Source organism: Impatiens glandulifera, chromosome 6 (genome assembly GCF_907164915.1).
Source record: "Impatiens glandulifera chromosome 6, dImpGla2.1, whole genome shotgun sequence".
Lineage (NCBI taxonomy): Eukaryota > Viridiplantae > Streptophyta > Magnoliopsida > Ericales > Balsaminaceae > Impatiens > Impatiens glandulifera.
Window position 1 is genome coordinate 19749453 of NC_061867.1, and position 72089 is coordinate 19821541.

At 31.9% G+C, this 72089-nt stretch overlaps 4 protein-coding genes across 6 annotated transcripts; 2 read left to right on the forward strand and 2 right to left on the reverse strand.

The window, feature by feature from the left end:
* The first annotated feature begins 8149 nt into the window (after positions 1-8149).
* Positions 8150-15155, forward strand: LOC124941408 (GBF-interacting protein 1-like). 3 transcript variants are annotated; one of them, XM_047481728.1, is made up of 10 exons: positions 8150-8588; positions 8856-8902; positions 10187-10283; positions 11565-11763; positions 11877-11959; positions 12090-12338; positions 12517-12826; positions 13040-13307; positions 13759-14256; positions 14480-15155. In XM_047481728.1, the coding sequence occupies exons 1-10, from the start codon at positions 8426-8428 to the stop codon at positions 14789-14791; spliced, it is 2226 nt and encodes a 741-aa protein (XP_047337684.1). In that variant the 5' UTR covers positions 8150-8425; the 3' UTR covers positions 14792-15155. The 3 variants fall into 3 exon arrangements, with proteins under 3 accessions (XP_047337684.1, XP_047337685.1, XP_047337686.1); XM_047481729.1 differs by having other exon boundaries at positions 8151-8588; positions 14483-15155; XM_047481730.1 differs by having other exon boundaries at positions 8151-8588; positions 12520-12826.
* Positions 15156-24486: 9331 nt separating this feature from the next.
* LOC124941992 (farnesyl pyrophosphate synthase-like) lies at positions 24487-26744 on the forward strand. Its single transcript, XM_047482395.1, has 12 exons — positions 24487-24604; positions 24782-24806; positions 24893-25008; positions 25079-25165; positions 25237-25353; positions 25432-25520; positions 25722-25773; positions 25859-25954; positions 26030-26074; positions 26150-26239; positions 26321-26392; positions 26497-26744. Exons 1-12 carry the CDS (start codon positions 24494-24496, stop codon positions 26623-26625), a joined length of 1029 nt encoding a protein of 342 aa, XP_047338351.1. The 5' UTR covers positions 24487-24493; the 3' UTR covers positions 26626-26744.
* A 2484-nt stretch (positions 26745-29228) lies between these two features.
* On the reverse strand, positions 29229-29585 carry LOC124943321 (chaperone protein dnaJ 11, chloroplastic-like). Its single transcript, XM_047483849.1, has one exon. It carries the CDS (start codon positions 29583-29585, stop codon positions 29229-29231), a length of 357 nt encoding a protein of 118 aa, XP_047339805.1.
* A 19340-nt stretch (positions 29586-48925) lies between these two features.
* LOC124943322 (purine permease 21-like) lies at positions 48926-50161 on the reverse strand. Its single transcript, XM_047483850.1, has 2 exons — positions 50104-50161; positions 48926-50028 (listed from the first exon to the last, which is right to left on the reverse strand). The coding sequence occupies exons 1-2, from the start codon at positions 50159-50161 to the stop codon at positions 48926-48928; spliced, it is 1161 nt and encodes a 386-aa protein (XP_047339806.1).
* Positions 50162-72089: the final 21928 nt, after the last annotated feature.

The window sequence follows — 72089 nt, forward strand, 5'->3', positions numbered from 1 at the left end:
GCGTTTAATTTGTCTATCAAAAAGTACTTTTGAAGTGTTGAGATTAAACTTAGTGACCAAGTCTTTCAAGATAACAAGTTTATCATCATTTTTTGTCCAAATAATAAAAACATTCTTTTCAGCTTCATAGGGGATGGATGAACATTCTATTCTATGTTCAATCAGAGGTCGTTCTTGTTACTATTTCTTTCACGGAGCCCTCCAAAATGAGCTCCTCCAAGAGAATGTACCACAAACTGAAAGTTCGTGGTCTGCCTTCCTCTACATTGTCTTTTTTTTCCAAATTAGTTAGATGTATAGGTATATGTTTGAGTTATGAGAGCATTTTAGGGTTAAGTTTTTTAACCCTTAACAATGAAGGAATTGTGTCTTTAATTTAATGTGCAATGACTAAATTTGGATAGGATAATTAACAGAAAAAAATTAATCCAATTATTTTAGAAGTAGTAATGTTTTGTTAGGTACAAATCTGATGTGGACAAAATTTGTACCTGGTACACTAATGGGAGATGTGTACAAATTAGGAGAGATAAAATTGAGTAGCAAAGTTTTGCTACTGGGTACAAATGAGAAAAAGTCAAAAAAAGTGGTCCCCACCCCACTTTTTTATAAAAAAAAATAAACATTTAAAAATTTTAAAAAATAAACTGTTTTATTTAATTTTTTATTTAACAAAATATAATTTAGTAGTCTATTTTTTTCAAGTATTATTGTGATGATAATTTCTTAAATTATTTTTAAAAATTATTGATTTTTTTTAATTTTTAAATATAATTTATAAATATTAGTTTTATTAATTTAAACAAATTAATATAATAAAAAATAAAACAAGATTACTTGAATTATTGGATTAAAAAATATTGTATGAATTAGATGATATGGATGGTGGGACCACAATTGTACTTGAGATGGTTGGGGAATATAGGTATAAATTGAGAGGTATAATTTATTTGTGATGTGGCTGCTGATGTGGCACATATTTATACCTATGTATGGGTAGGGGATTAATGAGTTTAAAACTATAATAATAATAATTGGGTCCTATGAGGTCACACACTTAGAGTTGACCTTAAGTGAGAATGATTTCTAATTATTGTATATATTAGATATTATTAATAATTATAAATATTATTTTTTATTGAAATAAAACCATCAATGGTGAAAATAATTTCGGAAACAGATAATTATAAATATTATTTTATGATTTTATTTATGAAATAAAAAAATCATAAATGATAATATTAATTACGGAAGAAATAATATCTAATATTATCTTTTGATATTCTAAGAGGGAAGGCTTATAATTAGCAAATCAGACAATCTCTCCAAGAAGGCCAATCTCCGGGAAGACCAATCTTTCACCTCTCTCATTTTAATCAATTAGAGAGAGAAATATTTTTCCGCGATTTTACACATATTTCCCAAGAGACAATAAGATTGTTTTTGCGAGCCCGATGTTTGTTTAGTTCAAATCTACAACATAGGTTACCGAGAAGAGCTATGACTTGGAAAAAGTTAAAGGTGCTAGTACTAAAAGAGTTTGGTCTGAGTGAATTTGATGATCCGTTAGACGATTTGTTAGACGAATGGAAAGATATTAAGTAGTCAGTATCGGTTAAGGAATTTGGCAAGAAATACTTGGACGTCATCTACAAGTTACCACACCTTATAGAAGAATACTCAATTAAAGGCTATTTAAATGGATTAAAAGAGGAGAATGCAAATCCAATCAGAATTTAAAAATCGGGGTCATTATCAGAGGCTATGGGAATGACTAAACTGCAAGAGAGGACAAATATTAAACTACAAGAGGTAGTGTGTGATTCATTGGTACAAAGGAACTATCTAACAAATAAAGGGAGTCCTCTACTATATAATCCTAAGAAACCTACATTTGGTAGTAGAAACAACTACTTGGGAGGCTATAGTAGATCAGATACGAATACTTCTACTAGTGTTGTTAATAATGGAGCATTTCTAAAACCAATAGTCACTAATTAGAGTTCTCGAAAGTTTAATATCGACCAGAAAACTCTAGATGAAAGATGAAAGAAGAAAAAAGAATCAATGTTTCTATTGTGAAGAAAAGTGGGAATAAGAGCATAAATGTAAGTTTGGGCCTGTAATTATGAGTATTGAATTGATGGAAACTGAAAGTCAATTAGATGATATCAAACGAAAATTCAGCAAAGTGAGGGTTTTGACCAAATTTTAGAAAATCGATAGTCAAAACTGTTAATTCACTTAAATTTTGAAGTTAAATTAGTGACACTATCTTTTATTTATTTATAAACTCCACGTAAATAATAAATTGACGATGTTTGAAACTGTTAAGTCAAAACTTCGTTCGTTTAGTATAATTTTAACAATAAAGAGCTCCAAAATTTAATGTTTAAAAGAATATGTCTGAAATTTCAATCTCATTTATTCATACATTTAAAAAAATACAAGTATCTTGTTATAAATCTAGAAATGTAAGTAAAATCAATGGCACTCTACATTTTGAAACATCAAGTCCGTACAACAAATTAAAAGATTTTAGCCCAAGCAAATTGCTCAAATGATTTATCTCGTAAAATTGTTCTAAATGATTATAACTATTCTTATTTTAGGCTCAAATGATTTATCTCGTAATATTGTTCTAAATAATTCTAACTATTATTATTTTAGATAAGCTTTTCAAGTAGTTAAATTTTACGATTTTACAGTTTTAAATTTTTTTTGATTTTACGGTTTGTTAGGATTGGTGTCAACTATAAAGACGGGGATCTGACTATAGTTAATTACCTTCAACTTTCGATTCGATATTAATAATGTGAGGGATTAAGATCTGTTTCTATTCTTCTCAAATCTTCGCAAGCTCTTGAACGAATTTAAGTGCAGAACTGCTTGTTATATTTGAAGCATTAAGAAAACGAATGCAAGGAGCGGAAAGGAAATAACACACGGAGTTTTTATGGATGTTCGGAGATAAAAACTCCTACGTCACCCCTTCTTCTGTTTCCAGAAGTATATTCACTAGAAGGCTTTAATTTATACAACAGCTGCACAAACCCAGTCAGAAAACACATGATTTAACAACCGCCTACTTTTGAACTCCTAGTTAACTCTCTATTAAGCAGACAACTTCTGTTTAACTTACAATACTAAAATTTCACAGAACGAACAGTAGATGAATTACAAAATGATCTTCAGCTTAACAAGCTTGTTCACGTATTGAGCAAAGAGAGTATTTTCACAAATAGACTTGGAGACTATCAAATGAACATTCTAGAGGATTTTAAGAGAGAGAGAGTGTGTGTGTGATTTGCCTTTGTACTCTGATTACTTCTTATATTGAATTGTAGCAACAGTCAAATCTTCTTCATGGAAACGTGTCCTCTTTCCGTTGGATGTACTGGATAGTACAGCAGAAATATATTCTTGAGATTGTGATGTACTGAATAGTATAGCGCAAAAAATTTGAATAATAGTGTATGTGGTAGTCGTTCATTTTTTGAGATCAGTTGGCTTGTTAGACTACTGATAACGAACTCTATTGATGATCTGAGTAAGTAATTTGATGTCTCTTCAGACGACTGCTGAAGCACGGTATCAGACGCTTCTTCAGACTACACATTTAAGAAGTTCAGACGACTTCTGATTGCGCTCTTCTTTAGACTAGCACGTTTAATAAGTTGGGCGACGTCTAATTGCGCTCTCTTTTAGACTAGCACGTCTAAGAAGTTGGACGACGTCTAATTGCCCTCTTCTTTAGACTGACACGTCTAAGAAGTTGGACGACGTCTAATTGCGCACTTCTTCAGACCACGTCTGATGAAGTTAAACGACGTCTATTCACGCACTTTTTCAGATCACGTCTGATGAAGTTAGACGATGTCTACTCGCGCACTTCTTCAGACCACGTCTAATGAAGTTAGATGACATCTACTTGCGCACTTCTTCAGATCACGTCTAATTAAGTTAGACGACTACACCAATGTGACAGGCGAAAATACTTACCACTACACCACTTAAGATGTTGATTTATTTATATATATTTATATAATTAATATGACTAACAATTATATATATATACTTAGTTTTATCCATTCATTATCAAAATAATTTCATCAAACATCAAAATCAAGTATGTTAATTATCTTAAATCAGGTAAGACTTTAATCTAACAATTTTTTTTTGATTATTTAAACTAAATTATCAAACCAGGTGAGTTAATGATCTAAACACAATTCAACACAATTTTACGAATTTTATAAATTATATTGAATTTATATATATATATATATATAATAAATTTAAATAAATAAATTAATATTGTAATTATAATTTTTAGTATAGTAAGTTTGAAGGTGTGAAATTAGAATTAACATTCGAATTTTAATTCAAAATTTATAAGAATTAAAACTAAATTACTAATAAAAACAATTTAAATATAAATTATTAAGATATTAAATTAATAATCTATTAGAATAGCTCAAGTTAAGAGATTTTGTTTAGGGTACAATTTTCGTTAAAAAGAAATCTCATTCTACGTGTTAACTTTTTTAATTTAAAATTTAAAAAAAATATAATTTGAAATTTTAACTTTTCTAAATTAAAAAATAATAATAATATTTTGACATTTAACTTCTAAATTAAAAAAATATATATATTATTTCAGAATCTAACTTAATAAATTTAAAATATATATTATCGATTGTAATCATATTTTATATGACAAAATAATAAAATATTTTGTTTGTAAACATAACCAAAAAAAGATAAATATTGAAATTATAGCTTTGAGTTAAAATAAGTAAAATTATAGATTATAAAATTACTGTTTGACTTTTATTGGGATTCCAATTTCAAATACTAATTTTAAATGATATACTAAACTTAGGAAAGGTATTTATAGTATATTCTCAATTTCAATTTCATTCTTAATGTTATTTTATCTGTTTCTAATTATTTTTTAAATTAATTATATATTTAATTATATATAATAATAATAATATATATCTAATATTCTTTTAAATAAACTTTTACCATTAAACTCGATTTTAAGAATTAAAAAATGTCTAACATTTAAGTAAACTTGTCAAAAAAATTAAAATAAAATATGTCTTGGTAAAAAATTGATCGATCTTTTATTTTTTAATATAATTTAAAATTTTATCAAAATTATTATTATTTTTATTCATTTCTTACCTATTTTTTTATTTAATTCAAACACATTTTTCTATCAAATAAAATTAAAATATCATCTAATTTTTATTCTAACCATTTTTTAAAGTAATAATAATTATAATGATGATTAAAACAAAATATTAGTTTTCAAATTAACCAAAATAACCTAGAATTCATTTTTTTTATTTCCAAGAAGATGACTTATACATCATTTTAAATCATTTACATAAACATATATATATATGAGTAATGATAGAGAGCGGAAAAAAATGACAAGAAAGTCTAGGGAAATGATGTGTCATTTCCTGAATAGTTTAAAATTTTGAAAATTCTCTCTCCTATTAAATTTTCAAACCACTCAGAAAATGACACATCATTTCCCTAGACTTTTTGTCACTTTTTTCCGCTCTCTATCATTACTCTCATATATATATATATATATTCAAAAATGAAGATTATTATGAATAATTTTAATTTGATGAATAAATTTTTTTACTAATAAGGTTGAGAAATATACTGAAAACTGGAGTTTAGGATTTTTTATTTTATTTTCACTACTAATATATATAATGATTATTAATTTTTAAAGTGTCCGAATTGTCGGGGTCGAGAGCTCTGATTAATTTGGATATATATGTGAGAGTAAATGGATACTTGGGTCGAATTATGGGTTGACCCGCCCATAAATTTAAAACGATTAAAATAAAATTAAAAATGTTATATATATGTTTCGAACTTGCAATATAACAAAACAATTACAATTCTTTAACCAAATGTAATAGAGATATGGTTTGCGGAAGGATAATTGGCTGGTATCAGTTGAAAGTGGTTAAAAAAATATGAATCAAATATTTGATTGACCAAAGTGAAAGTGTGATCACGAGATGAGAGGTTCATTCGGAAAAAAATATGTGATGAGATATGTGAAAAAATAAATTGTATGTTTTACCGAAATGAATAAAATGTAAAACGAAAGCATTATATTTTTTATTTTAATATATTATTAGTGATTTATTGAATTTTTTTAAACATTAAATATATATTATTATTATTATTTATTTATATTTTATGCACAGAATCTTCTTAATTTATATAATATAATAACTTTAATTTTATTATTAGCATATTTAATTATCATATCAAATCAATTAGTATTAATAAATTATAGTTTAGAATTAGTTGTATTATTAATCTTTATCATATATAAAAGTGAATGAAAAAAAAAAAGACTATATGAAGAAATATATGCAAAAGATTAACATAAAAGGAAGAATGTCTTAAATAATGTATTATTTAATAATTTATCTTAAGAATAAACTTTAACTTAAATAGATGTTAAAAGAGAAAAAAGGTTTCTAAAAGCTAAAAAAAAGTTGGTTATCTATACAACTAAGGGTGATTAATACGTCATCTTTTTTTTCAATTGGTTGAAGTTGGAAACTCTAATTAAAAGATCGCGACTCTAATCATAATATGACTTGAGATTCCACCATTTTGCTATAGTTTGATTATATTTTTTTATTCAAGTAGTTAGAGAAGACTCATATTATTTAACTAACTCCAAATATTTTAGATTATATTTAAACACAAGAAGGTAACACAAGTGACATTAGCTTTATTTAATAAATAAAAAATCACAATTACACTCAAATATATAAACTGTGAAATAAAAAAAAATCATGGAAAAGAATAATTTTATTTGTGTAGAAAACTTTTGTTGAAATGATATTTCAATTTTGAGTAAGCAATGGCCACTCAAATTCTTATTGGATGAGGAAGAATAATTTATATAGCTAATTCTCTTATTTGTTTATTGATAACATATCCAAACATTAATAAATTATGTTTTAGTATGTTTATTATCTAATCATTTATAAATAACTTTCTAACTAACTGTACTATTATTTTTTCTCAAAAAGTTAATTTCTTTCTACAAATTAAGATGAATACAAATATTCATTGTCATGTTTTTTTAATTCTTAATATAGCAAACCAAAAAACCACAATTAAAATAAGATTTAGTTAAACTACAACATATTTCGAATAAATATATGTATATTATGAGTTTATCATATTAAAATATTAATATAATTTATCCTAGTTTTATTTTAACTATTAGTATTAAAAACTCTAAAATAAATTTTATTTATTTATGACATAAATCTTAATTTTTATATATTTTATTCTGTCAAAATAATATATATTTTTTATTTATAACTATTTTATTTTATCTTAAATAAAACCAATTGTCTAAAACCAAATATTATAGTTACAATTTTGACTTCTTTATTCTTGAAGATAAGTCAAATATTTTATATTTAGTTTTTTTTTATCTTAGTTAAAGTTATTATTTTATTATTTAAATTAAACTATATTTTATATAATATCTCTTTAATAGTTTATATTTATTTTCTTTATAATATATTATTCTTTATATATATATATATATTATCTTACTATAATAAATACACTAGATATAGAAAACATAAATTTTCTTTTGAAAAAATAATTTTTTATTATGAATATAATAATAACAAACTAGGGTAGGTTGAAATACTTTGTAGATTAAAAAAAAAGTTATATATATAATTATAATCCAAATTATTTTAGAAATGAATATGACACTTTTCATCATTAAATATAGATTCATTAAAGTAATTTAAAAAACAAAATAATTTTTTAAATATTTTTATTTATATTATAATTTTAAAAATTAAAATATTCTTAGAGTCACAACAATTATTAAAATTCGGTATATCAAGTTCTTTATTTTGTTAGTAGCCTATTTTCACTAGTAATCTGAAAATTCGTGCTAACTTTTTAAATTAATAAAAAAAAACCCTTTAATAAAAAAAAATACTATTTCATATAATAATAAAAATAATAATTTTTTAGAATATTTTTTTTGAAAAAAAAAATAAAAAAAGTAAAAATTATATAATAAAGCCCTAGCATCAATGAGAATAGCTCTCTATAAACCCTCTTTTGTATCTGCATTTATCAGCTCAAGGGGCTATTTTCCCAAGCAATTCCGGCCTCCTCTTCTTTCTCTCTTATATATATATATACATATATATATATATATATTGATTTCGCCGTTGTTTCCTCTATCCGATCATAGATCAATCGAAAAAGCATTTTTGGAATCGTTCTCCTTTTTGATCGACTGTTATAGTACATATATATCATCTTCTTGGCGATTCTGTCATAGTTGTATCTTCGTTGTTCTCAGGCGTTTTCTCCACTTCCAACAATGAACGGAGGAGGTTCTACTGTTTCGATTACAGGTAGGGTTCAGGAGATGATCCGAGAGATCAAAGAGATCACGGGTAAGCATAGTGACGATGATGTTTATGCAATGCTTAAGGAGTGTAATATGGATCCTAATGAAACTACGCAGCGGCTTCTATATCTGGGTAACTATCAATTCTTCTTTTTAATGATTTTATTGTTAGTTGAAAGATAGATCCATAAACTTCCCTTTTCTTCATTTTGTATCTTTTGTCTTTTTGTTGATTTGAAACTCATGTTTATGCCTGTAAACGTGTGTGGCTTGTTTGGGTAGTGGTTGGAGCTGAATATGGTGTTATTGTATCTTCAATCCTATTGGGTTCCCAATTAACAGTCATATTGATTATATAGAGACTTTGTAGATAATAAGATCTCATTCCTTCCTTGTGCAGATTCATTCCATGAAGTAAAGAAGAAACGTGACCGGAAGAAGACAGTGGTGAGTTCTATTCCTAGAGAATTTGGAGATATTATTTTATTGGTTGTGTAGGATACTAGTTCCTTTTTGGTAAGCCAAATGAAATTTGAGTGCATTGGTGAATTTATTTATGGTGCAAAGTGATTGGTGTGGTATACAGTGGTGGAAGTTTCTAGTTGGAAATGATGGACATGATATAAAATATACATTGGAGATTATTGGTGTGCTAACATGGTTTAGGGAGTTCTGTAACCAGTTTCATGTAATTGAGTGGTTATGTTGTGCAGCATTAGTTACTGCATACTTGTGCATGTCAGTGGTTCTTTCTACAGGCAGTTGTTTTTGATTAAATGTAGTTGTTTCATTTTCTTGGTTGGTTCATTTCTTCACTAGGCTAGCTATTAGGTTGTTTACTCCTTAATTAATCATATATTCAATAAGTGTACATCAGTTAACTAGTTGATCATGTGTGGGAAACCAAATCTACATAAATTGTTGACAAATGAATATATCATGTTTTCAATGAATTAGATGGAAACGATGGGACTTTGAAGGTGATTTTGATTATATATTATGTTATTATTTTGAGAAAGTATATATTGTTGTAAGTATAGTTCATCTTTTCTACTAGTAATAGTAAATCATTGTTACAAAATGTTATTGGTTCATGATCCAATTTTTTAATCAAGAACTTATGTATTGTGCACTGTAAATTGATTTTACTAATGACTTATTGGTTATTGCAACATTATGACAGGATATGATGTGATTTTTACTGTTGTGGATCTGACTAAGTATTTAGTTAATTGGCAATGGATTTTTTAATTAATTATGTTATGGCAGTGTTAGCCACCAGAGTGTTGGTTTATTAGTTATGTTATGAAGGTGTTCAAACGGGTTTTTTCTTGCATGGACATTTATTTAATGATGTGCGGAGACTGTTACATCTCATTATATTTATAAACACTCATTATATTTTGTTTTTATTTTCGCTAAAAAGCTCTATAGGCACTCATTATTCACATAATGTTTGTGTAGGATGTTAAGGTTTCATTATGTGTTTTCGAACTTGGTAACACTAACCACACACATACAATAGATTATTGCTCACTCATGATCTTCCATCTAAATGGATGGTTTTTAGTCTAAATTTTGAAACTGAACATTCAATCTCCCAAGTTTCATTTCTCATCTCCATTCATGTAGGTACATATTTCATTACTTCTCTTTCTTGCACATGTATGTACATGCACATGCACATGCTCATTTGCATTTGTTTGCTTTGACCCCATGTTTTTGGCACAGATCATTGGTGATCGGGGTGAACAATCAAGGTCGACTTTTGTGCAAGGTCAAGCAGCTAAGGGAGTGCGAGGGAACTACTCTTCTTATCCATCTCGTGGTATGCCCAGTTTATGTGTTTTATCTTTAGGTTATGGTTTTCAATGTATCGTCTCATAAACCAAGTAAAAATCTTTTCTAGAAACAACTGGAAGAATTTAATACACGTAGGTGAGTGATTTAACCAACATATACATCTTGAACATAGTACTTTGGTCATTTTTTGCATGTATAATTGATAATAATGATTTCATTACCTCCATCAGAGCTTGGGTACTAGGAAAAATCATGTGTAAAGTTAAATTTAATGTACCATAACACCTGGCTATTACTTCAGGCTTCAGGTGAAATTAAGCTCAACTCTTTTTCTTTCCCTATTCAAGAGTAGCCCTCTTATCTGTATGCATGTTTCATTACTTAGATATACCACTTAGTCCTTGTCGAAGGAACTTCAACTACCTTCTTTGAGGTGTGAAATGGTAAATCGTTTCAAATCTTAGAATGTTCTTAACTACACAACATTTAGAGTCATGTTTCTCTATGAGCTTTTGGTTGAATACACTATACAAACTGCAAGATATTAAGAAGATTTTCAGAGACGCCTTTAGCTGTGTAGGAGAAAATTGACATACTAGAATTCCATTTGGTATCATAAAGTTTCTAAAATCCACCTCCCAAGTAATAGGTCTATTGACAACAAGAAGATGGATACACCCGATTTGAGAATGTTTTACCAAATACATTTAAACTAACCTTAATGTTTACATGATAAAAATAGTTGGTTTGGTTATCTATAGTATGAGGAAATGTATTTAGAAGAAAGAGGGTGAGAGGAGACATAAAGTGTGGTTTTAGACATGGTTATACCTCTAATAGATGTCCACTCACACACACACACACATATATATATATATTATTTATTTAATTTTTGTTTATCAAAATACGAGGACTTAAATGGTAACTACCTTTTAGTTTCCTATTTCCTACTCAATGCCCAAATTCATTTTCTGTTTAACATGATTTATTTGTATCATCTGAATAATATTGTTATTATTATATGTGGGATTTTTTTGGCTAGTACAATGTGGTTATGCCTACAATGCTTCTATGAATCTAATTTTTCTCTAAAATGTTTGATATTCATTATACTTTTTTATGATGCTTGTTTCATCTCTTTCCTTTTATTATTTCTATTTGTGTTCCAGGATGGCTTAGTGATAATAAGATCTCGATGCATTTCCTTCCCTGCCCTGAGTGCCTGAAAATTGGGGGAACAATAGATGTATTACTATTGTTTTTTAATCTTCAAGTTATAAGAGTTAATCTTTTATTCCTATGCTAGGTGTTGCTGTTGGAAGGAGTATGCCAGTTCGAAAGGAGAATGGGATTAGTAGTTCCGTGGAAAAAAAATCTGAGATATCTCCTATCGTGCCTGAAAAGATAGTGCAAAAATCACCACCCCTGGAGAAAAGATCTGAGACATCTCCTACCGTACCTGAAAAGATTGTGCAAAATTCATCACCCCTGAATATGACAAGAAGGTATGTCTGTTGGGAGGAACCTATGCATCTCAAACCATTTGATCATTATTTTATGTTCATAAATTCTCAATCTAAAATTGAAAAACTTGTCTGGTTTGCATTAAACATTGCAGTTACAAAATGGCATCAGTTGGCGGTCCTTGGAATGCATCTAATGGGCTAGTTGTTAATGAACATAAGCGCGGAAAATCTACAGGTTGTATTTGTGAACCATATTCTTGTAAATATGTTTCATTTGATATACCTTATCTGAAGTGCAAAATTATTTAAGCCTTCTATGCCTATCTGTGACTGGCCAACTTAGTTGTTGTCTTTTAACTATTCAGGAATCCATTCCACTTTTGCCAATGACCCAGTACCTCTACAAAACCCAATTCTTCATTCAGTTGTTGTCAAGGATAAGGTGAATGGCATAATGGCTGCTGCAGAATCTCTCACTAGTGTAGTGGTTGAAAATGGGCCATGTAGTGCTCCTGTTGGGAAGGTTCTTCAAGCAACCTCTTCAAATGTCTTGCCAGCAGAAGTCAGCAAGCCCAATCAGCAGTTATCTGGACAAACAACTACTCCCACCACAGGTATCATTAAGCTGGATTGAACATGATATGCTCATCAGTAATCGTAACAGAAGCTATGAATTTATTTCTTGACATTCTATGCTTATCAAGTTTTCAGAGAGTAGGCAGCTTGCCCATTATTAATTTTTCTTTCCTTGATTTTGAACTTTTTTATTTTCATTGTGTTGCTTGTGGGAAACAGTTTCATCAAAGAGTTCCACAATGATAGTAAAAGGAACTCCTGAGTCTGTTACGGGACAAACAGTGTCTGCACTTGAGATGAAGCTTGCAAAAGTAAATGTGGATCCACCTCAACCTCATCATGTCATTTTTCCTGATCATATCCATGTACCAGATACTGTGAAGGCTGGTTTGACATTTGGAAGTCTGAATATTAACTATGACCAGACTGAACAAGTAATTGATGGCTGTGTTGGTGCTCCGAAAACGCAACTTGTGCCTGAGACTATTCCAGAGAAAGAAGATACTGCCAAAGAAACTATTATGAGGTGAGACTGTAGTATGTATATCTGTGTGACAATTTGATATTGGTTTATAGATCAATTGAGCCTATTTGGAAACTGGTCAATTGAGCCTATTTGATATAGGTGGAGCATTATGCATCCCATTGCCTTGGGGTTTGAGTTACTGTAAGATCCTGTTCTTATAAACGCGGTAGTAAGCATCTATCTGATTAAAATTGTTAAAATTGAATGATGCAGCAATGAAGGGTTGTCCTTAACTGCTCAAGAAGGTGATGTTCTTGTTCATTCTGAGTCTCCAAGACATGTTGTACCTGAGGTTTTGCCTTTGCAAGAAAGAGTCTCAATTGATGCTGAAGCGAAATATGATCAGCCAACACCTCAGGAGGAAAACCTCTTGCTTCAAGGAGCACAAAATTCACTACCCATTGATCCGAATTTCAGTCTTCCTTCTATTCAAGTCATGCTTAGTAGAGAGCTTCATCAATCTGAAGGTCCTGAAACTCAGGCATGTTACTCCAACTTTTGTTCTTGAAAGGTTTTCTTGGTATTTACTATGATTCCACAGATAGAGCATTTGGAAACATTTTTTGTTTTGTTTTAGCAAATTCGAATTCCACAAATCACATTTGAAAACAGAACTTTGTCAAACATATTCAAATATTTTTGACGACTCTCATCTGAAAATTCGAATTTAGATCCAGAAACAGATATCTATGTTAATAATTGAGACCACGTTTCGAAAATTCAATTTTGTTTTTATAGTTTCTCATCTGATCGAAATATTTAGATTCAGAAATAGGAAGTGTTTGACATAAGATATAAACAGAACCTAGTGGGACACTTTTTTACGGTTTCTCATTTGGAGCTGAAATCAGATTTGATTTTGTAACTGACTATAGTTTCTATATTTGTAACTTTTTGAATATATTTCTGATAACTCAATAATATTATAGCAGAGTGGAAAATCCCAGGTTTTTGAAGCAGCAGATTCATCATCTCTCGAACAGCAGGCTGTAGATGTTACTACCACTAATACACAGACTTCCTTCCAAGTTTCGCCACCTCCATTTCCATTTTATGCACATGGAGCTGCCTTCCCACCTAATTACTTTCCCTATAATCCCTATTTTCACCCTTTTTATGTAGCCTCGAGCATGCATCAGTTCTTGGGACCGGCTGGCTTCGCTCAACTCCCTGCAACTGGCAATATGTATCTACCATCAGCAGCTGTTTCAGGTGTAAAACTAGAGACCACCACCACCACCCCTCAGGGAAAACCTGTAATGAATGCTGGAAAATCATCAACCCCATTTGTGGTTCCATCAGGCTATGGCTACACTACCAATATACCACCCGTGGTTACTTCTGGAAGTAACAACAATGGAACTGATGAATACACAGTATCATCTGACTCTTCAAAGGAGAGCAGCAGTATTTACACAACTATGCCACAGGTATGTTCCTTGAGATTGTAGTGCTCTGTTATTGAAAACAGTGAATGTCCTGTAGAATCACAATTGTTTGGTAAATACTAGTTGTGGTGTATAAATACGAATTGTCTCAAATACATATTTGAAACCGGTATTTTATCCAATCTATGTTACAATCACGTACATTGAAAATTTGTCAAAGTTCAAATTAAGCACATAACTGAGATTCTGATTTGTTGTTATGCAGCAGGGTGAGCGTCCAATTGTCTATCTTCCTGCATCAGGGCGAGAAATGCCAGGTTTTCATGGACATCATCCATTCTATAATGGTCAGCAAATTGTGTTTGCTCCTCCTCCTCAGGCTGGACATGGACTCTTTCCGGGAATTTATCCTGCAATGCAGGCTGCAACTGCCGGTTCAAACATACAGCAGCAACAGTTTTCTCGATACCCTCCATCAATGGCAGGAACTGGTGAAACTGGAGTTCTCCCATCGCCTTCTTATCAGATGCCTACTCAAAATGGAATTAATTCAAATACCAATTATGCACTTCAGTAAAAGACATTATCAAATCGATCATCGTCTCAATCTGAGTGTAAGTATATACAACTGTGGCCTGGAGAACTGTAGTAGAGTAGGAGAAAAAGCTCGATGGTGCAACAACAACAACTAAGGTACTAGGGTTGTCTTTTAATTTGTCATACTGTTCTTTTTCTCTACCATTTAAATCGGGATTTTTTTTCTTCTTTTTTGGGTCTCCCTTTTGTTGTCATAGGAAGTTGGAATTGAGGTTCAGATTAGAAGGTCGTTTTTTTTTTGTTTTTGTTTCAGGAACTTGCTCCATATTATATACATTGTTGTAAGTCTGATGGGATTAGGCATATTACACTATATATTATTTATAGTTTTGGATAGATTTATTTATCTTTTTTCTTCTTCTTTCAATGTGGTTTGTTATGGGTTTCTTTCATTTGAATGATATAATTAAAACATAACTTAGAAGTAGGATTTACATATTATAAGTTATTATTTATAAATTTGTAACTATTATTTATAATATTTTCTAGACTTAATTATATATACAAATAATAATATTCTTTTAAAATAACTTTTACAATTACAAGTAAATTTTCAGTTTTACCTGTCTGGTTTATGACAAACAAAGGATCTCTTATCAAACAATTTTAGGTCACTATAGATTAAACATATTCAAAAGAATAACAACCAATAACATTATGTTTTAATTTCTTATTCTAAAATAATCTAGGTATGAATAACACAATGCATGACATTCCAACAAAAATAAATTATCCACTATGTTTTCCATGAGCCTATAACAATATTTAAGGCTCAAATAATATAAATCTGTTAGTTATAGTGATTCTTTTGTATGCTTCTTATGTTTATGCAATCTTCAAAATTATAATAAAGTTTGGCTGAAAATTAACTAGAATTTTAATTTTCTTCAAGCCTATATATTCAAATTTATGGTAAATCATAATTCATAAGCCTTTATATTTTATGATAAAAAGATCAATTAAAATGACTAGAATAGTGTACACAATAATTATGTTCTTGAGGGAGATGATTGTGACAGTAACAGTTGATTTTCTTACAGTGTATGAACCTTAAAGAATTTGACATTATGATCACTCAAGTTTTCTATTGAAAAAACCCTCATGTATTAGTTAAGTTCTTGAAGGAACTTATTATCCCAAATTTATATTAGAGGTTAATTATGAAAAGTCACTTTATATTTAAATAATATGTAAAGTAATTCTTACATAATGTTTTAATGTAGATGGATGTAAAGTAATTCTATCTTCTTTTTTCTCAGATTTTCTTCTTCTAATATGTCACGTTATTCCTTATCTTATTTCTTTCTCAAATTTCTTCCCATTCTTTTATATATTTATAATTAAATTTATGTCATTCAAATTTTTTTAATAAACTTCTCATTTTTCTATCTAGAATTTTTTATAAAGTTGAAAATACATTTATTTTTTCTTCCGATGACTTTTTAGCATCACAAAGTGTCCTGTTTCTCTTTTCACCGTTCAAAAGATTTGAGTTGTGTTTTGTTTTTTATTCGACGCGGCATCTTATTTAGCTAGATCAAAATTTTCATACCGGATTTATGTGATTCAAATAATACAATCAATCTTCGGTGGGTCGTTTGCTGCTCATACCTTCAGATTGTCTTTGTGATGTTTTATCGAGTCCGTGTCCATCCCATTTTTAGTAGTAAATGAGATGAAATTATTGTATTTAAAGTTATTTTTCATATTTACAATAATGAGCTGTATGATCTATACCCTCTTAGAAGTATTCTCTTATGATTTGTACAAATTGTCATATAGGTAACCTAAATTTTTTCACGCAAATCAAATTTGTGCGTTTGTTTATGTTAGAAAATTGAAACTAAAACTATTAAGATTTTGAATAACTATCAGAGAACTTCATGACAAGCATTTTCCGAATTAGATCATTTGCACTCAGAAATTTCAGGTCATGGTTCAGATTCGAAATATAGCTTTACTCTGTAATATTTGGCGGAAGATACCCATCTCAGTTTCTAGCAAAGTCATCGTTTGTTGAAATCACCGCTATCCGTCGAAATCGAAGTCGGGAAAGAGATGTTGGTTGTATGCTTAGGTAGATGAAGATGTAGTTTTTTTTTAATCTAAATATCACCTCATCTAAATAAAAAATGTCACCTCACAAATAGATTAAAAAACAAATCCACTTCAATAAAGAAAAATAGAGGAACCCTAAATGGTATACTTCAAAGTTCGAGCTATATTTGATAAAAATGTTTTATGTTCGAGCCTCAAATATCAATTGGCCCGATAATTAATTGTTTGAATTAATTTTATAATTTTTTATTCATTATTTACTAACTAATTTCATGTGTTGCTCTCAATCGATCAAATGAGAATTTCTTATAAATAAATAAAAAATTGAGATTGTGGTAATTCTTGTTTGGATCACCATAATTTGGAGTAAGAATTTGATGAATCCAAAAGCTATGGTGTTGAAACTTTTAATGTAGAATTCTAGCCATAGTAATTTTAAAATACCCATAAATAAAAATCACATTTACAAAGTTGAAATAAACAATACTTACCTATTTGTGGTCGTCATCGTTAGGGCTGCAAATGAGTCGAGTCGAGCTCGAACCAGGTTGAGCTCGACTCGATTTAGTATTTTTTAGCTTGACTCGAACTCGAGCGAGTTTATAAATTTGAGCTCGAACTCAAGCTCGACTATTAAACTATAAGCTCGGCTCGGCTCGAAAAACTTGAACTAAATTTAAATTTTCAAACTCAAGCTCGAGCTTGAACTCGAAATCGAGCTTGAACTCAAACTCAAATCATTATTTTCAAAATGAAAATATCAAACTTTCATACATATTTAAATAAAAATATGAAACAATCATAAATATTCAAAATTTTAAAAATGATAGTCCAAACTCAAAAACATCACACCACCATTATTAATCAAAATTATAAAACATAAAATTTTAAACTTAAAATACAAAATAATATAAATTGTTTGAACATTCAATATATTATTTTTTTAAGTTTTTCAAACATAACACACATACTTACCTGCAGTCAATAATATAAAATGTTTAAGCTTAAAAATAAATATCTAAAATTTAACTTATACATTAAGAAAATAGATACTGTCAACAAAATATTAGACATGTTTTATGTTAAATATTATTATATATATTTAAACTATTTGAGTACAAATATAACAAGAATTTATTAACTTATTTATAGCTTGAATCTACTCATTTTTTTTATATATTATTAATCTTATAAATTCATTTTTCCTCTCACCATATTATATATAATATATATACCATCATTTTTTATCCCTTCATATTATATATAAAATATATACTAACATTTCTTTACTTTTTATTATATATAATATATTAACATTTTCCTTTATCTTTTTTAATATAATATAGAATATATTAACATTTTTTATCTCTTTCAATATTATATAACATTATATATAATATACTAATTATTATATCCTTATTTACTCTTTGTTTTCTATCATTAATCCAACCCAAATATATATTGAAAATCATTATATATCAACCCTAATATAAATTGAAAAACATTATATATAATAATGTTTCTATATTTCATGCTTATATATATATAATATAAAACAGTGTTTTTCTATATTCATACTATAAGCATAAGTATCTCATAATACAAAAAGAAATCAAATTTATCTATAATAGAAGTGAAAATAGATAGATTTTAATTTACCTGTAAGCCTTGTGAATGAATGAGAAAAATATTGTAGACGGAATATAATATGAAAAATTGAATCAACCTATTATCAATGAGTAAAAGAAATAGTGAAGACGGAAAAAGAAGAAGAATATGAAATAGTGAAGAAGAAGATAAGAAGAAGATGAAATAGTGAAGAAGAAGATGAAATGGTGAAGAAGAATAAGAAGATAAGAAGAAGATGAAATGGTGAAGAAGAATAAGAAGATAAGAAGAAGATGAAATAGTGAAAAAGAAGAAGATGAAATAGTGAAGAAGAAGATGAAATGGTGAAGAAGAATAAGAATAAGAAGATGAAATGCTGAAGAAGAAGTTGAAATGGCAATGAAGAATAAAAAATTGTGAAGACGGAAGAGAAAGAAGAAAAAGAGACTACAAATTAGGGTTTTGCTTTAGATTATAATAATATGGATTGAGCCTATTATATGGGCTTTGAAAAGAGAGAAAAAAAATAAATATTATTTTAAATTTTAATATTAAATAAATAAAAAATATATTATATTCCCAGGCTCGAAAAAGCTTGACAAGTCATCGAGCAAGCATTATATGAGCTCGAGTTCGGCTCGAATATTAAACGAGCTGGCTCGAGCTCGGCTCGAACTCGATTAAAGTCAAGCTCAAGCCGAGCTTTGATCGAGCGGCTCGCGAGTAGCTCACGAGCGACTTGACTCATTTGCAGCCCTAATCATCGTCATCGTTTTCATTATCCTTTTTGTCGTTAATATTTATGGTCTGAACATGATGGTGCTTCAATGGTTAAGACAACCTAGTGATTTTCTTCCTCCTCTCATTCATCATTGTTTTCGTTATTCATAAAAACAATAACAAATCTGTTAAGAAAACATAAATTTAACTTTTTTCTCATCAGCACCGACCTCTTCCTTTTCTCTCATTAACCGGTTAATCAACAATACATTTCTTACCTAATAAACTTCTCATATTACTAATCTCGTGACCTCACTTTTGCACTCAATCATCTCAGCAGTACCAACATCTTTTACCATCATTTTTGGCAAATCGATCATCTCATCATATCACTAACCTCTTTACCCTCATTTCTTCAATAAACCAACAAATTCATTCATATATTTAACAATAAATATTTTTTGTTCTCCAATAAATATCTCACTACTAATCTCGTGACCTTACTTCGAGTATTTTGTACCTCAACCATCTCATATCATTACCACGACTTCTTTACCCTCACTTCAGCAAACCAACCACCAATAGTATTGACCTCTTATCTCATGAACTTAATATTTTTGTACTCCAATAAACATCTCACTACTAATCTCGTGACCTTATTTCGAGTATTTTATACCTCAACCATCTCATATCATTACCACGACCTCTCTACCATCACTTCAGCAAACCAACAACCAATCATATTGACCTCTTATCTCATGAACTCACGTTTACATTTCGATCAACCAACCATCTCATATCATTAACCTCTTTACCCTCACTTCTTCGGTAAACTAACAAATTCATTCATATATTTAACGACAAATTTTTTTTATTCTCCAATGAACATCTCACTACTAATCTCGTGACCTTACTTTAAATATTTTGTATCTCAACTATCTCATATTATTACCGTGACCTCTTTACCCTCACTTCAGTAAACTAACCACCAATCCTATTGACCTCTCATTTTGTGAACTCATTTTACACTTCGGTAAACCAATCATCTCAATCACACATTTAACCACCAATATTTTTTTCTCAATGGATAACTTTCATTACTAATATTGTGACATCACACACTTTCACACGTTTTTTATCCCTCGTCAAACTAACCACTAAATCTCAATTGACCTCACACTTTGGTCAATAAACATCTCATTCAAATATAATTTTAACTAACAATCACAATCAACCTCTAATCTCGTGATCTTACGATCCTTTGTTACCGATCTTTTATCATTCATCAAACCAACCATCAATCTCAATCTTACTGGTCTCTTGTCCCCTTAGTAAATTAGTCACTAATCCTATCGACTTCTAATCTCGTGACCTCATACTTTCACATGCTTATAGTTCATCAACACACCAACTACTAATCACAATTAACCTATAATCTCGTGACTTCCTTACTTTCACACATCTCCCACCTCTCATCAAACCAACTACCAATCCCTAGTAAAAAATTTCACATGTCTTTCTCATGACATCATACATTCACATGTCTTTTATCTATCAACAAACCAACCACCAATCACTAGTAAAAAATTTCTTTAACGGGGAAAAAATTCTTAGTGAAAGCCTAATTGTCGTCAATGATGGTTTTCATTAACGGCGACAAATGCTCTCGGAAGGTGTCGGTAATTCGACTATCAGTGAAGGAAAAATTAGTAACATCGAGAGCATTTAGAGCCGTCAAAGATAATATTATTATCGAGAGCACTAATCACTCTCGGTGATAATTCAATTATTTTACCGAGAGCAAAGCTAATGCTCTCAGTGATAATATGAAATCATTGTCGATAGCCTTTCTTTAGCTCTCAGTGATACTCTTAAACGATTATCGAGAGAAAACGTCTATTGCTCTCGGTGATCATTAGTTTTTTTAAATAAAATGGTTGTAAAACTGATTATACCTACTTAAACCAAAACAATTTCAGAAATCATACACAAATTATAACAAAAATATACCAAATTTCATATACCAATAAACTAAAATCCAGTTCATCCAAAAATATAGTTATCCAAAAATTCATCATATACCAGTCAAAGTTCTAAAAGATAAAGCTAGTTCTAAATAATATCATATACCAGACTCATCCAAAGGTGGAGGTGAAGATGGATGATATCTCGCCATAAACGCTGCTAGCTGGTTCTGGAATTCTTCTCTTTGTTTTTCTAACTGTCTTTGTGTCTTAAGTGCTTGCTTTTACAATCGAGACTCCAAATATTTTATTTTCCTCGAAGACTCAACTTGTAATTCACTACGGAGCTGCTCGAGCTCTTGCTCCCTCCGCTGCGATTGACTTCCAACCTACAAATCTCCTCGAAATTGTGTGGGCCTCACCCCGAATCCCATCACAATGACCCTACCATGCCATTGTCGTCCAAAATCGTTCTCGGTCAGCTCATATTCGAACATATCGGGATTTCTCTCCATCGTCTGACGCATCACATCCTACAAAATGAAGCAAAAGTTAATTAGTTAATTATAACATCAATAAGTAAGTGAAATATGAAGTACACTTACAATCTTCTTTTATTCATGAGGATCCACCACACGAGTATAGTCCTCTCCTATTCCTTTTCTACCGTGTGTCTCGTAGAAAAGGTCAATGTGTGATGACGCCTTACCCGTAGTCCTCTTCAGTGAAGATTAAATATTAATGTTAATTATCAAAATATAGTTAACATATTATTGACTCTCGAATAAATCTACTTACCATTTTTGCTGACACCTGAGAGAATGACACACTCCCCGCATGATGTGTCAATCGAACATTCTTCATGTTTTTAAAATTTCGCTCACTTCTTACCTATTTTTGAAAACATCAATTAATAATACTTAGTTATATTGCAAACAAGGATATATAAAGTTTAGAATTCAAAGATTCACCCGGAAATCGTCTCGGAGAAAGTGGTGCTCCAAAATGTAATTCCAATCATCTTGCGAATATTCATCCGAAATGATTGCTCTGATAGTTGTTGCATCCCCATCATTAGCTTTAACATGATTTCGGTTGATATCACATCAGAACCTATTCCAAGCCACCTTAACATGTTCCATTATTTATTATCGATAATGCTTGATAAGTTTCGGCACTACCTCAAAACGATTTTGCAAAGATACGGGATTAAATTATTGTATTAGAGAATGAAAGTTAATAAAATAAGATATTAAGTTATAGAAGAGTTTGTATTTTTTTTTTGCTAAATGACATATAATTTGAAAACAAAAATGTCACGTCAAATAAAAGAAACAGACCTAACGTACGTTTAGTAAAAACCCTCGAATGGCCAAAAGTTTGATAGTTGAAGTCCACAACAATATATATGATAAAAATATCCAAAGTTCGAGCTTCAGATGGTAATTGGGTCAGGCTCATATGTATAAGTTAAAATAGTTTAAGAGGGTAACTTCTATTTTTTAGGCCCATTATTTGAATGCTCAAACTTGAGTTGTTTCATTGAATAGAGTTCGGATTTTAATTTGGGTATAAGACTCGAATTATTAAATTTTTAGTCATTTGAAACTTTTTCTAAATGAACAAAACATTACTCATCTTATTTCAACATATTATTTTCATTTTCTAATTCATTTGTCACGTTTTTAAATTAAATAATATTTGGGGACGTTTTGACGTTTTTTTTAAAATTTAGTATAATTTTTTTTATATTTACGCATTCTAAATTGTCGGAGTTGGTTTGGATGACTAAAAAATTGTGTAATTTAAAGAAATTTGAGAAAATTTGAATATAGATAAATTTTTTAATTTCTTTTTCAAAAAACATTATAAAGACATAACTTTATGTACGGTATAGCTAAAGGTATTTGTGTTTTAAATTGAGTGTTTTTTGAGATATATGTGTTCAAAATTGTCGAATAAAGTTTGAACATCTTAAAAAATGTGTGTAAATAATTGAAAAAAATTAAAAAATAGAGAATTGTTCTTTTGTTTTTACGAATATAGTAATTAAGAAAAAGAAAATATTACGTTAAAATAAGAAGACGAAATTCATTCGTTTGTGACTATATGACGCAATTTAAAGTTCGAACATTATTTAATAAAAACGATCCAGCTTCGAGCCCAAATAGTAATTTGGTTAAAATTTATTTATATTTTATGAAATGACTTTTCAAAAAAATATAAAATAATTTTTTTTTACTATGTTTTTGCATCTTATAGAGGATACTTTTTTTTTTCTAATTCCTTTATAATGTAAAACAATGAGAAATTCAATATATTTGTTTTCTAGATTTAATTAATGGCCCAACTATTTGAATTTCAAACTTTAATTGGTTTTATGAGATAAGACTGAATTTCAATAATTCATGGCTCACTCAAACCATCCTAATTTTAGTTATTTAAATTTTTTTACAAATTAATAAACGCATGTCTTCTAATTTTAATATAATATTTTTATATTTCTTAATTAATTTATCACATATATAAAACAAAATATATGGACCATTATTATTATTATTATTATTATTACAAACTAAATAACAATTCTTATTTTATTTTATTTTTCCAATTATTCACCCAAAATACACATTTTTAACGCATTCAAATCGTATTCGATAATTTTAAACCCGTAATTTAAAAACACATTTCATTTAAAACACAAATACGTTCAAATCGTACACAAAATTATGTCGTTATAAATTTTTGAAAAATAAATACCAAATTTATTTCTTTTCAAATTTTCTTTATACATTTTTTATTTATTCAAAAACTTCGATAAATTAAAATAAGTAAATTTAAAAACATATTTAATTTAAAAGAAATACGTTCAAAACATGTACGTTAAAATAAGAAGATTGACATGGGTTAAAAATTTAATAATTCAAATTCTGTATGAAACAATTCAAAATTCGAACTCGATTTAATTTAAACGATCAAAATTCGAACTTTAAATAACAATAGGCTTTTAATTAATTCATAACAATTTTTTTTTATAAATTATATATTCCAGTCTCTTTTCTAAAACAAAATGAAATACCACTATCTAAAAGAACAGATACACGTGGCTAATAGTCACATAGTCATAATATGTCCTTAATACGGTGTGTCGGTTTTTGCCATGCTGTCTCTCTCGTCACTGCCAAATGCCAACACACTCAACATCTGTTCTCTTCTTCTCAATGATATGATTCATGGCATGTGAAGTTCACAGGCCATGCCATGAATCATATCTCTCTATATATTACTATTACCACTTCTCTCTCACACACACTGACCGACAAGCACCTACAATGAGCGATTTGAAGTCGAAGTTTTTGGAAGTTTACTCCACCCTCAAATCGGAACTGCTCAACGATTCCACTTTCGAGCTCACCCATGTTTCCCGTCAATGGATTAATCAGGTACTACTGTTGTAACTTCATTGTTCTTTGCCTTTTGGGTTTTCCTTTTACATGCATTGGCCGAAATGACTGAACCCATCTTAAGATTTTAGTTTTATTCAACTTATGATTTGTCTCCCAATAAATCATTGCATCAGATGATGATAATAATCATGTTCTTTAAATCTTTCATTGCAGATGCTGGATTATAATGTGCCTGGAGGTGGGTAATCTAGAAGATGATTGCTTGAATGATAAAGGGAAATAAAACTTAAAAGGGTGTTCTGTATTTGTTTATCATGTTTGCAGGAAAGCTGACCAGAGGTCTTTCTGTAGTTGACAGTTTCAAATTACTGAAAGAAGGAGAAGAATTGACAGATGATGATGTTTTTCTTGCTTGTGCACTTGGATGGTGTATTGAATGGGTGGGTTTTGTTTATTGTTTCTTGATTCATCTTTCATGGTATTTAACTGTATATATATATACATATGCAGTTTCAAGCTTATTTCCTTGTTCTTGATGATATTATGGATAATTCTCAAACTCGAAGAGGACAACAATGTTGGTTTAGATTGCCCAAGGTAGTTTTCATTGTTTTTTTTTCTTTAGGATGTCTAGTTTGAGTTTGATTTATTTGAAATTTCTTCTGTAGGTGGGTATGATTGCAGTGAATGATGGAATACTCCTTCGCAATCATATTCCACGCATTCTAAAGAAACATTTCAGAGGAAAACCTTATTACGCGGATTTGCTGGATTTATTCAACGAGGTTTGTTTTGGTTGATGACATCAAATTGAGCTGATTTTCAAAATGTTTTGATGAATTGATGGACCTTTATTTAAACAGGTTGAGTTCCAAACAGCAAGTGGACAGATGATTGACTTGATCACCACTCTTGAGGGGGAAAAAGACTTGGACAAGTACTCAATAGCACTGTGGGTGACAAATTATTTCTTTCTTTCCGAAATGTTAAAGTTTGTATTAATAAAACTGTTGCGAATCGGAGAAAAGCCTAGACAAAAGATTGTCACATCTTGAGCTTGTTCCACCACTTCATTCTCCATATTCATATCACAATGAATTCTGTTTACTTTCAAGTTTATAATATAGATTTATTCTCCCATTATGTTGTGCAGTCATCATCAGATTGCTCAGTACAAAACTGCTTACTATTCATTTTATCTTCCAGTAAGTAAAAATTCCCTTATTTTCTCTTCTGATTCTTTTTTTTAATGGAATTTTTATTGCGATTATTACTGTTTCGCGTATGTAGGTTGCTTGTGCTTTACTGATGATAAATGAGAACCTCGAGAACTATACAGATGTGAAAAATATACTTATTCAAATGGGTAACTACTATCAAGTACAGGTATATATATTTATATATGTGAATTTCAAATCATTAATGGAAATAAAAGAATCATATGAACAATTGTTGTCGCAGGATGATTATCTTGATTGTTTTGGCTCGCCCGAGGTTGTTGGCAAGGTAAGAGTTCCATAACTGTTTGTGTTGATGGAGTTGTTCCAAAACTTGCCTTTTTCTCATCTCGTGTAATATCAGATTGGAACTGATATTGAAGATTATAAGTGTTCTTGGCTGCTTGTGAAAGCGGTTGAACTTGCGAATGAGGAGCAAAAGAATATATTAACTGTAAGAATTTAGAAAAAGATTATTCATGTTCTTTTCATTAAATATCAGTCCTATATATTAAATGAGTGTTTTTGTTCTTAGGACAACTATGGTAAAGAGGACCCTATATGTGTTGGTAGGGTGAAGGACCTTTATAAAACTCTTAAACTTCAGGTTTGTCCTTTTTCCTTCTTCCATTATAAGATCTAAACTTATTTAAAATTGCATTTTGGAAAGGCTGCAGATCAATTCGAGCGATAATTTTGTGTTTTATTTAGGGAGTGTTTGAGGATTACGAAAACAAGAGTTACGAAATGCTTATAAACTCGATCAATGCTCATCCTAGTAAAGCAATGCAAGCAGTGCTATTGTTGTTTTTGGGGAAAATATACAAGAGGCAAAAGTAGAAGAGAAAAGAATTCATGAATCTCTTTTTTTTCTTCTTCTGTTTCTCGGAATCAAAATGTTTGTATGATCATATTTCTTCTTTCAATTGATCTATGTTGTTGTTTAGCTGCTGCTTTCATTCATTTTCTATAATTCCTTTTGTCAAGTCCATGGTATAAACTTTTTTTATTATGATTTGATGGTAGAAGGGGAATTGAAAGCTATAAAGATAGAAAACATCGAACAAAGAACAAAATTCATAATCCATTCTCCGGTCCACTATGATTCTTATATGTAATTTTTTTCACTGACTCAAGTATATTCTCGGGTTGACTAGCATGACGTTTTTAGTGAGAATCGAAACTCAAATATTTAATTTATTTATTTTAATGAGAATCGAACCTCAAATATTTAATTTATTAAATAAAATTCTTACTCATTCGAAACAACAATGGTTAGAAGAGTTGTTTGCATAATATTTTACTAGTGTTTTAATTTTAAAAAAATTAAGTTATGAAATGATTTGTTATAAATTAATTTAATTACATCTCTAAATATAATATATAAAAAAACCATCACACCTAACTAAAATAATATCATCTTCTATGTAGGACTTATCAACCATTTATTCATTCAAACATTAAATCTTAAAATATTCATTAATACTTTTTATTTTATTATTACTTTCCACCTAATTTGTATGTTGACAAATTATAGAAAGTTACTCTTTTCCCCCTGAATTCCACAAGGACAGTTCAATTGTTTGAATTAGGTGATATTTTATCTTTAATATTATTTATTGACCATTTTTAGCAGGTGTGTTCAAAGAATTGTTGATAAATAATTAAATTTGAAGTTGGTATGTTTGTTTCATTTACTATAATATTACTAAAAAGATTAAGTGACTCTACCTATCATAAACTCCTACTTACAAAGTTAGAATGCTTTAACCTTAAAAATTAAAAAATTCAACAATATTAAATAAATAGAAAAAGTGTACTTTTGTGGAAAGAGAACAATGGGCTCACCTAGAAATTAATCCTTTGGTTTTGAATTAGACTTAAAGTCAAAGAATACATTCTTTTTTGAATTTTTTTGTTTTGATTTTTGTTAAGTATTAAATTAGATATTATTTTAAAACAAACTTAAAAGCAATTGTATAAGAAGATGATGACAGTGTGTTTCATTCACATTAACTTTGTAAAATAAAAAAAAAATAAAAAAAAAATGTAAAATGATAATAGATGAATATATAAGAAAGTGGCTATTTTAGTGAAAGAGAAAGATCACTACTTTTACTTACTTTAATTTCTCTTATACGTGAAACACGCATATGAACATCTTTTTGTTTATTCCGACACTAATTACTCAAGTGGGAAATTTAAAGTATACTTACTGCCTTTTGCCGAGGAAACCTCTTCTAACAATTAAACCCCCATTTAGAAATAATGTTTTGAACTAAACCCGTAGAGAAATGGAAATTAAAATAATGTTTATTTATTTTTTATAATTATTGTTTGAATTTTAAGTTAGCATTATTTTATTTCAATTTAATACATTTTAATCTAACATGTATTGATTTATTAGGCATTCACTCTTTTTGAGTTAAAATGAAAATATGGTTTATGAAGAGAGTCTTTTCTATTCTAGAACATAAATAGAGAAAAATGTATTTGATTTAATTTTCATTAATAATATTTTTATTAGTAAGATTTTAAATTTCAAAATCTTACTAAATTACTCATGAGAATAAATTTAAATTTTTATTACTAAATTTTTAAAGTGTCCGGATTGCCGGGTCGAGAGTTGTGGTTAGTTTAAATGGATACTTGGGTCGGATTGTGGGTTGACCCGCCCATAAAAATTTTACCGTAATATTTTTTTCACGGTTTTTTTATATTATTACTCGTGCAAATGCACGTGATACATGTTAGTTTCTTTAATGTAATATTTTCACTTTTTAATCAATTTAAAATATTTATAAATATATAAAATAATATTTTCATATTTATAATTAAATTTATCACATCTTATTTTAATATATCACAAAAAGTGAAAAATAAATATAAAAGCCCTAAAGATACAAAAAAAGATACAAAAAAGGGAAAAATAAATATAAAACCAAATTAGAAAGAGGAAATCTCGGTATAATATTGAGATATCGGAGAGAGAAATTTTATTTTTTAAATCCAATTAGGTGTTGATCTAACAACATTCATGACACTAATAAATTCAATTAAGTGCTAATAAATCCAATTAGGTGTTGATCTAACTACATTTAAGATGAGATCAGTTTTTCCAAAATTTATGTTCTACTTTGGAGCACTTTCACAAAATATGTATGTTTTTTTCTCAAAATATGTAAGTTTTTCCTTCTCTCTCCAATACTAGATGATATAATGAAACATATCATTTAGAACAGCAAACCACAAAATTCATGTTCTTAAATGACATAATAAAATGTGAGATAATTAAGCTAAATCAATATATTAGTACTAACTACTACCAAATTATTACTCAAATTGTTTGGTTTGGTTTCCAATCAATCATTTGTTCAGAAGAAATTCAAATAAAATATTCACAATTTCCCAATCAATCCTACACAATATACTCAAACATCTATCTACCAACATTGATCCGTTTCCCATCTCTGTCCCTTATAAAATCTCGAATCATTCACATACGAACGTCCAAACATTCTCCGTCCCGATCCAACACTCAAACTAAGATCATACACATTCCTCGCCACCGGATCAGAAAGCGTCTCATAAGCTTTATATATCTCAATAAAATCCTTTCCATCAGAAACAGCTTCCGATGCATCAGGATGATACATCTTCGCCAAACTTCTATAAGCCAACTTGATCTGCAACGGCGATGCGTCTCGTTTAACTCGTAACACTTCGTAGTGGCTCGTCAGTTTCTTCGTTTCCAACGCCGACGGCGGCGTGAAAGAGATGGCACGAATGGAGGATGACATTTTGGAATCAGATCTGAAGGAATAGAGATTTAGGGTTTTGAATTTGCGATTTTATGAATGAAAATGGTTCTAGAGAGAATTGGGTATTTATAGAAGAGGGCATGTGAAGTGGTCTAACTAGCTAGCCTGTGGGCGCATGCAGTTTTTCATTGTTCCGTTGTTCGTGGGTAAATGCCAAGCTTGGGCCTCCTGTTTTATGACATTATTTCCGGATTTTAATTATTCATTTATTTATTATTATTAAAGTATGATATTTTTGTACGGATATAGCCACTTGTTTGATAAAATATTTGTTTAATAATAAAAGATGATTGATAGGATAGAGGAAGTGAAAAAAAGATTCAAGAGGAAATGGAAATGACATCATGTTATTGGGAAAAAGGTATTTTATTATTTTTTTTTAAATAATTAGATTACATCATTTTATTTTTATTTCATCATCTAAATTCTCTCTTTATCTTTTTTTTTTTTTATAAGGATTAAAATTAGTTTATAAAATAGGAAATATGAATTATTGAATATATAGAGTAAGATATTTACTAAATTATCAATTAACTCATTAATTTGATATATACAATTTGCTCTAGATATAGATATCAAATTATCAATTAACTCACTAATTTGATATATACAATTTGAACTAGATATAGATGTATGATAACATCGGATTTAAATTTCTTAAAATGACATGTGACCTAATAAGTTACCGTAAGCTTTGAGTATAAATCTAATCCCTCGTTTAGTAGTCTTCTTTATAAACGACAAAAGTTAAGAACCTAAGAACTAAGAACGAATTCAGAATTTGAAGTTGGAGTGCGTTTGAAATTTTTTTGGTGAATTTAAATATTTTTTTGAAATTTTATGAACGAAACAAGTGTATTTAGCATAGGTTTTACCTATTTTTTTTTAATTAGAAAAATAAATAATTTATTAAATTTAAAAATCAGGGGTTATGGGTTATCATAATTTTTTTTTGTGTGGGTTAGCTCACATCAATCTAATGTAGATCCGCTTTTGTACAGACTCGAAAATTCTTTACTGAGTAATATTCATTTGACAAATTCGAGTATTTTAAATTAGGTTCGGGTCATTATCGAAAATGGCGAGAGTTTGAAGTTCCGATTCAGAGTGGACGAACACATCCCATTACCCTAAACCAAATTTAATCTTTATTTTTTTTTTATTTAAAATGTATAATGTAATGTAACTTGTAATGGCCTATAAATATAGGCTGCTGTAAATCTATTTTGTAAGCTTAATAACTTTTTGAACTCATATTATAAGTATGTAATCTAACACTAATATTATAAGTATGTAATCTAAATCTATCATCTTTTTTAATGGCAGATAAATTTGCAACTTTCATTTAAATAAAAAAAACTTTTCCACTAGGCTTTGATAGATATTGGAATAATTGGATTTGGTATTTAATGGGATGAAAACATGGCATAGTACGGTTCTAGTCGACGATAGAGTCAGATGGTGCAATTTAGAAAATTAGATTCGGAGATGGCTAGTTTTAAAAAACCGGGTTCGAAGATAGCTAGTTAGTTATTTAGCGATTACATTCTCTTATCATCCCTATTATTCTTCTAGAATTTGAAATTCTTTATTTCTTTGAACATTAATTTTTTTTATAAATATTTAAATACAATTAAATAAACCCTAACAATTATTCCAATTTGTATATTTTTATTATCATAAATATAAACAAAATATAATTTTAATTAACATCTTAATTATTATTGAATAATAAATTTAATATTTAAAATAAATTATCCTAACCAAATAAATACAAACACTAGTACACAATTCAACCGTCCTCTTGGGTAAGCATCATTCATTCATGTACTTCTTGAAGCTAATATTACCAAATTTAATTACCAAAAACATATGATAATATAAACAAAAATATAAATTTAATTAAAATCTTAATTATTATTGAATAAATAGATTTAACCTTTTTAAAAAAAAAATATGTATATGTATATTAAAAATGAAAAAAAAACCGTTTAATCATAAAAAAAAGCATGACATAAAAATAAAAAATAAAAAATAAAAAGTAATAAAAAATAATACTTAAAAATAATAAATAGGGAGATTGGGAAAGAAAATGATATCATGATATTGAATGAAAAAATAATAAATGTGAGAATGAAAAAAGAAAGAGAAATTTTATTATTGTTTTAATCAATTACACGTCATTTCTTTCATCATTTTCACCCAAATTCTCTATCCCTATCTTTCTTATAATAAAATTGATTAAAATTAGTATAAAAATAAAAAAATATGAATTATTGGATATATAGAATAAAATATTAAAAAAATTATCAATTTTACTAATAATTTGATATATACAATTTGCTCTAGATATAGATAGATGATAAAGGACTTAATATGATCGGATTTAAATATATTAAAATAAATGTGACTTAATAAGTCACTCAAAGACTGACTTATACACTAATTGAGAATTTGAAGTTGGAATGTGTTTGAAAAAAAATATTGGGTGGGTTTAAATATGATTTTTGAATTTTATGAATGAAATGAGTATATTAGAATATGCTTTTATCTTTTTTGAGATTTAAAAAAAAATAATCTATTAATTTAGAAAAGAAGGGTTAGGTTAATGTAACTATTTTTTTGTTGTGCTTGAGCTCACATCAGCCTAATATAGATCCGCCTTTATACGAACTCTTAAATTCTATACCTGTGAATATTCGTTTGACAAATTCAAAGTATTTTAAATTAGGTTTGAGTCATTATCGAAAATGAGAAAAGTTTGAAATTTTGGTTCAAATTAGACTAACCCAAAACCGAATATAATCCATATTTTTATTTATTTAAAATGTATATGTACTATAACTTGTAATGAGCTATAAATATAGGCTGCTGTAAATCTATTTTGTAATTAAGCCTAATAACTTTTTAAACTAATATTATAAGTATGTAATCTAACACTAATATTATAAGTATGTAATCTAATTCTACCATATTTTTCAATGGCAGATAGATTTGCAACTTTCATTTAAAGAAAAAAAACTTTTCCTCTAGACTTTGATATATATTGGAATAATTGGGTTCTATATTAAATGGGATGGAATCAGAGATTTAGTATGGTTTCAGTATGAGAATATGGTCGAATAAAAAATTTGGTTTGGAGATAGCTAGTTATATATCCAGCGAGTATATTCTCTTATTATTCCCATTATTCTTTTCGAATTTAAAATTCTTTATTTCTTTAAATAATTAATTTTTTTATAAATATTTAAATACAATTAAATAAATACTAATAATTGTTCCAATTTGTATATTTTTATTATCATAAATATAAACAAAATATAATTTTAATTAACATCTTAATTATTATTGATTAATAAATTTAATATTTAAAATAAATTATCCTAACCAAATAAATACAAACACTAGTACACAATTCAACTATCCTCTTGGGTAAGCATCATTCATTATTCATTTATGTACTTCTTGAAGCTAATATTACCCAATTTGATTACCAAAACATATGATAATATAAACAAAATATAATTTTAATTAACATCTTAATTATTATTGAATAATAATATTTTTTTTTTGAAAAGGTATATGTATATTAAAAAAAACCTGTGTAAATAACAAATAAAATATAAAAAATAAGAAAAAACAATATTTAAAAATAATAAGTGGGGAGATTGAAAAAGGCATACCATCATGTTATTGGATGAAAAACAATAAATATGAGAATTAGAGAAGAAAGAAAATTTTTATTATTTTTCAAACAGCTATACTTCAGTTCCTCTCACATTTTATTTTTTTAAACAATTACACGTTAGTTATTTCTCTTTTCTTCACCCAAATTGTATCTCACTATCTTTTCTTATTATAAAATTGATTAAAATTAGTATAAAAATAAAAAAATATGAATTATTGAATATATAGAGTAAAATATTTAAAAAATTATCAATTTAACTAATAATTTGATACAACCTAAGTTCTATAGTTATGAATATTTGTTTGACAAATTCGAGTGCTTTAAATTAGATTCGAGTCATTATCAAAAGATGAGTTATAGGGATGAAATTTGGGAGAAGAAAAGAGGGAAGTAATGATGTGTCACTATATTATTGGTTGGGAAAAAGATAAAGGTGAGAAAAAAAAGAGAGAAATTTTGTTATTTTTTCGACTAATCAAATTGTGACACGTCATTCTCTCAACATTTTCTCTCCCAATCAATTCTCTTAGCGAAAATAGGAAAAGTTTGAAGTTCCGGTTCAAATGGACAACCCGAAACCGAATTTAATCCATAATTTTTTTAATTTAATATGTATATGTACTGTAACTTGTAATTAATGGGTTATAAATATAGGCTCCTGTAAATCTATTTTGTAAGCCTAATAACTTTTTAAACTAATATTATAAATATGTAATCTAACACTAATATTATAAGTATGTAATCTAATTTTTTTCAATGGCTGATCGATTTGCAACTTTAATTTAAAGGATTTTTTTTTCAGCTAGAGTTTGAAACTTTAAATATTGGAATAATTAGGTTCGATATTTAATGGGATGAAATCAGATACATAATATGTTTTAGTTTGAGGATATGGCCGAATGATGTAATTTAGAAAATTGAGTTCGGAGATAGCTAGTTATATATCTACATTATCTTGTCCTCCCAATTATTCTTCTCGAATTTGAAATTCTTTATTTCTTTTGAATATTTTTTTTATAAATATTTAAATACAATTAAATAAATACTATCAATTGTACCAATTTACATATTTTTATTATCATATTTATAATATAAACAAAATATAATTTTAATTAACATTTTAATTTTAATTATAATTAAATAATAAATTTAATTTTTATTTTTTGAAAAGGGTACCTGTTTATTAAAAATGAAAAAAATTGTTTAAACATAAACTATAAATGATGACATGAAAATAAGATATAACAAATAAAAAGTAAAAAAAAAACAATACTTAAAAATAATAAGTAGGGAAATTGGGAGAGAGAATGACATCATGTTATTAGATGGAAAAATAATAAGTGTGAAAAATGAGAGAAGAAGAAAGAGAATTTTTATTATTTTTTAAAATAATTGCACGTCATTTCCTCCTTAATTTTTTCACGAAAATTTCTTCTCCCTATCTTTTCTTATAATAAAATTGATTAAAATTAGTATACACATAAAAAAAAATATGAATTATTAGATATATAGAGTTAAAATATTTAAAAAATTATCAATTTAATTAATTATTTGATATATACAATTTGCTCTAGATAGATGTATGATAACCGATTTAATATGATTGGATTTAAATATATTAAAAAAATGTGACTTAGTAAGTTAACGGAAGCTGTGTATAAATCTCGCCCCTAGTTTAGTAGACTTCTTTAATAACGACGGAAGTTACATGCCTATGAACGAAGGGTATATTAGAATGTTTTTTTTTTTTTTTTATTATTGAGAATTAGAATAATAAATAATCTATTAATTTAGAAAATAAAGGTTATGTTATTTGAAACGATTTTTTTAGTGGGATTAAACTTACATCAACATAATGTAGATCCGTCTCTATACGGATCCATAAATTCTATACTTATAAATATTCTTTGACAAATCCAATTTATTTAAAATTAGGTTCGAGTCATTATCGAAAATGGGAAAAGTTTGAAGTTCCAGTTCAAAGTGGATGAACCCAAAACCGAATTTAATCCATAATTTTTTATTTATTTAAAATGTATATGTACTGTAACTTGTCATCGGTTATATTTTATAAATATAAGTTGCTGTAAATCTATTTTTGTAAGCCTAATAACTTTTTAAACTAATATTATAAGTATGTAATCTAACACTAATATTATAAATATGTAATCTAGTTCTACCATCTTTTTGTAATGGTTGATAGATTGGTAACTTTCATTTAAAGAAAACTAACTTTTTTGTTAAGCTTCTATAGATATTATAATAATTGGGTTCGGTATTTAATGGGATGTAATCAGAGACCTAGTATGATTTCAATTTAAGAATAGGGTTGAATGGTGTAATTTAGAAAATTGGGTTCGGATATAGCTAGTTATATATCCAGTGAGTATATTCTCTTGTCATCCCCATTATTCTTCTTGAATTTAAACATTTAATTTTTTTTATTAATATTTAAATTCAACTAAATAAATATTGTTAACTTAACTTAAATAAACTTATTTTCCAGGAACGGTTAAGAATTACAACCGGTCAGAATATCAAACCGACCAGAAAAAGCAAATGAACAAACCTGAAGTTATCAGGTTTATCAAACCGGCCAGAAGAAGCAAATGAACAAACCTGAAGTTATCAGGTTGAATATCAAACCAGCCAGAAGAAGCAAATGAACAAACTTGAAGTTATTAGGTTGAATATCAAACCGGCCAGAAGAAGCAAATGAACAAACTTGAAGTTATCAGGTTGAATATCAAACCGGCCAGAAGAAGCAAATGAACAAACCTGAAGTTATCAGGTTGAATATCAAACCGGCCAAAAGAAGCAAATGAACAAACCTGAAGTTATCAAATTGAATATCAAACCGGCCAGAAGAAGCAAATGAACAAACCTAAAGTTATCAGGTTGAATATCAAACCGGCCAGAAGAAGCAAATGAACAAACCTGAAGTTATCAGGTTGAATATCAAACCGGCCAGAAGAAGCAAATGAACAAACCTAAAGTTATCAGGTTGAATATCAAACCAGTAGACTTAATGAACCAAAATGAAGAGAAGACTACTTAGAGAAAGAAGTCAAGAATATCAAACTAAGTACAACTTACAAATCGGTGCAAACAGATACTTTGTGTATTTGCAGAAGATAACATCAAAGGATTAGACTGTGACATTGCCATATCCATACAAGTCTGATGATACTCTGCAGGCTGCAGAAGATTGCCTGTAGAGATCTTTCCACTCTGGGATAAGTCAGAGACGCAACCTTTCAGGTGCAGGCAACTGTCCAACCGACAGTTGCTATATTAAGTAAAAGACAAACCTAGCCGGTTTGACCTATGCCTTGGAAACAAGAACCACATTTAATGCAAGGCTGAACCTCTGCTCAACTAATCAGACTCAAGAATGACCCTGAAGGTATCCGTTGAAGAAATGTGACCGTTGGCACATTTCATCTATAAAAGGAGCTGAAGAGGCAAAGCATAATAGATACGAAAAACCAAGATACAAGACAAGATAAATTAAGTGTGTTTATCTCTCTACAAGATTGAGAGCTTAAGTGTGATTACAATTTCTGTGAGAATTGTAAGAGTAATTATCGAGCAGTAAATAAGACTCGATTGTGTAGTGTGGTTGAGTATTCCTTAGTGAATATCCTTCTCGCGATTTCGAGAAGAAGGGGTGACGTAGGAGTTTTATCTCCGAACATCCATAAAAACCTGTCTTGTGTCTTTTTTTCCTGTTAGGTCTATTTTCTAACCGACTCAATATCCTAACCGACTCACAAATCCTAACCGATTCGTACTATCCTAACCGACTCGTACTATCATAACCGACTCAATATCCTATCCGATTCGTACTATCCTAACCGACTTACCAATCCTTAAACCGACTTTCTCCAAATCCTATCTCTATTCATCCTGTGTGTGTGTTGCTTCAACCTGAAACGAACCACTTCCGCACTTGAACTCGGTTCAAGGGTTTGTGACAGTTTGTAAAGTATTGAAACACGGTGTTAATCTCTAACCGGATTAAACACCAACCGTTAAGTGTTGTTAGAAGGATAAACCGGTCAGACCCCGGTTCTCCATCCGCGATCTAGATCCTAACAAATATTAACAATTGTTCCAATTTGTATAATTTTATTATCATAAATATAAACAAAATATAATTTTATTTAACATCTTAATTATTTTTGAATAAAAAATTTAATATTTAAAATAAATTATCCTAACCAAATAAATACAAACACTAGTACACAATTCAATTGCTACAATAAATTATCCTCTTGGGTAAGCATCATTCATGTACTTCTTGAAGTTACTATTACCTAATTTGATTACCAAAACTTAATAATTGATCTTTCCGAAGTTGACAAGGCGAAGACAAGTACAATTTCAAATAATAATTGAATCATTTAAACTCTACCCTGTTAAATAGTTAAATTGTTTAATTTAGAAGGTGTTGTGTTTTTATTTCCAAATAAAGACAAAGATTGAATCATTTTATAAGATGTGGCAAGTGTTTTAGATAAAAAAAGAAAAAAATAAGAAAAAATAAGAAAAAATAAGTGTATTTATCTTTTTTTTTTCTTAAATGATATTATTTATATTTGATTGACTCAATAGAATTATATAAGCAATTTCTTAAGACTACAAGTGGGTCGTGATTTAATTACTGCAATTTTTTTATTGACCTTTTTTAAAATGTTGGAACTCGATTAATGCAGAACCAGCTGCCAAGAATCGAAATATCATTCATATCATTAATCCATTTTTTTTTGTCATCAGGAGTGATTTTTTTTTGTCATCATTTTGAAAGGAGTGATTAATGTTGGCTCTAGCTAATGAGATGAGTGTTGGGTAACCACCTCATTGAGGTTGAATTAATAATATGAAATATATAATATATCATCATATATTATATTATTATATATTATATTCTCTTATTATACATTATTATATATTATTTTCTCTTATTATATATTATATAATAAAAAACAAGATACAACAAGAAAATACATAAAATCAGATAATAGAGAATAAACAAAGGTAGAGTTAGATATTTAAAGTTTCAGAGACGATCGACCAGTCAAACAATATCGGTTTTGGTTTGAATCATAAGTGGTGAATCCTTGCAGAGTTCTCTACAATCAAACAGTCTATATCTTTGTTTAGACTTCTCTCAGGTACTCGTATGAGTATTCCACTTTGGTGAGATCTTTTTCTTGTCATTATTGTTGTAATCCACCGTTAACGGTGAATACTTTATAATAGTAAACCTTTAGGGTGCTAGAGAAGACTTTGGTGTAATTCACTTTAATTTAGTGAATGAGTTTTTAAGAGGTCTATGAGTCCCGTGATTTTTATCCTTGTTAGATTTTCCATGCTATAATTCTTGCGTTTCTATGCGCTTAGTTTTGTTGTTTACTATTTGATTCGATTCTCTTGATTATCTCATTGTGACATGCAAAGAGGGAAATCACAATTATTCTGCAATTATCAGAAATGTGTTTTTCCTAATAAGTGATATTATAGCAAGGTTGAACTGATCAATTTTTGTGTGTGCCCAATAGAGGAATAAAATTCGATCAGGATGATAAAGCTAACCTTAACGAACTTTTTGGTCTGGAAACGCAAGATGCTGGATTTAATGATTTGTAGGGATTTGTTTAGGCTTGTACATGGCATGACAAAGACAGATGCGGTTAGCGATGAAGATTGGAAAATTCTAAATTGGAAAGCAGTTGCCACATAGAGGCACGTCTCGAAGGGGAAGCGTAGTAAGCGTAAATGTACGATCAGGTAGTGGGTTGACCAAAATATTTTCCACCACATTGCCAAAAAGATCACTGTGTAACCACTTTGTAAGAAGTTAGAGTTGATGTTTGAGAAGGGTTCTTCTAGGAACAAGAGGATGATAATTCGACAACACGTGAACTTAATGTACAAAGACAATGGGAGTATGACAGAGCACACTAGCATGTTCAATGACTTGGTGAATCAGATGACATCAATGGAGATGACTCTTAATGATGAACTATATGCTCGACTACTTTTTAGCTCGTTACCAAAAAGTTGGGAAACATTGGTGATTTTACTAAGCAATTCAACGAAAGATGACATTCTAACCATGAACATGGTTAAAGATAGTATTTTCAAGGAAGAGGCTAGAAGAAGACGGAAAGGTGAACAAATTCTAGAAGCCTTAGTAGGTGAAAACTTAGAGTCATGTGGAGGGAGTAAGAATAAATCTTTACACGACAAAAGAAAAAAAATGACTTGAACAAAGGAAGATCGAAGTCTCGTGGTGGTCTTAAGTGTTATCACTATAACAAATTAGGGCACATGAAGAGAGAATGTCAAATATGGAAACGAGAATAAAATGAAGGACAAAATGGTGAAAAAGAAATACACCGACGCTAGTTGAATAACATTTGAGAATATCTAATCGGGAGAGTCATATATCATTCCAATGAGTATTTATTGCTCACGAATGGAGGAGAACCATAATCTTACCAAGATGTAGTCAAAGTTGTTCACAAGAACGAGTTGTTGAAAACCATTCAAGAAGAGATGCAATCCTTACATGATAATCACACGTATAACTTGGTAAAACTATCTCAAGGAAATAAAACACTAAAAAATAAGTGGATGTATAGGTTGAAGACAGAAAATTATAGCTCACAACTTAGGTACAAGGCTCGATTAGCTGTAAAGGGTTTTGGTTAGAAGTAAGAAATCAACTTTGAAGCAATATTCTCTTCGATGGTAAAGAAGTACTCAATCCGAGTTGTATTAGGGTTGACTGCACACTTTAACTTATAAGTTGGACGATTTGACGTGAAAACTTTTTTTCTTCATGGTGAATTGGAAGAAGAGATTTATATGGAGTAACCCGGATGATTCAAAGTTAGAGGCACAAAGAACAACTTGTGTGCAAGTTGAAAAAGAGTTTGTTTAGACTCAAGAAAGCTCCGAAGTAATGGTACAAGAAATTTGACTCGTTCATGATGAGTCATGGATATAGTAAGACTACCTTAGATCACTACGTGTTTACTAAAAATACTTAGATGATGACTTCCTCATTCTGTTGTTGTATGTTGACGACATGTTAATCACTTGTCATTATGTCGCCAAGATTAACAAAATAAAAGTAGAGTTGAGCAAGTCTTTTGCAATGAAAGACTTAGGATCAACAAAGAAGATACTTGTAATGAAGATCTTGCATGACAAGAAAAATGGGAAGTTATAGATATATCAAGAATGCTATATCGAGAAGGTTCTTGAACGGTTTAACATGAGTACAACGAAAGTAGTCAACTCTCTACTTGCATGTCACTTCAAGATTTCTACAAAGTAATGTCTAACAAGTGAGAAAGAAGAAGAGAAGATGAGAAAAGTTCCATATACATCTATAGTAGGAAGTTTGATGCATTTTATGGTTTGCACCAAGCCAAACACCGCTCATGTAGTTGGCATTGTTAGCATATTTCTGTCAAATTCATAAAAAGAGCACTAGGAAATAATTAAGTGGATACTGAGGTATCTGAAAGGCACTTCAAATGTATTTTTATATTTAGGTAGTGAGGAGCCTATTCTAGTTGGGTACAGAGACTCAAATATGACTAGCGACGTTGATTCCAGAAAGTCTATTTCGAGATTTCTAACGACCTTCGTAGGAGGAGCTATCTCTTGATAGTCCAAGTTGTTGAAGTGTGTTATTATATCTAGAACATAGGCAAAGTATATCACAATTACCAATGGTTTTAAGGAAGCATTGTGGATGAGAAGGTTGTTAAAATAATTGAGTCTGTAACAATAAAAGTACACGGTGTACAGTGATATCTAGGGCACTATTCATCTCTCTAAAAACTCCATATTCCATTCGAGATCCAAGCACATTGAAGTGAGGTACTACTAAATTCGAGATGTGCTTGAGACTAAACAATTGAACTTAAAGAAAGTTCATACCAAAATGAATTCGATATAATGACGAAACCTTTGTCAATAGAGAAGCTTGTCGGCAATGAGTAGGCTTCTTAAAGCCCACCCAATGATCTAGAGGGGGAGTTTGTTGGGTCTAGCTCATGTGATGGGTGCTGGGGTGACCAGCCTATTGAGCTTGGATTAATAATATGTAATATGTAATATATAATATATTGTGGAATTTGGCATAAATTTTTGAGGCCAATTTGGTGTGCATCAATGTTAGGTACAAAAAGGGTAGGAAGATATGTACGATTATTTGTTGGATTAAAAAAGTCATGAAATCACATAATGGTGAAGATTTCAATCAAATCGTATTATTATGGAAATGTTAACTAAATTGCCACGAGATCATATCATGGTGGAGATTCCAAAAATATCACATGATCTTTACCCTAATTATGAATTTTAAAAGACTATATATATACATTGTAAACAAGAAGAGTGGTTTGAGACTAAAACCTAGAACAAACAGAGAGAGTTAGAGTTTATAATCCATATTATAACTCTATTAAATCGATTTTTCGAAAGTAGGACGTAAGACATTGTTGGTCCGAACCTAAGTAAGATTCTTGTATCATTATTTCGTTCTTTTTTACTTTTATACTATTTTTCTACATTCCACTACGGTTTCTATTATTCCGCTTTTATTCTTAGGGTGATAGTTTCACTACAAATTGATATTAGAGCCAAGTTAGACTAAGGCGGTCACAGTTCGATTTTTTGGTGAGTTTTTTCTTGATTCGGTCAATTATTTTGAAGATTTATGATGGGGTCGACTTCTAAAGTTGATATCGAGAAATTTGATGGGACGAAGGACTTTTAGTTGTGGAATATGAAGATAAGGGCACACTTAGACAACATGGGAGTTGCTAAAGCATTCGAGCAAAATCGCAATTACCGCCTCGATGGACGCGGAGAAAAAGATGGAGGTGTTGGAACTATAACACCTTGGTTCTTAGTCTTAGTGATAAGGTGCTACAAGAGGTTACTAGTGTCACAATGGCAACAAAGGTGTGACTTCATTTGGAGTCTTTGTATATGACTAAGACACTGTCGTCTCGGATCTACATCAAGTAAAGATTCTTTAAGTTTAGAATGATTGAGAGTAAGGACTTGCAAACACATCTCAACGATTATGTCAAGATTCTCCTTGATTTCGAAAATATCTGGGAGAAATACAAGGATTAGTATAAGGCCTAATGTTTTTGAATTCTTTACTAAATTCGTATGAGACGTTCGTAGACATACTCGAGCATAGGAGTGAGGAGCTTACCCCGATGATGTGATGAGTGCATTGAGATCGAAGGACCAAAAGAAGAAGAATGAAGAGAGCAATGTTAGTGGATATGGACTCTTGATTCGAGGAAGAACCGAGAAATGAGACAATAAAAGCAATAAGAAAGGCGTTCAAAGTCTCTCGGGAAGAAATATACTAAGTGTTACAACTGTGACAAGGAGGGTTAAGCGAGATTTTCCAGATTTGAATAATGACAAGAAGAAGAGCGAAGAAGTGGCGATTGTTCAAGAGGTCGAGAATGGGTACTAAAGTGTATACGTTCTTATTGTCTCCACTAATCAGTCCTATAAGCGTTGGTTTATAGATTCCGGGTGTTCGTTCCATATGACACCTAATGAGAGTTGGTTCGAGACTTATGAGAAGATTTCAGTGGGCGAGATGTTGTTAGGTAACAATAAGTCTTGCAAGGTAATGGGGATCATAATAGTACATTTGAAGATGCATTATGGAATCAAGAGGGTATTGACGGATGTATGACACATCTCAGACCTTCGAAGGAATTTAATATCTCTCGGTTCACTAGACCAACTTGGTTTTGCATGGAAGGGTGAGAAAAACTATTGTAGGTCACAAAGGGGTTGTTAATGGTAATGAGAGGCATGCAAGAGAAGAGTCTTTACGTATTTAGAGGTAACACCTTAGTTGGTGATATGGTGGTAGTGGTAGAGCCTCAAGATGTATAGGCCACAAGTCTATGACATAAGAGAATGGGGCACGTGAGTGAGAGAGTTTGAAGGAGTTGAGTAAGAGAGGCTATTTTGGCAAGGAGAAACTTGATGATTTGGAGTTTTGCGAGAACTACATATACGGTAAAGCTACAAGTGTGATGTTTGGGCGGTCGGTTGAGGTGACTCGGGAGACACTCAATTATATTCACTTAGACTTGTGAGGGCCGACGAGGATTGTAACTTCAGGTGGAGGTCGATACTTTATCACCTTTATTGATGATTGTTCGCGCAAATTTTGTATATACATCTTTTTTGGGGAAAAAAATAGGACAACAAATTAAGTATGTAGCCCACAAACATACTTAACCATTTAACTAGGCGCAAAACTTGCCACCTGACAGGCTCGAACCCAGGAACTTAGGGTTAATATCCACCACTTATTACCGCTAGGCTAAAAGATGGATGTATATACATCTTAAAGCACAAGGATGAGACATTTTCTAAGTTCAACGAGTGGAAGAAGATGGTAGAGATTTAGACCGAGAAGAAGGTTAAATAGCTCCAATCAGATAACGGTTTGGAGTACTTAGGCGAGGAGTTCAATCAATTTATCAAGGAAGAATGAATTGTTCGTCAAAAAACTGTCTGACAGACACCGCAAGAGAATGGATTGGCAGAGTGAATGAACAAAATGTTACTTGAGCATGTCTAGTGTATGTTGTTTGAGGTCGGTCTACCGAAGCAGTTTTGAGGTGAGGTAGTTAACAATGTGACTTATCTTATCAATCGTTGTCCATCGACAAAATTGAAATGCAAGACACTAAAAGAAGTTTGGAATGACGCTTCTCCAAAACTCAATAACCTGAAGGTATTTGGGTGTGTGACTTACATCCACCAATGAGATGGAAAACTTGATTCGAGAGAAAAGAAGTGTATGTTCGTTGGATACCCCGAGGGAGTAAAGGGTTGAAAACTACTTTACAAGGACGGGGAGATGACCAAATGCATCATTAGCCGTGACATGGTCTTTAGGGAAATCGAGTCCTATTATGGAGCAACATAGTGAGTCGAAGCTAGCGAAGTCGCTAAAGAGAAGACCGAATTTGAGGTAGAGTTCCTAGGAGGGATTACTAAAGAATCGATAGACATAGGGAAGGCTAATGAAGATGATGAAATAGAGGGTCATGTAGAGGAGGAATGTACATATTCGAAAGAGAACCTTAACTCTTACCAATTAGAACGAGATAGAGACCGTAGGACAACTCGAGCTCCAAAGAGATTTGACTACTTCGATTTGATGACCTTTGTATTCCTTGTGGAATATAATGTACAACATTCAAATCTGAGATTGTTTAGAGAAGTGATGGAGAGCAAGGAGAGAATCGAATGGTAGCGTGCTATGGTGGAGGAGATAACATCGCTTGACAAAAATGAGATGTGGGAATTGGTGGACAAACTCAAGAATCAGCTAGTGGTTGGTTCAAAGTGGATGTTAAATTGCAAAGAAGGTGTAGAGGATCGTAACAAGCCAATATTTAAGGCGAGATGGGTGGTTTGTCAAGTGTGAGGTCATAATTAGTTGTTGGTTTGACAAATACTTGAAAATTTGAGGTCACGAGATGGAGGTTGTTTGTTGAGTGTGAGGTTGAAATTATTGGTTGGATTAGCGAGCATTTGAAAGTGTGAGATCACGATGTGTTTTTTCTAGTGTGAGGTCGGAATTAGTTGTTGGTTTGGTGAGCATTTGAAAGTGTGAGGTTACGAGATAGAGGTCGGGTGATGAGCGTTTTTTCGAATGTGAGGTCGAAATTAGTGATTGGTTTGTCAAATATTTGAAAGTGTGAGGTCACGACAAAAACGCAAACCTTATTTTCGGACATCGGCAGTCCGATAAATATCAACGGGAAGAAGAAGCTCTTCAAATATACTTTCTACCTTTTAAATGATATCCTGGAGAAATCTATTCAAGGGAGAGTAGGGTCTTTCAATTCCTACACTCAAGACCGGTTTGAGTATATGGTGGCCATAACTAGAGGGATGCTAGTAAATTGGGCGTCCATTCTCTTCTCCACTTCTTGTCAGATGGTTTCTCTATTGAGAAAGTAGAGTGTGTGCTTTTCAGTCCAACTCGACTAGCTCTTGGAGCATCTGCAAGTCATAGTAGGCGGGGGTGTAATTGTTAACCCGTGCCGAATAATGACGTGTGTAACCGTGAAGAACTTCTTGGCGTGTATGAATATCGTCAAGGAATCGAAGTCTGGGTCCTCTACTCAACAGACGAGTGGGCAGTCGATCACTCCGTCCAAACGATATACGACTTCTAGTCGTAAGACTCATGTGAAGAGGGCTAAGCATTTTGTCATGGAGTCCTCCATGAGCTCCAATAGCCAGAAGAGGGCACCCATTAAGGAATCTGGAGAAGTTGACTCCATTCCTAATAGGGCAAGAGTCGAGGAAAACCCTATCGCTACTATTACTTTGTCCTCGATCTCTCCGTCGCAATCAGCCAATGTTGTGGTTAGCCCAATGAAGAAGCGAGCTAAGACGTCTGCGTCTGGTGCTGATCAGACGGAAACTAACACAACTCAGCAGGCGGAAGTTATCCCAACTAATCAGACGGAGAAGTCTAAAGATGTTCAGACAACCTCCAAGGCTACTCCACCTACAATCTTGGATGACATTTTTGCTGATTAGCGCGAGAAGATGTTGAAGTCGCTTGCCCATGCTAATGTTCAGACGGCTTCCAAGGTAACTCCATCTGTTCCTCTGGTTGTAGCGCTATCTATTGAAGTCCCCGTAGTGAAACAAGCTAATGAACCAACTGTTGAGCCAGTTGGTCTTCTCTGCTGAACTAGTGGCAGCCGAAGTAGCTGGTACCTTTGACGTTGTCTTTCCTGAAGCAAAGCAGGAGGCTGTGTTTTCGGTTGCTGTTGTTATTATTAAAGAAGCACCTGTCCAGACGGATGCTATCCCTACTACTACTGTCATTATAGAGAATGTTCTATCTAAGAACATGTCTCCATTTGTCTTGTTATTGGTAGCCTGAGGGACTTAGAGCATTTTCTTCAAAGAACCAGCTCCGATTCCTTAACTTGTTGAAGTTATAGGAAAGGAAAAGGCATGGCTGAATTCATTCATGAACACTTATCCAAAGAAGATCAGATGCTCGACCTTATCATGGAGGATGTCGAGGTGAAAGCAGCTAAAAAGATCGAAGTATTTGATATGTGGATGAGCCACATGCTCCACTCTCCATACTTTGAAATTATCACCAATAAAAAAAATAACAAAGGAGTGGAAGGAGCTGTTGAAAATGGAGAAGTCAATCTTCTCCTAGACAAAAATGAAAAATGTCAACGAGGCTTTTAAGCGAAGAGAGCTCGTAGTGACAAATGCGAAAGGGCACGCACTTTATCCTCTTTTATGTCAAGAGAAAGCAAACTTCACTTCCATTGACAAGACAATTCAAGTGGTTGCGAAGATCCTTAACCGCCTTAGTTTGCTAATGGAGTCATATTGCTCCACTGCCATGCATTTCGTTCATGGAATCGAGTCATCTCGATTCAAGGCTCTTCGGAACAAACCATCGCGTGTAGAGCTCAACTTCCTAGAAGATGATGAGCTAGTAATATGCATTGATGACATGCCTTCTCCTCAAGAAGAGCCTCGTCAGATCTTCAGAGTAGAGTAAATGCTCTCGCTAGATGAAGAGTATGAGGCTCTTTATTTCATCGAGCAAAATGAATCGTCCGTCGAGGAAATGCGATTCTCTGCCTATCATTATGTTGAGAAAATGCCCCTCCCGTCTAAAGTTCAACAAGCACTTCCTCTTGCTGAGGAGGTTAACTCTCCTACGTCTAAGCAGGCGCCTATGCCTATTCAGAAGGGAACGTTTGAAATTCCCCCTCGTCCGAACCAGAGTAGACACCATCAATTGAGGGGAACCCTCAAAGCCGTCTGAACAGGAGAAAACCCCGTATGCTGAGGGAGAACATGTCCCTTCCCAAAGGGCATCTGAAGCCGAAGTTGCTGAGTCTTTTTCTTCGTCTGATGAGAAGGAATCTGAAGAAATACGGCCATCTCCTCAACAATCCAAACGTCCGTCTCCCATACATTCCAAATCCAACTCCCTCCTTGATCAACGTCTTCGATCCGAAGATATAGCAAGCTACGTTATGGATTTATGCGCTGAGATCCAAGGAGCTAAAGATGACTCTAGGGCAATAATCAATTCTTCCTAAGCACCCGCACAAAACAAAGAACTAGAGCATTCGATATAAGTAAGCTTTCATGCCAATCCTCTTGCCGTTTAGAAAAATATACAGAAAAGAACTTCGCCATCATCACGCCGCAGATTACGGAAGTCTGATCTTGAGACGCCCTTGTCTTCTCCTCTTGCCGCCTGGTTTCAACTTTGCATTCTTCGGACCGGACATACACAACACAAAGCAGATTAGTAATACTTTATTCTCAGTCTCTTTCCGCTTTTCAACAATGATGACATTAGGCCTCTTGAGTTGGTTTAAGCACGGTGGTATATTGATTCCACCACCTCCTGATGATATATTCCCATCTTAAAAATGATTGTTACAAAGCCTATAAATTTGATAATAAAATAATTGGATAAAATATGAATATATATATATATATATATATTCTTGAATTAAAAAACTAATACAACCCTCAACATTAAAACGTTTTAAATGCAAATTTAGTTATGATCTTTTTTTATCTAGACAATATTCTTATCATTTTATACATCTAAATATGAACACCACCAAAATGAGGAATTGAATCTAGGTTGGAGCACTTTTATAATTTAGGACCCAGACTTTTACATTTCTAGAAAATATTCAATACCCATTTATTAGGTATATATATATATAGTGGGAGTCTAAAATTATATATTTTATCTCGTTTCCATATATATATATATATAAAATATGTAATTTTAGACTACACTTAATGTAATTTTTGTTTTACCTTATTATACTAGTTTAATTTATTTTTAAAAAATATTTTATTTTTTATTTATATTTCCAAAATTTTTTTACTCCATATTTTTTTTATGAGTGTTAATCCCATTTTTTTTTTCAAACCAAGAAACATATCCTCTATTTCATGGAGGATTATGGACGGACTATATGATGTAGTTGTACTCAATCTAAATCCAACCAAATTTTTTTTATTACCTATTAAATTTTGTATATATTCTAAATTTTAAAACATATAATATACTAGTGGTACAATAATTTTTAAGATAAAAAAAATGTATATTCTAATTTTAGTTAATTATATCTAAGAATATTTTGGAAGATAAAGATAAATCTTTCTTAATTTGTTATTTTAATTTGGTTCGATTTAGTTTATTCTAATTTCAAAAGAACTTTGATAAATTATAATTCATTAGAAAGAGTTATTTATAAAAGATTAACCATTAAGATAATGTTTAATTGTCACATGAATGTTCTTTGTTACGAATATTTATTGCATTTTGGATTTAAGAATAAGTATTTGGGTTAGAGATGACTTAAAAATAGTTTATTAATTAGATTTTAAACTTTGTGATCTATGGATGAACTTAATAATAGAGAAAATGATGTAAGTTTGTGATAAACTTTTGAAATAGATTCTTAAATCCTAAACCCAATTGAAAATTTCAGAAAAGAAAAATAAAGTATACTCATCATCTCTCCCTCTCTTTGTCTTTCTCAAGAACAATCCCGCCGGCGCCGGAAACATCAGAAAGTCGCCGTTTACAATCGTCTAAATAATGCTGATAAACATACGAAACCACACCCCAAAGCGCCAACAACATAGTAATCACCTTCAATCCATCCATCTCTTCACGAAAAAACACCGCCGCAAGAATCGGTATAATAGGCAAAGCCAACGCCCCAATTACATTCGAAAACAACGACGATACTCGAAAAATCAATCCAACCGCACCCACCGCAAACGCCTGCCAAGCCACAACAATCCCAATCAAAATCAACCAATACCCTAATTTCCCCAATTCAAATCTCTCCATCTCTCCTTTCAAACCCTTTCCCTCGCCTACAGCCACGATCGCAATCGCGCCGAAACAACTCGCCACCAATGATTGATTAAACAGCATGTTCATCACTGTAGTGAAATTAACCGACCCAGAAACCTTCTGAAAGAAAAGCTGTGTCAATGAGAGTTGTAAAGAGTAAACGGCGGAAGCGATAATCGTGCTGGAAAATCCGACAGCGTAATCTCTACTTCCTCGGGTATGTCTTCTCTCTGAATTGTTATTATTGTTATTATCTCCATGGATTATTAGGATAGTTGAGGAAGCGATTAGAAGGACTAGAGAATTGATAATCGGTGGAGTTAGTTTCTGCTTGTTGATTAAGAGAGAAAAGAAAGCAGTGAAGAACAATTCTGATGCACTTAGAAGGGAGAAAGTTGAAACTGGTAAGTAGAGAAGACCAACTGAATATAACATATTGTTTATAGCTTGAAGAAGGCCTAAACATATGTATGATGTAAGAAGAAGGGTTATGGTTCTTATGGAAGAATGTTTGTTAATTCCATTAATGGAGTTTCCTGTTTTTTTGAAATTGAAAGAGAATGGAATGAGAATTGGAAATCCTATAGTTTCTAGAAGAGATGCTAGCCAAATGCTCTTTCCACCTTTTTCATAATACAACCTTCTAAGCAAAGTAGCACCTGATTGACCAAACAGGACAAACAGAGTATAAACAAATAACTGCAGCCACCATTTGTAAGGTTTGGAGGGTTGAATTGATGGGTTGTTTGTTTCTGAGAATGATAAAAGAATGAAATTAATCTTCTGTTTCAGAAGGTAAACATTGAATAAGAACTAGATAAACTTACCTTGGTTGGACTTGAAGGAGATTCGACTTTCGGGTTGAGATGTGTGAATAATTTCCATGGTTTTTGGTTTGTTGGGAGTTAGAAATGGATGGTTTTGTTAAAACTAATGTTCTTTTTGTTGATGATAACTTTACAAAGGGTATGTCTTGAGATTCTATAGCTTAAGGTTCATACTCTTTTAATGAAGTAAAATTTACAAGTATAACCACTACTATCTTCTATCTTTTTTTTAAGTTGTTTGTCCAAAAATAAATGGAGGGTATAGCCAATTTCCATTATTTATGTGAAAGTATTAAATAAATGAATTGATTGGTTGAGCTTTATAACTTTTAAGTAATTAGACCAGGTAAATTCAACCAAAGATTATATGAGATTATGTACAAAGTAAATGGATTTCAAGAATTCAATATTTAGGAGAATTAATGGTTTGTTTTTATGTGGGGTTAAGATTTATGCTGAAGATTAAACGTATATTTTTCAAAGATCGATCACAAACGAATATGAAGTTGTGACTTAAAAAGAGATAATAGAGAGCAAGAAACGAAAGAATAATTTATGCTATTATTTATGTTTGTTTATGAAAATTAATGACCCATACATAAATTTATGAAATATTTCTAATTAGCAAAATTATAAAACTATCATAATATTTTAATAATTTGAATAAGTATTTTCTAAATATATAATATCTCAATATTTATTATAATATTTTATAATTCAAATATTTTTTAAATATATAATATCTCAATATATATCATAATTCTATACTTCAAATATTTTCTAAATATATAATATTTCAATATTCTCCCCTCAAGATGAACATCTTGAAGAAAAGTTTATATCAAAAATATTAAAGTGCTAGAAAATCAAGAGGTTTAGAAAAGTTATTTATATTCTTTGAATTTTGATTAACTTGAATTCTCAATGAATATGGATGATTGTTATTTAACGTTCTGATGTTGATTGTTTTAAATGTTGTGAATACTTTGTAAAATGTTGTTAGATGATCTATCATCAGAATCAAATCCATAATGCTCTCAAAAAAATCATCTAGGCCTTGCTTATTTTTTTTTTGTCGATTGTATCCATTATCCAAGTCTTTACGGTTACATCAACCATCCTTCAAAACGTTGTTTTTTTAAGAACCTCAAGAATCTTGTAAAAATAGTCGATGAAACATGTCTTCATTTTCGATAGTAGACCAAGACCAAGTCAAATATTAGTAGATTCGAAATAGTTTAGTCCAGTAATTGTTGATGTGAGAAAAATTGACTCTCCTTAATATAGATACGAAGGCTCAGTCCGATCACAATTTTTTATATGTCTTGATTACTAAAGAACTATGTTAATTTTGGTTCGGATTGAGTTAAGATTTTGAATAAATATTGTTCAACAATAACTTCTATATTAGACATAATCGATAAATCTTGAGATTGATCAACTATAGAGTTGTTTTCACAATATAAAGTACAACCTTCCAATAAGTCATATAGATGATATGCAATATTATGCTTATCTAATTTAGATATAATCATCTTTTTAATAAGTCTCCTCAACTTAATCGATGAATTAATATTTTTTGATAATTTTTCATTTAATTTGATACCACTAATCATGGGCTCATAAGTAGATTCCTACAATTTTTATGCATATCTTTAAATGGTTCATGGTTAAATTTGTTAAGGAACTAGACAATCTTACTCCACAAAATCTGCAAGTCAAAGATGCAATTAAGTCAAAATATATTCCTCCATAATCTTAGTGATTGCACAACTAATTGTTACCCATATTTAGACTCCACAAAATCTGCAAGTCAAAGATGCAATCAAATCACAATATATTCCTCCATAATCTTAGTGATTGCACAGCTAATTATTAGACATATTTAAACTTTACATATAACAAATTGTAATATAAATAACATGTACATTTCTCATTCATATATACAATTATTCCTTTTCAATCATACATCTACAAACAAGTCTAGATCCTACAATGTATCAGAAGTCTAGATCCTACAATGTCATCAAACGCCTTCTCCGCCCCAAACCCTACCGACCCCGGCTATCCCATCTTCTTTGTCAACCTATCGCAATGCAAACCCTTACAAACTACAAACAACACCACCAACTTTACACAATGGTCTTCCCAAATCAAGTCATTCTCATAGTTGTCAATAGCGTATAGCGCTAAATAGCGCCAAAACTTCTCATGGCTATAGCGTAAAGCGAATATCGTAGCGAGGGCTATTTGAAAATAAAGCGCTAAAACATGTAAATATCAAAAATAAAAAAACATCACAAAATTAAAAGTTTAAAACATAAAAACCATTAATTCTTAAACTACAACAAGTTCAAAACATAATCTAAAATTCATTGTCATCATTTTCTTCATCAAGATCGAGATCATCTTCTTCATTTGAAATTGCATAATGCTTGGCATCATTCTCTTCTTCACTTTTTTAAGAGAAGAGAAAGAGAAGAATTGGAAAAGTCTTAAGAGAAAAAAGAACAAGAGATAAAATAAAATAAAAGAACATTGAGAAGACGAAGAGTCATAAAAAAAATAAGGAAAAAATAATAAAATAAGGAAATAAAATAAGATAATTTGGGAAATTTGAAAAAGTCAAATAAATAATATATATATATTTTTTTTAAAAGCGCGCTATAAGGGGGCTATAGCTATTGGCGCTATGGGCGCTATAGCTAGAAAGGCGACGCTATTTAAAGTGTGTAGCCTATAGCGCCTTATAGCTACAAGGGGGCGCTACGCTACGCTATTCGCTATAGCTAGCGCTACGGGCGCTATTGACAACTATGGTCATTCTTATTTGGTTTCGGCCTATTTGACTACCTCACTGGAGAAAAGAAATGCCCACCACCAACAATCACCAAAGACGACAACACTGTCACCCCTAATCCCAGTTACGCCTCATGGTCTCGAAAAGACCAACTATTGTTAGGCTCCCTCATCGGCACTCTTGACGCCAAGATCGCACCTCTTGTAGCCTCTGCTGCTACATCTCAAGAAGCATGGACTGCTCTCAAATCTCTCTACGCAAATCCTACTCGCAGCCATATCCTCCAAGTCAAGAAACGACTTGACTCAATCAAAAAGACACCCGATCAAACCATCACTGACTATATGCATCAAATAAAACAATGCACCACTGAACTTGCCAATCTAGGCAAAACTCTAGATCCCGAAGACATCATTGCAAAGGTTCTAAACGGGCTCGATCAAACCCAACACTGTTCCATCATCGAAACCGTTGAAGCTCGAGATACTCTCATCCTGTTCGATGCTCTCCATGAAAAACTCATACATCATGAGCTCACCAAACTCCATGACAACACCAACTCCACCTCATCAACACCTACCACCGCTTTTGTCGTAACCTACAAACCATCATCCAATACTCGCCAAAATAACAATTACTCCCGACCCCAATACTCTAAAGACAACAACCGACAGTCCTCACCACACTACCCCAACCCCTCCTCCTCATCCAACACCAAATCACCTGATGTCTGCCAATATTGTGGCTACACTGGTCACACCATCTCCGTCTGTCGCCACTTCTCTCGCGCCCATCCTAATTTTACACTCTAACCCTTTGTACGTCAATCTCGCTACACTCGTCCTCAAGCCAACACTTCCTATTCATCTCACGCCCCTCCATGTGACTGGATTATAGATAGCGGTGCTACTCACCATGTCACACATGATCTCGATAATCTATCCCTTCACACTCCTTATACAGGCAGCGATGATGTTATCATCAGTGATGGCTCATCTCTTCCAATCTCTCACACAGGTTCATTCACTATCACCTCTCAAAACAAATCTTTACTCTTTCAAAATGTTCTTTATGTTCCAAAAATTGCACAAAACATTATTTCTGTCTCCAAGTTTTGCCTTGATAATAATGCACAAATTGAGTTTACCTCTTCTTCCTTTCGTTTCAAGGCTATCTCCACGAACACCATCCTACTCCAAGGAACTTTTAATCATGGCATTTACACTTGGTCTTCTTCCTACAAATGTGCCCTTCAAACATCTCTCACATCATCTACTTCAAATCTATCCACCACGTCTGCTCTCCTATGGCATCACCGTCTTGGCCATCCGTCATTTAAATTTTTTTCTTATATTTCAAATTTATGTAATTTAGGTTCAATTTCATCCATTGATTACTGCAATTCTTGCAAGATTAATAAAGCGCACAAACTTCCTTTCTCTCAATCCACTCTTACGTCTACAGCTCCCCTTGAATTATTATTTTCAGATGTTTGGACCTCACCCCACCTCTCACATGACAACTACAAATATTATCTAATCTTTGTGGACCATTACACTAAATATGTATGGTTTTACCCTCTCAAAAATAAATCCGACTCTCTCATAGTCTTTCTTGACTTCAAAAAATTAGTTGAAAACTATTTCAAAAGAACGATCATAACCCTATTCTCTGACAATGGAGGCGAGTTCATCAAATTGGCTCCCACCTTACGCGCTAATGGCATCTCACATCTTACTACACCTCCCCACACCCCTGAACACAACGGCTATGCAGAACGCCGTCATCGTCACATTGTCGAAACTGCTCTCTCTCTCCTATCTCATGCCAATCTACCTGTCACTTACTGGACACATGCATTCTCCACCGTTGTGTATCTCATAAATCGATTACCTACACCAACCTTACAAAATGACTCTCCCTACTATCGACTCCTAAATGTCAAACCTATCTATTCCCAATTAGACTCCTTTGGCTGTCTATGCTACCCATTACTACGACCTTATGCTTCCAATAAACTAGATCCTCGATCTCAACCATGCATTTATCTTGGTCGTTCCCTAACTCAAAGCGCTTTTCTGTGCCTAAATCTTACCACAAACAAAATCTACACTTCTCGTCATGTCACTTTCATTGAGCATGATTTTCCATTCCACCGTCTATCAAACCAACAAAATTCAACTTTGCTTCCCTCACCTCACGAATGGTTTCCCACTCCTCTCATACCTATTTCATCACATAACCCTACAACACCATCCACCAATGCCACACCCCCACAGAACACACCCCCTACGCCACCACATCCATCACATAACCCTACAACACCGTCCACCACTGCCACACCCCCACAAAACACACCTCCTACGCCACCACATCCACCCCCCCTCCGCCCATTCTCCCTCGTCCTGTAACTCGTCTCACAAACAACATAACCAAACCTAACCCAAAGTATGCCCAACTTACCACTATCTCCTCACCCACGTCACTACCAACCACCCCCAAACAAACACTCTCCATCCTTCATTGGCATGATGCTATGCTTGCTGAATACAATGCTCTACGGAAACACAATACATGGACTCTTGCACCACCTAGTGAAACTCGAAATGTCATTGGTTGTAAATGGGTCTTTAGAATCAAATATAATCCTGATAACACGATTCACAAATACAAAGCTCGGCTTGTCGCAAAAGGTTTTTCATCAACAAGCTGGTCTTGACTACTCTGCTGCCTTCAGTCCGGTTATCAAACTAGTCACGATTCGACTCACCCTCTCAATTGCTCTCTAACACAACTGAATATTACGCCAACTCGACATCAACAACGCCTTTCTCCAAGGTGATCTCCAAGAGACAGTCTTCATGCAGCAACCATCCGGCTTCATCGACGCTAACAACCCTTCTTATGTGTGTCGTTTAAACAAAGCCATATACGGGTTAAAACAGGCTCCACGCGCATGGTTTACAGCCCTCACCTCCTATGTACTACAATTCGGTTTTACAGCATCTCTCGCCGACCCCTCTCTCTTCATTTACAAAAAAAATGGCGATCTCCTATATGTACTTGTTTATATCGATGACATTATCGTAACTGGTCCTTCACCTGATTTTGTCTCGGTTTTTATTTCCAACTTTGTCAAACGCTTTTCTCTCAAGGACTTGGGGCAACTTTCCTTCTTCTTAGGGGTGGAAGTACAACACAACACTTCTGGTCTCCTTCTCTCCCAAAGAAAGTACATACACGACCTCCTTCAACGTCATGACATGCTTGACTGCAAACCATCAACTACCCCTATGCTTGCTCACCCTCAACTGCTATAAAATACCTCCACACCTCCATGTGATCCTACTACTTATCGTTCTGCTGTTGGAAGCCTCCAATACTTATACCTCACACGTCCTGACATTGCTTACTCTGTCAAAAAGTTAGCCCAGTTCATGCAACACCCGCAAGAAGCTCACTGGACAGCTCTCAAGAAGCTCCTCCACTACCTTCACGGGACTTCTCACCTTGGTTTGCAATTACATCGCAATACTCCGTCATCACTACATGCCTTTAGTGACGCGGATTGGGTAAGCGATGTTGATAACTTCATCTCCACTACATGTTATATCATATATCTCGGCAAAAATGCTATCTCCTGGACATCTCGCAAACAAAAAACGATAGCCCGATCCTCAACCGAAGCTGAATTTCGTGCCATTGCTGACACCACTTCCGAACTCAATTGGATAAAATCCCTTCTACAAGAACTCGACATCCACTTACCTTCTACACCTGTTATATATTGTGATAACTTAAGTGCTACAAATTACTCTGCCAATCCGATTTTTCACTCTCGAATGAAGCATGTTGCTCTCGCTTTTCATTTTGTTCGTGAACAAGTCCAAGCTGGAACACTTCGGGTACAACACATCAGTGGACATGATCAGCTCGCCGACGACCTCACCAAACCTCTCCCTCGACCGCGTTTTGAGTTCCTATTATCCAAGATTGGCCTCTTCAATGGAAGGTCCATCTTGAGGGGGAATGTTAAGGAACCAGAAAATCTTACTCCACAAAATCTGCAAGTCAAAGATGCAATCAAGTCATAATATATTCCTCCATAATCTTAGTGATTGCACAGCTAATTGTTACCCATATTTAGACTCCACAAAATCTGCAAGTCAAAGATGCAATCAAGTCATAATATATTCCTCCATAATCTTAGTGATTGCACAACTAATTATTACCCATATTTAGACTTTACATATAACAAATTGTAATATAAATAACATGTACATTTCTCATTCATATATACAATTATTCCTTTTCAATCATACATCTTCTCTACAAAATTTATGCAAACGTTTTTTTATAGGTTTGATACCCTTCCATGGGTTCATAATTAATTTGTGTAATTTTTATGTAGGTTGATACCCCCATTAGATTTTCACAATATTTTATGCCGTTTGTTACCCCTTTCATAATTATATTTCTGCAATATTTTATGCAGTTTGATACCTCGATGGGTTCATTAGATTTCTACAATTTGGCCAACATCATTGATAAATACTGGTATTATTAGACATTTGAGACTTATTTTATATTTTATATAACTTCAATGTATTTGATATTGATTTTGATTTTAAATCAATGGATCTTATAAGTATCCATAATAATATTTATTTTTATTACAATAATACCATATGCATCATGTTTGATTTTGAGACCAATAAAGAATTTTTGCAATTCTAGGGTCTTGAATTTTAGTTTAGAATCAATGAATCTTATAAGTATTCATAATAATGATTATTTTTATTACATTAACATCATCGGTATAATGTTCAATTTTGAGACTAATAATTGCAATTCCAAGTTCATTGAAATTATTTTTTGAATCATTTAAAGTTTTGTTTCTATAATGTCTGATATATCTTTTTCAGCTATCAAAATATCATCTAGCTGTAATTTTATGATCATTATGTCTATTATATAAATAATGACCACTTTCTGAATTTCATTAATTTGTAACTTAGTTAGTAAATTATTATACGATTTTTTATTATCTTCATCTAAAGATGATGATATATTATCACTTTTTTGAGGACTTTCATTCTTTTTATTTGTTTTCTCATTAAATGGGAAAATATTTTAATAAGATGTCATAACTCTTCATGTAAATATTTTATTTGAATCAATTTGATATAATATATATAATATTTTTTTATTTGAAAGATATCCTACAAATATGTATTTGATTCATCTATATTCAAATTCATTTTTGTAGGATTATTGTTAGCCATATAATATAAACATCCAAAAACTAAAAAATAATTATGGTTAGACATATAATATAAACATTCAAAAACTTTGATAATTTTATAATTAGCTTTTTACTTGTTAAATATGAAAGGTGGAGTTTTCTAATTTAAAATATTTGTTGCAATCTGTTTATTATAAAAGCTGGAACAAAAGTGATAATGACTCAAAATTTATTGGTTTATTCGAATGATTCAACATCCAACTACTTCAATTAAATATTTGTGTTATCTTTTTCATGACCCCGTATTGTTGTGGGTATAAACACATGTTTTTGGTGAATAATTTCTTAATTCATTAAAAAATTGTGTATATTTAGAATTAACCAATTATGTTTCATCATCATTTCTAACTATTTTAACACTTCATTCATAATTATTGATTAATGTTAGAATATTTTTTAATTTTAGCAAAAACACTTGTTTTGTTTTTCAGGAGAAATGTTCATGTATGGTTTGAGTAATCATCTACTATAATTTATATATATATATATATATATATATATATATATATATATATATATATATATATATATATATATATATATATATATATATATATATATATATATAATGATGCTTATTTTTGAAAGTGTCCGGATTGTCGGGTCGAGAGTTGTGGTTAATTTGAATATATATGTAAGAGTAAATGAATATTTGGGTCGGATTCTGGGTTGACCCGCCCATAAATTTAAAACGGTTAAAAATAAAATAAAAAATGCTTTTTCGAACTCGCAACCTAACAAAACAAGTACAACTCTTTAACCAACTAGGATATTAACACTTAATATTTTAAATTCAATACCAAATTTAATAAACGCGGGACGTTATAACAATATATTTTTATTCGTGTGCATCACACGTGGATCTTCCTAGTTAACATAAAAGATGTATTAGTTAATGAATCGTCTTTATAAGACCTTACACATCAATGTGTGTGAGATCAAAAATATTTTTTACAATTGAAGTCCTATTATCACTTTCCAGTATTTTAATATTGAAGTAAATTGATTTTTAACTACGAGAACACAAATCATGATTTTTTTACAATATTAATGTAAATTTAGTATAATCATCAACATATATGAAACATATGTTAAAGAAGGTTTTTTTGGTATGTCTACAAAGATTCATATAAATTAAATGAAAACAATTTTATATTTATAACTTCACAAAGGATTCTATTTGATTCATTTATCAAGTAATTTTTTTTTATTTTCAAATTTATTTGAGTTAATAGCTCTAAATTTAATAGTTTTATTATGTTGTTTTGGTTAAAAACATTTTCGTTCACACTCTATCCTAAAGAAAATGAATATTAGTTTAGAAGACATATTGGGATTCTCTAAAAACTTTTATTTCTTTCTTTGAATCTTTTGAGTCATTCTTTAAATATTTTATCATCCATAGTTTCTTGATCACTGTTCTTGGTTGTTATAGATCAATTTGATTGATGATTCATCTTCATTGATGAAGTTAAGTTTACGAACTTCTTTTGATTCGTCGAGTAAGTTGTTCAAGTCGAATGTGTTGTTTTCCTTTTTAACCTCGCTCTAATACCATATTAAGATTTATGTTGAAGATTAACTTACTTTATTCGAAGATCAATCACTGTTAGATTAACTTTAAAAGAGAAAAAAAGGAATTAAGATTAAAGGGGAAATCGTTAATTAAGTTGAATTAAGAAATACATTTTAATTGATTAAAATGAACTTAGGATAATTAAAATTAGCACACATAGTTTTGATGAAGAAATAAAACTAAGTTCAGTATTGTGAATGCGCAGGTAAAGCTGAAGACTCGTTGGCAGTAGAGTCACTCAAACAACTGAGCTATTGTCAGTAGAGATGCGCTATCAGTAGAGTTGACATCATCCACTAACAACTAAGTAGCTCATCCGATGAGTTGCGCTATCAGCAGGGTTGCGCCAACAGCTGTGTTGCACCAACAACTGTGTTGCGCTAACAGTTGAGTAGTCGAACAACACTATAGCCTAACAACATTATTGCACCAGAAGTTGTGTTGCGCCAATAGTTGTGTTGCGCTAACAACAGTGTATCCCAACAACAATGTAGCGTCAACAGCTGTGTTGTACCGATAGTTGTGTTACACTAACATCTAAGTAGCCCATCAGTAGTGTTGCACCAATAGTTGGGTTGTGCCAACAGCTGGGTTGTGCCAACAACAGTGTTGCACCAACAGTTGTGTTGCGCCAACAGCTGAGTTGCCAACAACAGTGATGCAGTGACAAATGTGTTGCGCCAATAGTTGAGTATGCTATCAGCATGGTAGTTCATCAGCAGAGCTGATCATCAGTAGAGCTCAATTCACGTAATCTTAATACGATAAAAACGTACTATATTCCATTTGCATGCGCACTACCACCTATGAACGAATATTCCATTCCCAGGCGCACTATTCCGTACACCGCGCACTATTCCGTATACCACGCACTAACGAATATTCGATTCCTAGACGCACTACCCTGTACGTCAGACGTACAACAAATGTACCGCTGCCATGTGTCAACAAAATAGATTCGATCGTTGTCATGCAGAAAATATAAAAAGAACGACACATCTCTCGAATCATGAATCCTTTGGCGAATCTCTCTATTCTTGAATCTATTGATTACTCTCTCTAGCTCGTTGTTCTCAAGCGAATACGTCAACCATACACGTTACAATATATATTAAGAGATAATCATTTGTATAATTGCATAAACAGTTGATTTGTGTAGAACAAAATGTTGTATATTCAACAAAAGAGTGTGATAGCTAGAAGTTCAGACAGACATTTGTTAAGACCTGTGTTTTGAGTGGGTTTGTTTAGAGGCTATACAAATCAAAGTCTTTTAGTGGAATCCTTCTGAAACAAAAGAAGGGGTGACGTAAGAATTTTATCTTCAAACATCCAGAAAATTTTGTGTTATCTTTTAGTTGCTTTATTCTGTCGTATATGCGTCACTTTAAATCCCGCAAGCATTTTCCACACTTGAAACCGTTCAAGAGTGTGCTACGATTTGTTCAAGAATATATACATATTTTCAATCTTTAAGAGGATTGAAATCGCATTTATGTGAAAAATTGAACAACAATATTCAACCCTCCTTCTATTGTTGTATTTGATCCTAACAAGTGGTATCAGAGCAATATTTTCTATTCTTAAGCTACTACAGATATCCGAAACATGTCATACCTAAACAATATTCCTATGTTCTCAAAGGAAGACTATGATGACCGAAAGATCAGGAATACAAGAACATCTGGCGGCACAAGATGATGATACGTTTTATGTCATCACATATGGTCCCATGAAGATTCTGAAGGTGAACACATCGACAAATACAACTGAGGGTGCTCCTGAGATGAAGGAGAAACCCAAATACGAGTGGACTACTAAAGATAAGAGAAAGACCAACATCGACAACGTGGCCAAAGACATTCTCTACAAAACTTTGAACAAGAAAAGGTTTAGCAAGATCAAGTCACGTTCTACTATCAAAGAGATCTAGGAGAAGCTGACCCAACCATGTGAAGGAAATGACCAAACAAAAGAAAACAAGCTGATGGTTGCTATACAGAAGTTCAACAACATCAAGATGCGCCCGGGTGAAACTATGACTGAGTTCGACGAAAGATTCAGAAGCATAGTCATTGAGCTCTCAACCCTAAGAAAGATATATAGCAACAAAGAAGTTGTTATCAAAGCTATGAGAGCTTTTATCAGAGAATGGGATATCAAGACAATGACCATGAGGGAATCCAAGGACCTCAACAAGATCGAGTTGTATGATCTTTTTGTCGATCTGAAAGCCTACGAGTTTGAGATAAACTCAAGGAATGAGGAGGGGCCGTCCACCTCCATCACAACACAAGCACTAGTGACTGTTGAAGAGACACCTGCTTCGACAATTGCAAAGTCTACTGAACAGATCAACGACGACGTGATGTCACTAATTGTCAAAAATTCATGAGGAATAATCATTCTAACTATAATTCAAACATAAACAATTATAAAAATGAGTCTAATGCTAATTTAAGATGTTTTAACTGTTACAAACTAGGTAACTTTAAGGCTGATTGCAGAAAACCCAAAAGGGACGACAAGAAGCATTGTTGGATATACATCATTGACTTTGATAATTTATTCTAAACAATCAAAGATGGAGAAATTGTTAGATTAAAGTTGTTAATTAACGTAGGATAATTAATCAACGTTATAAACTGACCGGGTTTGATAATTTAGGTTAAATAATCAAAAGGGATAAATTGTTAAGTTAAAGTCTTTGATTAATTTTAAGTGTATCAATAAGACTGAGTTGTTCTATTGATTACATGTAGGATCAAAGTGAAGAAAACCAAAATGGAAAGTTGTCCTATAGTTGATCAAATTCGGTATTTGATCAACTTTGGTATTTTGTAGGAGCGCGTCCGGTTTTATATTGAGATCGGTATTATGTCAATATCGGTATTTTGTAAAGGCGCTTCCGATTTTATATCGAGATCGGTATTTTGTCAAGGAGCTTCCGGTTTTATATCGAGATCGGTATTATGTCGAGATTGGTTTTATATGCTTTCGATATATTTATATGGAGCGCTTCCAGTATTATATGCTTTCGGTATTTCAGAAGCGTGTTCGGTTTTATATTAACTTCGGTTATATATTAGGTCTTCTGGTATTTTACCAGTTCGGTATTATATCAAGACGTTTCCGATTTTATATTAAATTCGGTTATATATCAAGCCTTTCATTATTTTACTAGTTCGGTATTATATCAAGGCGCTTCCGGTTTTTATGGGAATTCGGCTTTTTGAAGTGTTTCCGGTACTTGATCAAATTTGGTATTTGATCAAGCATCCGTTATTGGCAGTCTGACACCGCAACTGAGCTAATTCTATAGAAGACTGTCACGTGCCAAAGTAATTCAAATTCTATGTGATGTACGTTCTTAGTACACCACGATCCCATTAATGATATTCGACGCACTATGTCATTCTAGTACATCCACGATCAAAAACGCATATTCTCTAATGTACTATTTTGGCACTCACCCTACCGAAATAGGTTAGATGTCCTCTGAAGAAAATGTGTCTATTGCCTCTTTTGCCTATTTAAGAAGAAGCTGGAGGATAATTTGCACCACCTTTGAACTACTATTTTTTAACGAATTTGAACATTACTCACGAGTCTTAAGCTTTTCTGAATCAATCTCTCAAGCGCTTAAGCTCTCAAGTTCTAAGAATTTACAAGTCTGCTAGATTGTAAAGTTGTATTACATACTGTTCTTTCTGTGTGAGTTTTCAGTATTGTAAGTTGATAGAATTTAATTCTGTTCAACAGTGCTGTGTTCTAGGAGTTCGGAAACAAGCAATGTTTAAGTCCTAGTTGTCCGATTGGGTTTGTGTGAGCGTTGTACTCAAAAAAAATCTTCTAGTGAATATCATTCTCAAGGTTTAGAAAAAGGGGTGACGTAGGAGAGTTTTTCTCCGAACATCCATAAAATCTCTCGTGTCTTGTATTCTTCACTTTCAGCATTACCCTATTCTTTATCTGTCGCTTCAAGTCTACACAAACAGTTACGCACTTGAACTCCGTTCAAGAGTTTTCGACGACTTGTGAAGAATATAAACGGATATTAACTTCTAACAAAGTTAATATCAAACGAAGGTTTTCGCGGTTAATAATATTCGGTCAACCCCTTTCTATTGTTGACTCATTTCTAACAAGTGGTATCAGAGCAACTAATCAAATTGAAACTGGAATCCTTCGGATACTACAGTTCCACATTTTGAGTACCCTTAAGATATTTCAAAATTCTTTTTGCAGCTACATAATGGGTTTGTTTAGGATTAACTTGAAATCTATCACATACATCAACAACGAAGAGGATATTTGACCTGCTTGCTGTTAGATAGAGTAAAGAGTCAATGATCCCACGATAGGCAGTGATGTCAACGTTTTAACCATCTTCATCTTTATCAAGCTTAATCGATGAGCTCATGGGTGTTGAGGCAGCAAAGCAACTCTCCATGCCAAACTTCTTCAACAACTCCTTTGTGTACTTCTCCTGATTGATGAAGGTGCCTCCTTCAAGTTGACGAACTTGAAGGCCTAAGAATAAGTTAACTCCCCCATCATACTCATCTCGAATTTATCTGTCATCATCTTAGAAACTTCTCATATAACTTGAGATTAGTTGACCCAAAAATAATGTCATCAACATATATTTGAACAAGTAAGATATGAAAATCCTTAACAAATTTGAACAATGTCTTATCAACAAATCCTACGGTGAAGTCATGATCAAATAAATAGAATTTTGGTAAGAGTATCATACCAGACTCTAGGAGCCTGTTTTAGACCATATACTACTTTATCTAGTCTAAAACATGGTTCATCAAGATGGGATTTTTAAAACCGGGAATCTGCTCAATGTAGACCTCCTTATTAATTATTCCGTTAAGAAAGACACTCTTAACATCCATTTGCACCACCTTTGAACTACTATTTTTAACGAATTTGAACATTACTCACGAGTCTTAAGCTTTTCTAAATCAATCTCTCAAGCGCTCAAGCTCTCCAGTTCTAAGAATTTACAAGTCTGCTAGATTGTAAAGTTGTATTACATACTGTTTTTTCTATGTGAATTTTCAGTATTATAAGTTGACAAAATTTGTTTTGTTCAATAGAGTGTTGTGTACTAGGAGTTCGGAAACAGTTAGTGTCTATGTCCTAGTTGTCCAATTGGGTTTGTGTAAGCGTTGTACACAAACCAAATCTTTTAGTGAATATCCTTCTCAAGCTGGCTAATGGAGGGTTACTGTTCTACTTCTCTTAAATATGTGGATGGTGCTAAATCTTACAACTCAGATGAATCTAGAGTCCCTTCTACTCGAAATGACCTAAACTATTATGATGAAGACGAGCTTATGGACTTCATTGAAGATTTGCTTCCTCCTCACGGAAAATCCCGCTTCATCTATAGAACTGAGAAGATGTTCGAAGGAGAAGAAGAAAATTCGAAGAAATATTTAGTCGAGCAGGAGAGGTCTTCTACAGAAGAACGACGTTATGAAATATTCCATATTTATGATGTGAGGGGCCATGTATTAAAGAGTAGTATCTTATTAAGCAAGACTAGATGCATCTTGGGACAGCTTTGCAGATAGAGGAGCGTTTATCTGGTGAGAAGGTATCAACGAATGTTACCCTGTATGAGTCTGAAGGAAGTGAGCAAGAAGATGAGGAACATCAAGCTTGTTTGAAACTATCGTCCGTAGTTGACAAGGTTCCCTCATTGTCTTATCAAGTTGAAAACACCCTACCGATCGGTAGTGAATCATTTCCTCTAGAGTAGGCGACTAAAAAGAAGGAGGCTGAAGTTCAGAAATCCAAAATGACGACCCCTGCTCATTCTCTTTTGGGTAAGTCTACTAAATCTAAAGAAGTTTCGGAGTGTATCCATAAAATCAACAATGAGATTCTTGAAGAACTGGTCGGTCATAAAGCTTTAATCTCTGTACCTCAACCTCCACAACATAATGCTTAATCGGAATCATCCATTTAGGTTAGCTCTCTTCCTACTCCTATTTGGTCCTTCCCTGTTGGATCCCATCTCTCTACTCATTCTCATTCCGAGGAGGAGTCTCCTAAAACTGTGGACATCTGACAAATCGTCATGGAGGCTATGTCTCCGTGGCGAGACGCTTTTCAAACCTTTAGCTCAAGGTTGGATCGGATAGAGAGCTTGTCTGCATCATCAGATGACAACATTGTGAAAAATACTCAAGAGGTTTAGAAGATGAGACAACAACTAAAAAAAGATGAAATCTCTTATCCACAAGAACTTCAATCTTTATGGCGAAACTAAGTCTTCAATTGATATTCTTGTGTCCCAAATGATGGAGATAGCTAAATCCTTCTATGCCGCCGATGCGGAAAAACTGGAAGAAGTAGAGGCAGTTACACGCAGATTCCAAGATGAAGAAAATGCAGCTGTTGAGGTTGCTAAACTATCTACCGATGCTGATGACTCCGACATCATGACCTTGCAAGAGATGGCAAAACAGGAAAATCTTATTCCTCGCAGCTCTCGTTCCAGTTCCAGACGCAAGTCATCTCAAAGTGCTTTTAGGTATCATTTTTCTCCTAATCCTCCTACTCCCCGAGGTGGCGACTCTAGAGCTCCAAGGGAAAGAGGTGGAGGAAGGAGTTCTGGTGGTCGTACAAGTGGCAACCTTGTGACCAAAATAATGGAGGACATCGAAGAAAGAAATACAAGAGAGGGATACTAAACTTCTTTATTTACTGTCCTTTTACTATGAACTTTTTAAATTACTTTTGTTAAATTTTCACTCTTGATTAATTGCATTTCTTTACTTGATTTTCAAACAAGGAAAATTAAATGATGCATGTTTATGATATAATCAATTGCTGGTGTTCATAATTTTAGGATAAAACAATCAAAAGGGAGAAATTGCTAGATATACATCACTAACTTTGATAATTTATTCTAAACAATCAAAGAGGGAGAAATTGTTAGATTAAAATTTTTAATTAACTTGGGATAATTAATCAACGTTATAAACTTACCGGGTTTGGATAATTTAGTTTAAATAATCAAAAAGGAAGAAATTGTTAAGTTAAAGTCTTTGATTAATTTTAAGTGTATCAATAAGACTGAGTTGTGATATTGATTACATGTGGGATCAAAGTGAAGAAAACCGAAACGGAAAGTTGTCCAGTTGTTGATAAAATTTGGTATTTGATCAACTTCGGTATTCTGTAGGAGTGCGTCCGGTTTTATATCGAGATCGGTATTATGTTGATATCGGTATTTTGTCAAGCTGCTTATTTTGTTAAGGCACTTCCGGTTTTACATCGAGATCGGTATTTTGTCAAGGCGTTTCTAGTTTTATATCGAGATCGGTATTATGTCTAGATCGGTATTTTGTCAAGGAGTACGTCCGGTTTATATCGCGTCCGGTATTTTATATCGAGATCAGTTATATATCGAGATCGGTTTTATATGCTTTTGGTATTTTTATATGAAGCGCTTCCGGTTTTATATGCTTTTGGTATTTTAGAAGCGCATCCAGTTTTATATTAACTTCGGTTATATATCAAGCCTTCTGGTATTTTACCAGTTCGATATTATATCAAGACACTTTCGATTTTATATTAACTTCGGTTATATGTCAAGCCTTCCGGTATTTTACCAGTTCTGTATTATATCAAGGCACATCCGGTTTTTACAGTAATTTGAATTTTTGAAGCGTTTCCGGTACTTGATCAAATTCGGTATTTGATCAAGTATCTGTTATTGGCAATCTAACAATACAGATGAGCTAATCCTATAGAAGATTGCCACGTGCCAAAGAAATTCAAATTCTATATGATGTACGTTCCCAGTACACCACAATCCCATTAATGATATTCGACGCACTATGTCCTTCCATTACATCCACGATCAAAATCACATATTCTCTGATGTACTATTCTGGCACTCACCCAACCGAAATAAGACATGTGTCCTCTGAAGCAAATGTGTCCGTTGCCTTTTGACTATTTAAGGAGAAACTGGAGGACAATTTGCACCACCTTTAAATTACTGTTTTAACGAATTTGAACATTACTCACGAGTTTTAAGCTTTTCTGAATCAATCTCTCAAGCTCTCAAGCTCACAAGCTCTCAAGTTCTAAGAATTTGCAAGTCTGCTAGATTGGAAAGTTGTATTACATACTGTTTTTTTTGTTGTGAATTTTCAGTATGGTAAGTTGACAGAATTTGTTTATTTTCAACAGAGTGTTGTATACTAGGAGTTCGGAAATAGGATATGTCTAAGTCATGGTTGTTCGTTTGGGTTTGTGTAAACGTTGTATTCAAACCTAATCTTCTAGTGAATATCCTTCTCAAGGTTGAGAAGAAGGGGTGACGTAGGAGAGTTTTACTCCGAATATCCATAAAATCTTTTGTGTCGTATGTTCTTTACTTTCAGCATTACCCTACTCTTTATATGTCGCTTCAAGTCTAAATAAATATTTCCGCACTTGAACTCCATTCAAGAGTTTGTGTTGACTTGTAAAGAATAAAAACGGATATTAACTTCTAATAGAGTTAATATCAAACGAAGGTGTCACGGTTAACAATACTAGGTCAACCCCCTACTATTGTTGATTCCTTTCCTAATAAGAAACCTTTCGATAAGAAGACCATGAAGGAACATAAAGCTCTACTGGCTGAGGAAAGAAAGAGAAAATAGGTTGAAAGTGATTTTGATGATAGCTCCTGAAGTGAAAGTGAGGATGAAATCGTCAAATGCTTTATGGCAGACAACAATGAGGTATTTGATTTCACCTCTGACGAATTCACAAAAGATGACTTAACAACTGCACTCAATAACATGATCATTTAGTACAAGAAACTGTCATATTTTTTTAACGAAACAAACTTGAAAAATAAATCTGACAATACAAGTTTTTCAACTCAAAGCAATGAACGAAAATCTTTGAAAAACAAAATAAATGAGCTATCAGCTAAGAATTAGAAGCTCAAAGAATTAGTTGAGAATTTATCTGCTAAAAAGCAAAGAATAAACTATTTGATTAGTTCATGGACGAAATCTAGAGATGCTGAAGCAGCTGATTAATTATCAAAGGCCTGCTGGATACAAATTCGGTCTAGGATTTGTTAAGGGAAATCCATCTGAGTCCAACAACAAGTTGAACCCAATAAAAGGAAAGCTTAATCCCATAAGCTTCGTCAAGGGAATTCAACTAACATTCGAACTAATCAAAGTTGTGATAACTTGACTTTGAAAGATGAAATTAAGTATGTTAAGTCGATTGACCAAAAGTCAAGCTGGATTAATCCCAAAAACATGTTAGCCAACTAGTCTGGTAAGCAAAAACCTGACAGAAAGTCATGAATGTTTTATCAAAAATCATTTACTAAAGTCAAAGGATTATAAGCAGGTAGGAAAACATTTGCCAAGTCTAAAACATACAAACTATTAACAACGCAAAATGGGAGATCCATATAAATAACTCAAATATGAATCCCCAATGGGCTGATTAATGTATATATGGGTACCAAAGCTGTCAATGTATATATGTGTAGGTAAATAAGGACAACTGCCTAGAAGACTATGTATGGTATCTAGACAACGGCTGCTCAAGGCACATGACAGGCAACAGCCGGCTGCTGATAGACATATCAAAGTGCACTAGACCAAAAATCATCATCAGTGATAATAGTAAATGTATAACCATGGGTATGGGTAAGATTGTCCACGGTAACTTTACTATTAACAATGTGCTGTTAGTAGAAAACTTATACTACAACTTAATTAGCATAAGTCAAATGTATAATAATGGGTACACAGTAAATTTTTAAAGGCATGCATGTCTTATTAGAGATCAGCAAGGGAACACCCTGTTGATAGGAAGTAGAATAGGAAATTCATATAAGATGATTGGAAGAATAAAACGTATGTTCCTGCATGCATGATTGCTAAAAATGATCAAAACTGGTTGTGACATAAAATACATAATCACCTAAACTTTAAAACAATTAATAACATTTGTTCAAAAGATCTTGTAACTGGAATTCTCAAACTCAAATTTAATAAAGATAAGGTCTGCCCAACTTGTCAAATAGGTAAACAAGTCAGATCAAATTTTAAAAACAAAGGGAATATTCAATCTGGTAGGTGTCTGGAATTACTTCACATGGACCTGTTTGGTCCAATTCCAGTAACTAGTTTAGGGGATTGAGATATACTTTGGTTATAATTGATGACTACTCAAGATTTACTTGGATAGTATTTTTAGTATTTAAGGATCAAACTGGTGTTAACTTAATTTAAATTCTTAAAAGACTACAAAATGAAAATTCATTAAGCATTATAAAAATTACAAGTGATAGAGGAACTGAATTTACAAACAAGAATTTGTCTTCTTTCCTTGAGGAATCTAGTATTAGACACGACTTGTCTAGTGTCAACTCCACAGCAAAATGGTGTTGCTGAAAAGAAAACAAAACACTGAAAAAGAAGCTAGGTCAATGCTAGTTGATTCCGGTGTATCTCAAAAACTTTGAGCAAAGACTATTAATACAATATGCTATACTCAAAACGGATCAATGACTAATAAACGACTTGATAAAACACCTTATGAAATTTATTATGGCAAAGTTCCTAAAATATCATACTTTAGGATATTCGATTGTAGGTGTTTTATTCATAACAATGGCAAAACTCATCTGACTGCTTTTGATGCCAAAATAGATGTCGACATTATGCTAGGTTATTCTTCAGTCAACAAAGCCTATAGAGTTTTTAATAAACAAACTCTAACTGTTGAAGAATCAACTCATGTTGTATTTGATGAATTTGTTGAAAATAACTCTAATGAAATTATTGAAGTGTCTAACAGATTGGAAGCATCTAATCTCTAATCTGATAGTGATGATGAAGTTTAAGTCAATAGAAACAGTCCATCTAATTAGTCAGCTGACCCGATTGATGTTCGACTAGACAACCAGACTGAAAGTCAGATGGCATCTGACAGTCTGGATGCTGCTGGAATAGCTGATCAAACAACTGATCCTTTAGGACCAAACTTCATATAGAACAGAAACCACCCACCTGAATTAATCATAATAAATCCAGTTGCACCTCTTAGGACCAGAAACAAACTAATGGATGAATTTACAAACTCTACATTTATTTCACAAATCGAACCTAAGAAAGTAGATGAAACATTGCTTCATCCAGATTGGATCAATGCAATGCAAGAAGAACTAAACCAATTTGAAAGAAATAAAGTTTGACATCTAATTTCAAGAACATATAATCAATTTGTTATTAGACCTAGATGGGTTTTTAGAAATAAACTAAATGAAGATGACATAGTTATGATAAACAAAGTTAGGCTAGTAGCTCAAGGATACATACATTAATAAGGAATTGACTTCGAGGAGTCATTTTCCCCTATAGCTAGATTAGAAGCTATTAGATACTTCTTAGCCTATGCTGCTTTCAAAAAATTTAAAATATCAAATGGACGTTAAGGGTGTTTTTCTTAATGACATACTAAATGAAGATGTCTATGTTGAACAACCCCCTCATTTTCAAAATCATTCTCTGTCTCATAATGTTTTCAAGTTAGATAAAGCTTTTTATGGTCTTAAGATCTTGGTATGACACACTGTCAATATTCTTATTTGAGAATGATTTTATTATTGACACAGTAGATAAAATACTTTTCATATTTGTTAAAGATTCACATATATTACTTGTACAAATTTATGTGGATGACATCACATTTGGGTCAACTAACCCCAAACTGTGTGAAAAGTTTTCTAAGTTGATGCAGGATAAATTTGAGATGAGCATGATAGGTGAGATGACATTCTTCCTTGGACTTCAAGTTAGGCAACATAAAACTGGAATCTTCAAAAATCATGGGAAGTATACCAAGGAATTACTGAAGAAATTCGGTATGAAGAATTGCTCAACTGCCTCAACTCCCATTAACTCATCGAGCAAGTTGGATAAAGATGAAGGCGTCCAAGATGTTGATATCATAGCTTATCAAGGGTTAATTGGCTCTCTACTCTATCTGACATCCAGCCGACCAGATATATTGTCAAGTTAATGTTTTCGAAGAGATGTTCGCCGCATATTTTGAGCTTCCGACGGAAGGTCTCACCATATTCGATAGGATCCCGACAGACAAAATCAAGGAGATGTAGATGGTCTTCTCAAACGTCTCTTATCCCATTCAGACTCACAGAAAGAAGAAGTTAATGAAGCCGAAATTCTGTTTGCTCCACGACATTGTTGCAAAATCCATTCGTGTAAAGTTGGGGTCCTTCGATT

What these genes read in the sequence shown, in the direction of transcription:
- LOC124941408 (XM_047481728.1), top strand. Translation starts at nt 8,426, where the DNA reads ATGAACGGAGGAGGTTCTACTGTTTCGATTACAGGTAGGGTTCAGGAG. An exon ending in GTGACCGGAAGAAGACAGTG is followed by an intron (nt 8,903 to 10,186) that starts GTGAGTTCTATT and finishes TTTTTGGCACAG; the next exon opens with ATCATTGGTGATCGGGGTGA. An exon ending in CCCCTGAATATGACAAGAAG is followed by an intron (nt 11,764 to 11,876) that starts GTATGTCTGTTG and finishes TAAACATTGCAG; the next exon opens with TTACAAAATGGCATCAGTTG.
- LOC124941992 (XM_047482395.1), top strand. Translation starts at nt 24,494, where the DNA reads ATGAGCGATTTGAAGTCGAAGTTTTTGGAAGTTTACTCCACCCTCAAA. An exon ending in TTGGATGGTGTATTGAATGG is followed by an intron (nt 25,009 to 25,078) that starts GTGGGTTTTGTT and finishes ATACATATGCAG; the next exon opens with TTTCAAGCTTATTTCCTTGT. An exon ending in CGCCCGAGGTTGTTGGCAAG is followed by an intron (nt 26,075 to 26,149) that starts GTAAGAGTTCCA and finishes GTGTAATATCAG; the next exon opens with ATTGGAACTGATATTGAAGA.
- LOC124943321 (XM_047483849.1), bottom strand. Translation starts at nt 29,585, where the DNA reads ATGTCATCCTCCATTCGTGCCATCTCTTTCACGCCGCCGTCGGCGTTG.
- LOC124943322 (XM_047483850.1), bottom strand. Translation starts at nt 50,161, where the DNA reads ATGGAAATTATTCACACATCTCAACCCGAAAGTCGAATCTCCTTCAAG. An exon ending in CTCCTTCAAGTCCAACCAAG is followed by an intron (nt 50,029 to 50,103) that starts GTAAGTTTATCT and finishes TATCATTCTCAG; the next exon opens with AAACAAACAACCCATCAATT.